The 66,507-nt window shown below is 39.9% G+C and overlaps 1 protein-coding gene across 1 annotated transcript; it reads right to left on the bottom strand.

Annotated features, from left to right (window-relative positions):
- Positions 1 to 20,912: 20,912 nt before the first annotated feature.
- On the bottom strand, positions 20,913 to 34,841 carry zgc:77486 (uncharacterized protein LOC405808 homolog). The gene is made up of 6 exons (XM_039766888.1): positions 34,377 to 34,841; positions 32,952 to 33,123; positions 29,138 to 29,243; positions 24,376 to 24,500; positions 23,200 to 23,310; positions 20,913 to 22,643 (listed from the first exon to the last, which is right to left on the bottom strand). The coding sequence occupies exons 2-6, from the start codon at positions 33,100 to 33,102 to the stop codon at positions 22,495 to 22,497; spliced, it is 642 nt and encodes a 213-aa protein (XP_039622822.1). The 5' UTR covers positions 33,103 to 33,123; positions 34,377 to 34,841; the 3' UTR covers positions 20,913 to 22,494.
- Between the last annotated feature and the right edge of the window lie 31,666 nt (positions 34,842 to 66,507).

Genomic DNA, 66,507 nt, shown 5'->3' with positions numbered 1-66,507 from the left:
TTGTGTACACTAAGGCAGACTAAGTGTCTTGCTGAGGGTGATGAAGTGGATTGGAGATGGAACAGAACCAGCATCCCTGTGGTTTACAATCAGAAAAGTAGGCAAGCGTGTGATCAAGGACATAGTAGGGCACAAAATACAATATCCGACACACGTTTTAAATGGTAAATGTCAACAATAGTCTTGGTTCTCGTATTAATCATTCTTATTTTCTGTGGATCATATAATGATTGATGATCATCTTCTGCATCTAAACTATTCCAGCGAAATTCAAATTTTCATCCAACCATCTTAATTTGGCCTCCTCCTTGGTCTATTTGTATCTCTAGAAATCCACTTTAAAACTTCTGTAGTCCACCTACCCTGTTCTTCTGACTACATGTCCTGCCCAATCCCACTTTCTTGTTTTAATGGCGGCAATGGCATCCTCTATCTTGGCTTTTCACCTGACCCATTCGTTTCTCCTTGTATCTCTGTGAGTAATGCCAAGCATACACCTGTTTGTGGATTGTTGAGCAATTCTCAGATTTTGTGTATTCTTCGTCTTCACATCCCACATATCATAACAGGTAAAACACATTGGTGCATCAGACACATGAGTCTATTGCTTCTGAAGACTGGGCTTGACTTTTTAAATGCACTCCATGCTAGTTTTGTTCTGCTGTTCATTCCTTCCGACAGCTTGATGTTCTCAGCTGACCAAGGTATATGTATTCCTCAACATGATGAACTGTTTCTTCATCAGCTGCTATTTCCTTTCTTTCACTGTATTGGTCTTCTTCAGATTTGTTTTAAGGCCTACTTTTCTGCTCATTTAGCTCCATCATTTTAAACTAAGGATCATCTGCATTTGATGGAAACAGCACTACAGTATGTCATCAACAAAGTGGAAATGCTTAAAATGTTCTCCATTGATCTTTATTCCAACCTCAGCCTAATGTATGGCTTTAAAGACTTTTTCTAACACTGCTCAACATAGTTTTGAAGATGCAGAGTCTCCTTGTCAAACTCCATTTGCGACTTTGATTCTGCTACTATCTCGGTTCAACCTTACTACTGAATTAACATTCAAATTAATATTTTGATACATACAAATGTATGCCTATTTGGCTCCTTGTTTATTTAATGCTCTTAGTATTGACTGTTGACACAGACTTAAATGCTTTTTATGGTCGACAAAGCTGAGACACTAATAACATTGTGCGCGCATTATTGTATTTCTGCTTTATTCACCTTTCAGCAATTGTCCCTTTAACCTTCCACATTTTAAACATTCCTTTTCAAACAGTAAATTTAGGTTGCCAGTAGAGGATAGTTTTTTAAATTAGATACACTTTATTAATATTGGGGGAAATTCAAATGAATAGAGCAGCAGAAACATAAAAAACAAGAATATGGACTCACAGGACACATAATACAGCCAATCAGTCAATTAAGAAATAAAGAAAAACTTAACAAGTACATTGGGTTGGAGCACTGAATTGTCTGATATCAGTGGGCAGAAAAGACCCCCAGAGGCTCTTAGCACACTGTGGTGGAATGAGCCTATGGCTAAAAGTTCTCCAAGGGAGCACCACCTGGAGGGGGTAGAGGGGATTTTTCATGATGACATCCAATGTTGTTATTATTCTCTTTTCTACAACACTCTCCTCTGTGACCAGGGACCACACTGGCTATTATGGACTGGTAGTACATTTCCAGCAGTTGCTGCACATATCAAAATACCTGAGTCTCCTTAGCAAGTCCAGTCTGCTCTGGCCCATCTTGTGCAGCACCACTTTGTTATCAGACCAGTCCAGTTTGTTGTTTATACAGACTCCTGAGTTCTAATAGCTCTGCACCACTTCCATGTCCATGAATGGTTGACTGATCTCAGAGGATTCTTGGCATGTTGGAAGTCCATCACCAGATCGTTTGTATTGCAGATGTTGAGTGGTAGGTTGATGTCCTTGCAGCACAAATCAAAGTCCTCCATGACTTTCCTGCACTCCAGCTCATCTCCATTATTAATGTAGCCTATGATGGACGAGTCATCTGAAAATTTCTGTAGGTGACAAGTGCTGGTATTGTGCTGGAAGTCTGTCGTGTAGAGGGTGAACAGGTAAGGAGATAGGATAATTCCCTGAGGTGCTCTAGTATTACATACTTTCATTTCTGATGCAGTGAGAGCATCCTCCAAACCTATATGTGCCTGATAGGCAAACTGTAGAGGATCCAGATGTTCTGAAACCAGGGGTCACAGCTGTTTAGGACCAGCCTGTCTTCATGATATATAAAGTAATAGCAACTGGTCTAAAGTTCTTGAAATCACTGGAATGCCCTTGCTTTGGCACTGGGACCACACAGGATGTTTTCCACAGCTGGGAAAACTTCTGTAAATTCAGAGAAAGGGAGAACAGGAGCTGAAGGACCCCTCAGAGCTGTCTGGCACATGTCTTCATCACCCTGGGGCTGATTCCATCCGGAATCTCAGTTTGCTTAAATTTAAAAGGTTGAACTCCTTCAATCTCTTCTTATAGCTCACAGCTGTCAGTCCTAATTAGCCTGGTTGCTCACCTCTGGACTTTCTATAGTGTTGCTGTGTCTTTCCTGTAATATGAAGAAGAGACCAAAACTGAGCACAGGGGCGGCCTCACTAGTGTGTTATATAACTGAACCATCACCTCCCTTGACTTGTACTCCAGCCATCGTGATGTTTAACTTAACATCTTATTAGCTTTCTTAATGATGTCGGTTCAGCTTTGACCCCCTGGTTCTTCCCATGATGTGTGCTTTAAAGTTTCAAAACTCCCACTGTGTGTTCAAATCTAATATTTCTACTTCCTGCATGAAACAATTGGTTTTACCCTAGGAGGTGGGTGATATAATCATCACAGAAGGACCTCTGTAATTTTAGTCCTTTCCATATTGCTCACTTCTGACTTTTTACGGACTCTGTGTTTACATCCCAGTAAAGATTACGGCACCTTTTACCTGCTATAAAAATAATCCCACATTAAACTAGTCCTCTGTGAATCAATATGTCTGTAAAATTCTATCATTTGAATGATTCGGATGGGATTAAAATTAAAGAGGTCCTCTAGTAACAGTTACTTTACCCCACCTCGGGGTGTAAAACTAATTCTGTCCAAGTAGAACTTTACATTAGTAATTGTAATGATTTGGCTGATTCTACATTGGCCACCCTTCCTCCTAAGTTGGTATCATCTGCAAATGTAACCAGCTAAATGTTTGTATTGTCATCAAGCTTATTTATATGTGTTCAAAAAAGCAGCAGCTTCAGCACTGATCTTTGAGGGCCACCACTTTTAATACCGCCTGATTCTGAAAATGTTCTTCTCACCATATCTGTGTTCCGTGTGTTTTAGCCAGTTTTGCACTAATGTATGCACTGTATCTTGAACTCCCACTTCTTTAAGTTTGATCCTAAGCCTCTTTGACCTTATCCAAAGCCTTCTGAAAAAACAAACGTGTCCTCTAGGGGGCATTGTAGTGCCCCAGACTCCAGGCACAATTTCACACACGACAATCCAAGTGCAATCAAAGCAGTTTATTGCCAGCAATGTCTTCTTACAACTGTTGCCCACATCCAACTCCAACGCCTTAACACCCCTGAGTTGAGTTGAGTGGAGGGCTTGCTTTTAAACCCAGATGTGGGAGTACTTCCAGTGCTCAACACATTACCCCTGAGAAGCACTTCTGGGTCTGGCAAGAACTTCAATGGTACTTGCACTGTTAGTAATCCACAGCTTCCAATGCAAAACCTGGCATGGCAGGACCATGGGGCCACAACACCCATGCTGCCCCGTGGGTGCCTATACTGGGGCTCTCACCTTGTAGGCAGTCACCCACTGTCACTGTCCCACCAACCCAGTTGGTGTTTTCTTCCAGGGTTGCTGGGATGCCAACCCTAGTGTAGTTGCTGCTGCAGCATTTTCTTGTGCCCACATCCTGACATAACAGGGAAATGTCTCCAGTCCCCAGTTGTCCTTCTTTGCTCATGGCCTCCTGGCCAGGTAAAGGAGCAGGACCCTTCCTGGCAGGAACTCCTGTTGGTCCCTTACACAATAAATCACAAGCACCTCTCTGATCCTCTGAGCCTTTCATCATTGAATTCTAACATTTCACATGAAGCACAATCTTTCTTGTCTGAATCTGAGCTGACCATTCACTAACACTCCTGTTCTTGGAATGTGATGCTTAATCTTTTCCTCAGTAATTGCTTCCATTAATTTACCCATTCTGTATGTTTATCTTGCTGGGCTATAGTTGCTTGGATCGGCTGAATCACCTTCATTGGCACGATACTTGCTACCTTCCAATCTGTAGGAGTTTCCCCAGTGCACAGTAGTTTCTTACAAAATACACATCAGTGGTTTATGCGTGCACTCATTAACTTACTTAAACACTCGAGGATAAGCGTTATCAGGGCCTGGTGATTTGTTTGATTTCAGCATTTTTAATCTGAACAGAACTTGTCCCTGTACAGTTTCCAAATCACAGTGTTGATCTCCATAACAGGAAAATAAAAAGAGGTACACAATCCAAGAGATGTGTAAATTCTTGTACCACTCTTTATCTCTCATTCCTGAATGGCCTATTGACCTTCAAAATTGTCTGAATGGAGTTCAAGCCAATGCTTGTCTTTCCAGCCCCTTTCACACATACAGGCCATCCCAGGAATTTTACAGTTAAGTGTTAGGTCAAGGACATGCACAAGCAAAACTGTAAAAGTAAAATTCTGATAATTCTTACTGTCAGTTTAAAAACTTGCTGTAATGTATCTATTACTCGCATACTTTTGTATTAAGACCTTGGAAGGTCTTTTTCCGTCTTTATAACATCAGTGTGGTGCATTAAGAGCTTGTGATACACCGGTAAATTACTTGTGAATCTGAGGGCTTCATTTGATCTTATTATGTACTAATTGTATAACTCGGCTTCACCCCCAAAGGTTACAGAGAATGTACTATGTCACAAACGGAGTACTTTTCTGTATACGATATTTATTTTTTTTTAACTAGGGGATATTATTATTAGAGCTCCTTACTCTGGATTATTCCATAGAACATTTTTACTGCTCAACGGTTGATCTTTGATGGCTCGTGTTACTTAAAAGAGATTCTCATGTAGGTTTCATTTAAGAATCAGCTTTGTCACAGATTGTCCTAAAATTCCTTAGAAGAAGTAGCTTTAGACAGAAAGAAGATGTGAGATGCAACTGAGGTAAAATGAGTCAAATTTAAGAATTTGGAATGATTAGCATGTGATATTTTATGAGATCTCTTTCTAGTCTTGTTTTAATCTCTTTCATGACTTCATAATGTTTATTTTACTTTATCCAAGGTAACTTACAATATTTGAGATAGGATGAGTTGTACGGAAGCCGAGAGAGGACGTGCAATATCATTATTTTTTAAAATGTTTCCTTGAGATAACAGACTAATTTTTTCGAGATCTAGAGAAATCAAACTTTGTTTTCTCAAGATAATGGAATAATTTTATCAAGATGTTGAGAAAATGAAAATTTGTTTTCTTGAGAAAACAGAATAATTTTATTGAGATCTTGAGAAAACGAAACTTAACCTTTGCTCCTGGCAATCAGGCTTGCTTAGATTGCGACGCCTATACAGCTGAAACCTTGCTAACCATCTTCTTAAATGATGGACACTAACGTTATTATTTTCGAAACTATGGGATAAACATATTTCAACCTGTGTCAGCCCTTGATTGAACAAAAATATGACGCACTGATAAATACAGTTCTGGTGTTCTGTCATTTCAAACAGGATGTAGCTTCAATAAGCTAAACATTAAAGGTTAGATACAATTATTTCATAATTTTGAGAAAACAAGATCTTTTGTTTTATGGAGATCTTAATAAAATTAGTCCGTTATCTCGAGGAAACAATTAAAAAAAAATAATGATTTTGCATGTCCTCTCTCGGCTTCTGTACTTTCATGACTTCATAATGTTTATTTTACTTTATCCAAGGTCACTTACAATATTTGAGATACGATGAGTTACATTTCTTTTGTTTTTCCAAGTGGGGCAAAGGCAGATAAAGTGACATTCTTGTGATCACACAGGTGTCAGTAGGGGGATTTCAACCTACAACCTCAGGGTTTGTAGTCCAAAGCTTTAACCACTATGCCACACTGCCTGCCTTTTCTTCCAGAATGAGTATGGTCTAATTAACAACAACAACATTTATTTATATAGCACATTTTCATACAAAAAGTAGCTCAAAGTGCTTTACATACTGAAAAAAATAAAAATAAAAGACAAAATAAGAAATTAAAATAAGACAACATTAGTTAACATAGAAAAGGAGTAAGGTCAGGAAAACAGAAATAAACTCCAGACGGCTGGAGAAAAAAAAAATCTGTAGGGATTCCAGACCATGAGACCACCCAGTCCCCTCTGGGCATTCTACCTAACATAAATGAAACAGTCCTCTTTGGATTTAGGGTTCTCATGGAGTCACTTGATGTTGATGGTCATACAGACTTCTGGCTTTTAATCCATCCATCATTGTTGGAGCATCATGATGCTTTGAGTAGGTGGTGGTGGCGCAAGCAGAAAGGAAACAGAAGAGGGAGTAGGGGTTAGTACAGATTTTAGAGCCACCATGAATAGTTATTATAATGAGTTGGAAATACAGATTATCGGGATTTTAATTACAGTGAAATTATGAGAAAGCCATGTTAAAGTAATGTGTTTTCAGCAGTTTTTTAAAGTGCTCTACTGTATCAGCCTGGTGAATTCCTATTGGCAGGCTATTCCAGATTTTAGGTGCATAACAGCAGAAGGCCGCCTCACCACCACTTTTAAGTTTTGTTCTTGGAATTCTAAGGAGACACTCATTTGAGGATCTGAGGTTACGATTTGGAATATAAGGTGTCAGACATTCCGATATATAAAATGGTTCAGATTATTTAATTATTTTAATTATAAACCATAAGCAGAATTTTAAAGTCAATCCTGAATGACACAGGTAACCAGTGTAGCGACATCAAAACTGGAGAAATGTGCTCTGCTTTTCTTTTCCTAGTTAGGATTCTAGCAGCTGCATTCTGCACTAGTTGCAAACGATTTATGTCTTTTTTGGGTAGTCCTGAGAGGAGTGCGTTACAGTAATCTAGTCGACTGAAAACAAACGCGTGAACTAATTTCTCAGCATCTTTCAGTGATATAAGAGGTCTAACTTTAGTTTCTTAAGTGAAAAATGCTGTCCTAGTGATCTGATTAATATGTGATTTAAAATTCAGATTACAGTCAACAATTACCCCTAAGCTTTTTACCTCCGTCTTGACTTTTAATCCTAATGAATCCAGTTTATTTCTAATAGCCTCATTGTATCCATTATTGCCAATCACGAAGATTTCAGTTTTCTCTTACTATTCATCCATTCTGAGATACAAGTCAGACATTGTGTTAGTGAATCAAGAGAATCGGGGTCATCAGGTGCTATTGATAAGTACAGCTGTGTGTCATCAGCATAGCTGTGGTAGCTCACGTTGTGCCCTGAGATAATCTGACCTAACGGAAGCATGTAGATTGAGAATAACAGCGGACCCAGGATAGAGCCTTGTGGAACACCATATTGGATATCATGTGTCTTTGAGTTGTAATTACCACAACTAACAAAAATTTTCTCCCTGTCAGGTAGGATTCAAACCAATTTAAGACACTGCCAGAGAGGCCCACCCATTGACTAAGGCGATTTCTAAGAATATTATGATCAATGGTGTCAAATGCAGCACTCAGATCTAAGAGGATGAGAACAGATAAATGGCCTCTGTCTGCATTCACCCGCAAATCATTTACTACTTTAACAAGTGCAGTTTCTGTGCTGTGATTTGTTCTAAAACCCGACTGAAATTTATCAAGAATAGCATGTTTATTGAGGTGGTCATTTAACTGCATAATGACTGCCTTCTCCAGAACTTTACTTAAGAAGGCAGGTTAGAGATGGGTCTAAAATTTTCAAGAGCCAAGGGGTCAAGATTATGTTTCTTAAGAAGGGGTTTAACTACAGCAGTCTTAAGACAGTCTGGGAAGACCCCCGTATCTAATGACGAATTTACTATGTCAAGAACATTATCAATTAGCACGCCATACTTCTTTGAAAAATTTGTTGGTATTGGGTCAAGGACACAGGTGGAGGGTTTTAATTGAGATATTATTTTTTGTAAATCAGGTAAATCTATCCTAGTGAAAGAGTTTAATTTGTTTATAACAGAATGCTGGGGTTTAGGAGGATCCTTAGTGTTGGGGAGATATACTATGTTATTTCTAATATCATTAATTTTTGATTGAAAAATACAGCAAGCCTCACAGGTTTTACTGGAAGTACTTAGGAGGCATTCCTTTGAGTTACCTGGGTTTAGTAGGCGATCAATTGTAGAAAATAAGACTCTGGGATTACTAGCATTGTTATTTATAATCTTAGAGAAATAGCAGCGCTCTCAAGACGGACAGTGTTATTGTATTCTGTTATTTTAACTTTTAATATTTCATAGTGGATAGTAAGTTTAGTCTTCCTCCATTGGCGCTCAGCTCTACGGCATGTTCTCTTTAAATCAGACACTCTTTGGGTCTTCCATGGTATATCAATGCTAGAATATTTTTACTGTCTTTTCAGGTGCAACTATGTCAACAGCAGCTCTCACTTTAGAATTAAATCTTTCCACCTTACTATTTACATTGTCCTCGCTATTATAGCTGGCACTATAAACGGACTGATTGCTTAGAATGTTTGTAAGTTTTAAAGCTGCTGCTGAGTCAAAGAAGCGTTTTTAACAATATGGTTCTCATGGTGTTTTCTATCATTATTTCTAAATTAAAAAGTAGAAGAAAATGGTCTGATAGACCAATATCAATGATCTGCTTTAAATCACCTTTTAGTCCTTTAGTAATTACTAAGTCTAACGTATGACCTGCTTTATGTGTAGGCTGATTAAAGCTGTCTCAAATCAAAAGAATCCAGGAGGTTCATAAATTCTTTTACTTTTAGATCACACTGATTATCTATATGAAAATTAAAGTCGCCAACTATTAGGAGTGTGTCATAGTTAGTAATTAAAATTGACATTAAGTCAGAGAATTCCTCAAAAAGACGCGTTGAATTTTGGAGGTCTATACACGGATAATACTAGAACTTGAGAATCTCCATGAATAACAATGGCGAGATACTCATAGGACTTGAACTTACCAAAACTGACATCTTTACATTTTAATCGGCTCGAGTAAATGTTAGCCAAGCCCCGCCTCTTTTTCCTTGGCAATCTGCACGAGTAAAACTGTAATCCAGAGGCACAGATTCGATTAAACAGCCGCCCCTTCTGAGCTAAGCCACGTTTCACTTAATGCAATAAAAAGATTTTTTTTTATCACTAATAAGATCGTTGATAAAAAACGTTTTGTTAGTTAGAGCTCTAACATTTAATAGTGCAATATTTAATGTTTCGGAGGGGCAGAGATGAATGTGTTATTGATATTTGGAACAGGAACTAAGTTATTTTTATTAGCGCCGCTCTGTGTGTATTTTTTGTTTAATTTGTAATCTGTTTTTATAATTTTAATACATTGTTCCTCTAAAATAGTAATTTTAATTAGATTATTGGTGTTTATGCCGTATTGCCTAGATTTTCTATGTGCATTGAGATTGGTTATTACAGTATTAATGTTGTGCACTTTAACGGAAGATTCTATTAAACACTTATCATGTCCTAGCACTAGAGTATCATTTCGGAACAGGTTAAGAGCAGAGATAGATAGTCAAGATAAACGAAATCAGAGCAAAGCAATATAAGACAAAGCACCTAATAGTGTTATTCAGAAGCAAAGTCTACAGCTTTGTAACCATAGTAAAATGTTTTATTACCGCAAACAACTGTCCATACATTTCATCACATATTACTAAACACAAAATGCAAATACTTGCACTTTCAAATTTCAAAACAAATGTCAAGACACTACTTAGGAAATCGGAGCCCATTGTGTGGTTTTGCTGAGATCTCCACTGAAACTCAAAAGGAGACACTAGAGCGACTACCAGGGTATTTTTTCTCAGGAGAAAAATCTGTGAAGCAGGAGACAAAAGAGCATGTTTCCAGTTTATTTCTTTTTCATCTCATTGTTATCTAGGACATCGGTTCCCAATCTTCTTTCTCTCCCATACCCCTTGATTAGGCTTTTCATTTATGAGTACGCCCTCTCTCCCACCCATCTCTCAAAAAAGTTTTTTTTTTTTTAACTTTGTTAGGTTAGCTAAATAATCAAACAACTCAGATCAACCTAGTGACATTTATAGGATTTTAATTTTGATTTTACATTTTACAATTTACTTCAATTTTTTATAATAGCAGCCTAACATAAGATCAAAACAAATAAAAACAGCATTAAAATAATTTTTACTCACATTAACTTATGATGAAATTACATAACAATTATTCATCTTGATATACAAGTCTTCCAACATGGCTCTTAATAATTTTAATGCGATCCTTGAGCTTGTTTCATGGATCCGAGTTTTTTAAAATCAGGTTCAAATGAAGACAGATATAACCTCAAATCAGGAGCTGCGTCAAGCTTATTGCAATATTTATTCTTAATATATGCATAAGACGAGAATGCTCTTTTTACAAGCTCTGTGTTTGTGAAAAGTAATAAATATTTTATTGCGTTATCACTGAGTTCTTGGTACTCTTCTTTCACTGTTGATTTTTAAAATCAGATTGTAAAAAAATTCAATCAATTTCTCTTTTTCAGAAACTGATAGTTTTTCGGCTTGCTGAAAAAACAGTTTGTTGAATGGATTTAAAATCCAGTTATCTGCACCATTTTGCTTTGGAAAATACTGTCTAAACGACACCTTGTCCTTTTAAGTGAGCTATTATACTACTTTTTACTACTGTTTTGTCTTGGTAGAGTAATATTTTACTCTACTTTCCCCTATTGTATTATTAATATGTAGCCTTTGTCAGAATGCCTCAAATCTCACAGGCGTACCACTGTTTATAAGGTATTCTAGTATTTAACTTATCTCCACCTTCCCTTCTATATCCATAACGTCAGGCAATTAGATGTAGTTATAGACAAGCAGGAGTTAAGTTACCACTTACATAATGTATTATTGATAATATTCATAAATAAGAACAATATGCAAAGTACATTTGAATATTGGCAATCATACAACCTGATAAATGGTGATGTGTAGTTTTTAGGCGGCACACAGATTTGTTAGTTACTTAAAAATGTCTCTATTTCATTTGAGGTCAGCTTTCTTCAGAACAGGCCACATGCCTGTTTCAATATGGCTGCCGAGCTGTGCTCTTCATTGTGTTGTCCTTTTCAGTTTATGCATCAGTTTGGTGAGAGAGAGAGAGAGTGAGGGAGAGAGCAAATTTATAGGTTTTCTGTCCAACCCCTAGAGCCATTAGGACATCATTGTACTTAAAGGCTTTTGATACAAGCCAGTTCCGAACACCTTCACACCTGCCCCCAAAACCATTTGTTGAGCTAAAGTTTGCCAGTTAGGCAGCCTGACTTTCCTATGGGGGTTGACTGAGAGACTTCAGAGACACACTTACCAAACTGTTTAAGGCACTTTCCCCCAACTCTGTCGTAAAATTCAAAGAGAGTTCGTCCTAAAGGGGGGAAGGGGTTCTTAAACCATCCAACAATTGCTGTTATTATCTATAATGTAACACTAATAGTACATCGCTTTGTCTAAGTTACAAATAAAGACATACAAAATATTTACAGTATCAACTTGTATGCAAAATTTCACATCACAACAACTACTTTTGACAATTTCAGCTCGTTCTCAGATAAGAAACTGTCAAATGTCTCAAAAACTTCACACTGGTCTTTTTTGATACATGATTCCCAAAAATCCAATTTCTTGATCATAGACTTGATTTTGTCATTTGTCCTTTTTTTGGTGTTAGCCACCATTACCAGTATTATTTTTGCGTACCCCCAACCAGTCAGTAGAAAGAGCAATTTTACATGAAATCATTCTTTTGAATTCAATCAAAAAATTAGTGAGAATAATGGGAATTTAGGGAATAAATACAATCCTAATACAATGGTTGTTTCACTCAGATTTGAAATTAACACTTTGATCTGTAGATCTCCAACAATATACTGTACACTTAATTGTGGTTTATTTTAACTTTTTATTACAAACAGCATTGATGTTTACAGGTTGCACATTTACATGGAGAATGCAATGAATTGAACATTTTGAGCATTGTAAAGTAAAGAACAGATGAAAAGAAATAATGTAGTTAACTAGGCACAATGTCTACTTCCTCTATGTTCTGTCCGTGGGGGACCCCTTTAATGAGTCCTTAAACTGACCAAGGCACACTGTCACTATGGGCTTGTGTTTTATAGCCAGGGTTTGAAGTGGGCTTCTTGCTGTTTCTGCTGTGCGAATCAGAATGTGACAGCTCCTTGTGCCTGATCTCAAAGGGTACACCTCAGTTCTCCACAATATTTCACCATCAAGGGCGGCCTGTTTCTCCACATGTTCTTTGAAATATACGTATATAAGCATGCTCAACAATTCAAGTGTGACGTAGACCTTCTTCTTATGTATTGTATACTGCATTGTGAAGAGCAGGAAGAAGCTGACATATTAGGGAGTCATGTGTGTCCCCAAGGATGCATGTCTTCTTTGAGCTTTGCTGAACTCTCATTCCTCCATTTGGCTTCTGGTATCGATCTTCATTTACCTAAAGCCACAGCCCCATTTCTGTGCATGATTACAGCCTCAGCACTCAGCCCAAACAAGGACATGGCACTTTACAATACCCCACTCGCTACAGCATTTTCCTCAATAAACACCAACTAATAATAAAAATATGGGTCAGCTCATTCTTCTTCTGTAATGTCAAATTTCAATCAAATCAGTCAAAGCATTTTTGAGATTATGAGATATTTAATATTTCTACTTAGGGGTTAACCCTAAATATTGATTTTTATAGAAATTTCTGTTCTTGGTTGATACCTATTACACTTGATGTACCATCATGCCAAATGTCAGCTTTTTAACTAAATGGGAAACAGTGTTGAAGAGTGAGCGAGTCACCTTTGCATTATTTGTATACTAATCAAAGTATCCAGTGTTGCCTGGGTACATTTGTAGAATGGGTTAAGGAAAGAAAGCAAAGCTTTCTGTGGTTTTGAAATGATGATCCTGTTGTTATTGCTAGCTGTCCCATCCGTCATCAGCACCGCCTCTCCATCAATGTTTCTGCTCTGTGAATCAACTGCAGCTCATTGATTGCACTAGGTAGTTGGTCAGTCCTTAAGCGTTTGTTGCTATTTTTGATTATTTCTGATTTTTTCACATCTTTTGCTCTGTTTTTCAACTATTCTCTTGGATTTAATTTTGGAAATGTGCTTGCTTTTGGATTTGCCACTTTTGAAAGCATTGTCTTCTGTGCCTTTTGTACTCCATGGAACTTCATGCAACAGAGCAGTTTTGTTTATAATAAATCTTTTATTTACAACAATTCTTCATTTTCCTTGTGTGACTAGAATATTTTGATTGTCTTTTCCTTCTCTAGTGGGCATTTGTAGCACTTATTGGGAACTTTTTTGGGACTCTGTGAGGCCTCATACCACTTTAGCCCTTTGTGTTTGGGAAGACACAGTAGTAGCTTATATATTGCAGCAGAGCTGGCATCATAATACACAGTGACAGGCTCTCTCTCTCTCTCTCAACAAATATTTCAGATGTTCACACTCTATCTTGGAATGTGCTTTAAAGGGAAAAATCTGGTATTTTTCAAGTCAAAGTTGTTTCTTCACAATCATCTTCTTATATAATACGCTACCGTGGCTGTCTGTTTATCTTTTCAGGATTTTAAATCACCTGTAGCTCGCAAACTGCTGAACTATTGACTTGAAATTTGGTACACATATACTTCGTGACATCTACTATCCGCTTTAATGCGAAAAGATGCAGATGAAAGAAGAGAAGAAGTGGGCCGCTAGGGTGGACAAAAGAAGAGCTGCTCTGGAAGCAGCAAGCACATCAACCTCTGAGCAAATGAATGCTAAACATACAGAGAAAGAGGATGAAAACTATGTATGCTCAAGTCAAGCGTATTCACTGCACATTATCTTGCAGTGCGCCATTACTGGTGTGTATCTAATGCTCCTGCTAATATTGTTACAGTTCTTGTCTTTCAATTCCACACTCAGCAGCCTCAAGTTACATTAATCCATGTCCACCATCTTAAGTCTTTCGACGTCAGCTTTTTGGGTGATGAATGCCTCTGATGATCAAGCGTTAAAACTGATTAAGTCAGTGTTTGTGTTGCAATTACTTAGTACTTTTCCTTAATTTTTCACTTAAGCTGGCACTTAAGTCTCCAATCAGCCTCAAACATGATTTAAGATATGAAGAGGTAGGGGAAGTGACAGAGAAGGTGGTAGAGATGAGAATGGCGCCCATATGCATGCACCACACGGCTGCCCTGCTGGCCACTGCCAAGAGTTGATTCTACAATGAAATAAAATAAAAATGAATAACCTTGGAGGTCAATCATCACCCCGAAAGTGGATATTAGAGGTCATGTAGTATATGCGTATCAAATTTCAGGTCAATATTTCAAAACAGTTTGCGAGCTACAGGTGATTTAAAATCCTGGACAGACAAACAGACAGCTATGGTACCATATTATATAAGAAGATAAGAAAGGATTTGAAAATATAAGAATGCTCCAAGGTGTCCATCAGATAGTGAAGATTGCACTGCACACATTCTTTGAAAGGTGCTTTGGTAAATCGCTTTGATTACTTATTGAGATCTGGATTTGCCAGTAAAACTGTCAATTATAGATAACAATGATATAATAATAATATATTTTATTTATATAGCACCTTTCCTATGCTCAAAGTGCTTCACAGAAATTCATTATGAACAAAAGGGCATATACATTGGAAACAAATAATAGCCATTTAAAACACTAAATAAAAATAAATATGGGAAACACAAAGCTTTGAATTAGAATAAGAGTGAATAAACCAGAGTAAAAACACCCAAAAATTCCAAAACTAAAAGAAAACCCTGAACAACTAACATCATGTGTGATGCGAACACTGATGAACTCCTTGTGTGATGAACTTTTATTGTGCAGCCAATAAAAGCAGTCAGATAAAACTTAAACCACTATAGAGCAGTGCCAGAAATACCCAGCATGTTCTTCATTCCGGACAGTAAATTGTCATGTCTGACAGTGTCAAATGTGGAAGAATTAATATGCTGGTTTGTCCAGAGTCTGCTGCCATAAACAAATCATTAGTTACCCAAAACAGAGCAATTTAACAAGACATTGGTACTCCAGTGCTCTTTATCTCCATTATAAAGCGCAACAGTGGGCTAAATATACTTTAAAATTAATTCAAACATGCTTCACTTTAGAATGCAATTTAATGTGGCGTACCATAATTGTGAAGAAATAACTTTAGCTTGAAAAATACCAAACTTATCCTTCCTGGAGCCAGCAGCTATCTTGTTATGGATTAGGATCTTGTCAGTTTTTAGACATCTTCGCTTTCAGAATCCAGCCTGTAACAACACTGATGTTGTTTGGGCCACAACATCTATATGTGTTCACCGCAATCCATTTCTTTTTTCTGTTTCCTACATTTTTGAACTGTCGGTTTCAGTTATTTTTTTTTTTTACTGCTCTTGTCCTCATGTTGAAAAATGGCAGCTACAAACTCCAAAGGGTAGAAGCAAGCCGATATATGTTATGATGCCATGAAACACACCTGAGGAATCACAAACACCTGGGACACCAACTGTCCCAAACATTATGGTGCCCTGAAATGGGGGACCAAGTAGAAAAAGTGTTGTGTGACTCAAATGTCTGCAATGTTCCCTTTAATCTTGATGTCTGACTTGTTTGATTTTTCATTTTAAACTGTGGAGCAGAGGGGGAAGTCAATGAAAAAGGAGTCTTTGCCCCAAATATTACGGAGGGCAACTTGTATGTATTCTGCCATTTATGCATTTATACCACTAGGCATTGCTGATTCCATAATCCTGGTAAAGGTACAGGTAAAACGGCACAGGTTGGTTTACTTCAAAGCACAAATCGAGTTTTTATTAATAAAGTGGCTGCAATAAAAATTTGTATATCAAACCCACCTAAGATGGATACATATGTTGTAATTCAGATGTAGTATTTTGAGCTCCCTGCATGTTTCCTAGTTTGTTTACAACCATCACTTTTTCCTTGACTATTTGTCATTATAATGGAGGGTAAAATGCAAAATATTCAGTCTCAATATAATAATGATATACTTTTAGGTAAAAACCTTGTGTACAAATGGTTATGGTGCTTCGCATAATCAAAACATTCACACAGATGGTATATTGATGACACAGAACAGGTTTTTCAAACTGTATAATCTTTGTATTTCTACCAAAACTAAGTCACGTGGTGCCAGCACTACTTAGGTGCTGGCACTGCCAACCACTTCAGCTCTGACTGCTCTAGGTAACTTGTAGAACTGGACCGCTCTTTCACACACAGCAAACATGCATATTGATAAATTAAGCGATTTGCAACATAAATAATGATGCACCAACATTGATGGACTGAAAGCCAGAAGTCTACGTGACCATCATCATCAGGTCCTTCCATGAAAACCCTAAATACAAAGAGGACTGTTTGATTTATGTTAGGTAGATTTCCCAGAGGGGACTGGGCGGTCTTGTGGTCTGGAACCCCTACAGATTTTATTTTTTTCTCCAGCCTTTGGAGTTTTTTTGTTTTTCTGTCCACCCTGGCCATCGGACCTTACTCTTATTCTATGTTAATTAATGTTGACTTATGTTTATTTTTTATTGTGTCTTCTATTTTTCTATTCATTTTGTAAAGCACTTTGAGCTGCATTTTTTTGTATGAATATGTGCTATATAAATAAATGTTGATTGATTGATTGATTGATAAACACATACTGTACTCATTCCCAGGAATTGGTGCACATAAAAATAAAAAAATAGCTTGTGATAAATTTCATGTTAAAATATGTAGATGAGAGGCACCAAAGAGACACAAATATTACTAATTATGCTATTCTCACATCTTTTCAAGTGCTAAATGAGAGTCACAGTGGTTGATACTGCTCCTTCATGAATCCCATGCCCAGTGTGGATATTCTTCACGTCTACTTTGTTATCCCCTTACAACAGGATGTCATGCGTTTGCTGAAGGCCCTAAATTGGTCCCGTGTGAGTGTGGTGTGGGCATGAGTAGGAGTTTATGGTCCCTTCACGTGGGTCCTGTTTTTATGAATGCTGCACAGCCGCCAGTCATTTCTCATATACAGTAATCATTATTCTAACAAGACGTGACATTTATCAATAGAAACACTGTACATTTAAGGAACACTTTTGTATATTCAAATAAGTGCTCAAATGATTCCCACCATAATCAACCACACATAATTTATAACAGACAAAACTGAGAAGTTTACCTCCGAGACATATATAGCATTGTTCAGGTGGAGGACTTCCTGAAAGTGGCATATTTTGTTGGTACAATGAGAAAGTAGAATATATATACAAACCCTATATAATTATCAGGTCACTTAAAGGAATACTCCACCCAAAGATGATTTTTTTTTATATTACTTACATCATGTAGTTAGTGGTCGAGAAAATTTTTTAATTTTAAGTTTGCATGCAAGATGGAGAGAAAAAAGTTTGATATAATAGAAGCCAATGGTGGCAAAAGTTATGAAAAATATCCCACATAACTCACGTAGTTTAAACCACACGTCTGATAATCACAATACAATTTATTTTTGTATAGCCCAAAATCACACAAGAAGTGCTGCAATGGGCTTTAACAGGCCCTGCCTCTTGTCAGCCCCCCAGCCTTGACTGTCTAAGAAGACAAGGAAAAAACCCCAAAAAAACCCTTGTTGGGGAAAAAAAATGGAAGAAGCCTTGGGAAAGGCAGTTCAAAAAGAGACTCCTTTCCAGGTAGGCTGGGTGTACAGTGGGTGTAAAAAAGAAGGGGGTCAATACAACACAATACACAGAACAAATCCTCAATACAGTATAAAATAAAAATATTACAAGCACAGAGCAGAGTTTAACAATCAATGATATTCCTTAATATGATTTGGATTTGTTTAGAGTCCTGGAGACATCAGCCATCAAGCTGCCTCCCCCATTTGGCCATTCCACACCTGAAACAGTGCTGGGCCAGCCAATCTGATGAAAGGACCCCTCTACCTGACAATTCCTGCGATCCTCCATCAGAGATGACTTGGCAGGTGGGCAGTGGCACCAAGTGCCACATTTGAGTACCGAGAAGAGAAATGAAATAGTTGAGGGTTAGTAACAAATTATAACTATCATATTACTTATGTTTTAGTGCTAATGACTAACAACAGAGATGCAGTCTGTACAGTTAATCAGCAGCTCTAGTCAGGGTGTACTAAACTGAAGTAGTGAGTCTTCAGCCGGGATTTGAAAGTTGAGACCGAAGGGGCATCTCTTATAGAAGCAGGAAGACCATTCCACAGTTTAGGGCCCCTAAACTAAAAGCTCGACCTCCCACTGTTATTTTATTAATCCTTGGAATCATAAGCAGACTGGCATCTCTTAATGTACATTCTGGTTTGTAAGTTCAGAGAAGTAAGCAGGACCTTGGCTGTTTAAGGCTTTATATGTTAAAAGGAGGACTTTGAAATCTGCCCTAAACTTAACCGAGAGCCAGTGTAAGGATTTAAGAACTGGAGTTATGTGTTTGTATTTTCTTGTTCCTTTCATACGGCCGAAATGTGGGCCTTGCGGAAATGACACTCATCCTGTTAATGAGGAGTTTTCAGGAATTAACTATTAATAATATTTTAGCAAAACATTTTGCATGTTCTGACCATACGAATGGATACCAAACGTGTGGTTTATGTAACATGGGTTACACAAGTTTTCTCTTTTCCATGGATGTTTTTCGCATTTGTCAAGCACTGGTCACCTATTAATCCTATTTATGACAATCTCTCCTTTATACTTCCATCCATTATCCAACCCGCTATATCCTAACTACAGGGTCATGGGGGTCTGCTGGAGCCAATCCCAGCCAACATAGGGCACAAGGCAGGAAACAAACCCCGGGAAGGGGTTACTGCAATGTTACTGCAGATAGTTAGGTGAGCAGAAGATGAACTGATCACTAAATGGCATAAAGTTAAAGATGGCACATTTCTTTTCAGGATTTTATGCAAGTTTAGTGTATCGCTTTTGCTTTGTACAATTGTAGTGTAAAAAGGAAAGGAGCACCATGCAGACATTAGGGCACTCCAAGCTATCGGAGGTCTCAGACCTTCATTAACTCATTAGGACTATGGCTTGTTCACAGTCACTGTTAGGAAACACCAGATGATGCCGATTACAAAGCTGAACAAATTCTCAGACTCCCCAAACCGTACCAAAAATCTGCATCCATGGGCTCCTTTAAGCAGCTGCCTAGAATTCTGAAAAATAAAACAACTGGTACTCACAAAGCAGGCGAAGGCTACAAGAAGACAGCAAAGTGTTTTCAAGTAGCCGTTTCCTCAGTTTGTAATGTTAAGAAATGGCAGTTAACAGTAACGGTTGAGGTCAAGTTGAAGTCTGGAAGACCAAGAAACCTTTCTGAAAGAACTGCTTGTTAGATTGCTGCCAAAGCAAATTACCCCGCCGAACCGCCCCCCCCCCAACCCCCGACAGCAAAAGACCTTCACAAAGATTTATCAGACTCTGGAGTGGTGGTGCTCTGTTCTAATGTTCAGTGACACCTGAACAAATATGACCTTCATAGTAGAAGCACCAGAAGAAAACTGTTCCTGCATCCTAGCCACATATTTCAGCACCTGAAGTTTACAAATGAACATCTAAACAAGTCTGATGCATATTGGAAACAAGTCCTTTGGACGGATGACGTCAAAAATTGAACTTTTGGCCACAATGTGCAAAGGTGTGTTTGGAGGAAAAAAAAAAAGGGGTCCGAATTCCAGGAAAAGAACATGTCTCCAACTATTAAACATGGAGGTGGATTGATCAGGCTTTGGGCTTGTGTTGTAGCCAGTGGCAGAGGGAAGAATGTATTCAAATAAATACCAGCAAATTCTGGAAGCAAACATCACACCATCTATAAAAATGATGAAGTTGAAAAGAGGATGGTCCCTATAAGTAGATGATTCAAAACACACCCCAAAATCTACAATGGAATACCTCAAGAGTTTTGCCAAGATCCTCACAGTCCTCCAGCCAAAATATCATTGAAAATCTAAGGTTAGATCTTAAAAGAGCAGTGCATTCAAGACAACCCAAGAATCTTACAGAATTAGAAGCCTTTTGCAAGGACGAATGGGTGAAAACCTCAAATTACAAATGAGACTCTGAGCTGGCTACAAAAAGCATTTACAAGCTGTGAAACTTTCCAAAGGAGGTCTTAGTAAGTACTGACCACGCTGGGTGCCCAAACTTTTGCTTCAAGCCCTTTTTATTTTTTTTTTTTGGTATTTTGTACCTATGAAGGATAGAAATACAAATGTAACCTTGTCTAAAATATTAAAGAAATGTGTCATCTTTTAACTTTACACCTTTTGGTGATCAGTTCATCCTCTGCTCACTTAACTATTCTCAGTGACAGACATTTTCAGCAATGGTGCCCAAACATTTCCCTGCCACTGTAGCATACTGCACTACACTGAAAACAGCAGCAGTATTTTAAACAAACAAAAAGGTTAACAGATGTGATCTAATGTGTGTCACAAGTATGCATGTAAATCCAGCTGCAATTCAGCACCTCAAAAATACATTACTATTCAATTTATTTAAAGATATGAATGGATCCACAGAAACACATTAAAATATATGTAAATTTAAAATAAACTTTTTGCAATTTTTATTGTTCATTCTTACACAGAATACAGTTCTAAAATTAAAATAAATTCAGCCTAAGAAGACAGAAGTCTCTTATTTCCTAGACAGAGCTAAATCAACTTGAACAAGAACTGACACCAGTGGTGCCAACTATTTGCAGAATGAGGAGAAAATATATATCAAAAAAAGAAAAACAGCAACTTTTAAGTGATCAGTAATGCAGTCAAGTCCATGTCTTAATAGAGCCCAGAATGGCCTGAAAAAGTTGCTGATTGATGATGACGACGTAGAAAACCAGCTCTAGTGTAGATAATTCAATACTCCAGGTCCACACAGAACCACTCTGAGTATCAAATTTAAAATGTCAGAACTATGTCCGATATAACCAGAATTTGTTTAAATTATTGAAAAAAGAAAAAAATGCCTACTTCCTGCTCACAAATCTCATCCCATTCCTTCACAAAACAAAAAATAAAAATACAGTCACACAATCCAAGCTAAGTACAATATATTAATAAATCCTCTGTTACAATATATGCTTGTTAAAACAATAGAGAAAGTTAACAAGCCATTCAGTTGTCTCAAAAAAAGAAAGGAAAAAAAAAAAAAAAAAGGTTACCTTTTCAGACAACTCTCCCAATTGCTCCCAAATCCCCTCCCCCCCAACCCAAAAATGTCATCACTCAGTTTTTCCCTCTTTAATGGCACTCCTGACAGTTCCATCTCTGGACTGAATTGGGTTTACTATTATTAATTCTTCTTGTCCCTGGGACTTGAAACAGGACCCAAATGGAGACAATAGATTGCCAACTCCAAAATATTTCCACCTGTTCCCACGTTTGGCCGAACAAGTAGATTTTTCCTGCACAATCTGAAAGCTACAGAATCAGAGTGTACGGACAAAGACTGAGTTAAGGTTAGAAATCATGGCCATCTAAGCAGTGGAAGCTGTTCATACAGGGCATGGTGGCAATATCATCGGGACGTCAGAATTTTCTGCAGCCCTAAACAGAAGTGTAAATGCAAAAGATGCAGAAGTCCAACAATCATTTACCTTCTGAATGAACTCAAGCCTCAAGCAGGCACGTAAGGGGCTGGGTTCAGCATGCACCCACATTGTTTCAACCACTCCTTTATGTCGATTATTTGCTTCCTTGAACACATGTGCAGTGTCAATCAACACACATGCAGTGTCAAACAGTTTTTCTTGTATTCCACAAAAGTCTTGGTTGTTTTATACTTTAGCTAGGTGCTTTGAATTGCACTTATTTCCCAGCCCCCATTCCCCCCATTATAGTCAAGCCCTCACACCGCAGAGAAAATCAAATCCTGAAGATCCAAGCTTTACAAATACAAGGACACACCCATCCCAACTCAAAATCGAAAGGTTAGATGGTTCAAACGGAACAAGGTGCAGTCAGATGATCTCCTACTGGCCCACATACTAAGTTAGTAGGGTGATCTTAGAAACTCCCAGGTGAGGCAACCTTCAGTTGCCCATTACTCAGCTGTCAATACTTGTGCATAATCCAATACACATTAAATTTTCCTCTACTCTTTTCTGAAAGCGCCACTTTCACAATTTCTGAATTTTTTCAGCAACCACAATTGGGTTCTCCTTCCGGATCTTCTCAGCTGCTTCTGTCTTGTAGTCATATGGACAACTGTGCTTGTCTGAATAGCGGTGGATCCCGCAGAAAAAATTTCCACAGCGACAGTCAAAACCTGAGCAGTTTGAAAGAAAGGGAACCCAAAAAGTTAATATTTACTTCATTGAACAAACCAGTCAAAATACATCTATTTATACGTATTTTATTAAAAGTAGGAAAAAAAAACCCACAAAAAGAGCAAAAGGAAAAACGGTGAAAATAAGCAAAGTTGAGAAAACGATTTGCTTAAAAATTACATCAAAAGGTTATCAGTTTCTTTCTGGTCAAATCGATCAAGTCCTGTTCCCATACCCACTATACAAAGTTACTCTCTCAGTAAATGTGATAACCAAAGAGTAACAGTGCACAGAAAGACAGGAATTGTGGGCCTCCCAATTGTACAGCTGTATAAGCATTTCTTAAACTTAAATAGAAGAGGCAGCCAATTCAAAGTTGTATTATAAAATCCAAATTTGTAAAAAATACATAAAATAAATAAATAAAAGGAGCAGGGCAAAGAATTTTTCTGTCTAATACGACTCCCATTTTCATTCAATCTTTGAGTCTATCCAGACAGCATTAGGCACAAAATTAGAGGTGGGGATCCTTATGTAAAAATAATGAATGCTCACCTGTCAATCCTAGTTTTTTCCTGCATGTGAAGCACCTATTCTTTTTCTTGGCCTTGCCAGGTGTCTTCATATCTCCATCACTGGTGCCAGCTGTGCCTTCTGAAGGTGAGCCTAACATAGAGTAGAAAATGGTCTAACTTGGCCACAATGTTGTAAGCATACATCTAAGTGGATGTGCAGTCTCAATTCTACACCTTTATACTGTACAAAGTATGAACCAGATCACCAGTAATCTAATCTATAATGATAAAACAAGTTTAAAACTTCAAACTGGGTCTAATACTGAATATAACGCTAATTAAACACAAATTATTTGTAATATTTTCTATTATTTTGTTAAAAATATAGAGAAGTTTCACACACAGCAAGGTATAAATGCAAAAGACAAACCTCTGTTGCCATCCTGGCACATCTGTAAAGAATGAAAAGTAACCAATCTTTGCAGCTTGCAGAAGCTCCTTACTAAGGAGGAGTCCTCTCCTACAAGTTTTAATCTTGAATGATATATACAATATAGAATTGTAAAACAAGTTACACCATACTTAATATGAATTGAAGAAGAGTACATGGTATGAAAAACTGAATTCTATTCCTTGAGGGACATAACACAAAGGTCATTTTCCTATCATTACTCAAGATCATCTAGGACTGTACATGGTGAATAATTAAGTTTTTAAATACCATTAACATGCTCTGCATGATTGTTTGCATTGTGTTTATTTTAATGCTTCTTTGTACAGACCTTTGGAGCAACCTGTTGTTTTAATTGTGCTTTTATAAATATAAAATCCAATATTTATTATTAATGGACCAAACATATTCAGCCACTGATGCAAATCTAATATCAGAGAAGCTTAAGAATTCCATCTTATTGTCCAGTTTATTTTAACAAAAATGTTGTGAAGGATTTATCAGCTGTCTTGCTTGTAATGCAGTGCCACATCTTTAAGGGTCATTATCTAAGGCATGCTGCTTATGTCACTTATGTTATAGGCAAAATAAATATGCTTCCATAAGAGGTTTTGTGTGTAAAGGACAGAGGAACTTGCATGTGTTAATGATGATTTTGTTGACCATGTAAGGCAAGTGAAATTAGGCAGAAGCTACAAACAGTCTGCCAGATAACTGCAAGCTGTTACTATATACACTTCCTCTTCATTCAGCAAGCATATTTACCAGAAGACTTGCCCTCTTCCTCTTCTTCCTCTTCTTCCTCATTGTCAGCCTTTTCAGGATCTGCATTGCCATCGTCGTGCGAGATGCTCATTGCGGTCATCTGCTGAGTGACCGGACTAGGAGTACTGAAATCAAACACAAAGAAAGTTCAACAGTTTGTTAAGCCAGTGTTTCCTCACACACCGAAAATATTGTGCCAACATCTTCTAGGAAAGCTTAGTTTTTACCACAACACAGGCAATGTGGAAATAAGACATGTATCTAACTAATCAATTTGGAAGCATGACAACTTATTCTTTTCATGCAAAGCCACCCAAGATATAATAGAATCAATTACTTGCAAGAGCGATCTATCACTTCACTCTGAAAATAGCCACATAATTCCACTGTGATCTTTGTGTTGGACAGGCTTAGACCCATAAATTAAAACTAATTACATATTTTGGACAAGTCATAGCAGTTTCCTGGGGCCTCATGTATAAACGGTGCATACACACAGAAATGTTGCGCAAGAACTTTTCCACGTTCAAATCGCGATGTATAAAACCTACACTTGGCGTAAAGCCACGCACTTTTCCACAGTACCTCATACCTTGTCGTACGCAAGTTCTCCGCTCGGTTTTGCAGACTGGTGGCACCCAGCGTCAAAGCAATGCTACTGTTTCTGTGTGGTTACACCTTATTTTCCTGACGCGGCTTTATAAATACACTAAAACTAACCGCATATTGTTTATTAGTGTAATGAATCTGATTGTAATTAACTTGTAACAATATAATGGTCCAGGGAATAGCCATAGTATTCCAAATACCATAACTGATTTAGCGTTGTTGCTCTCACTGCACCTTCTTCTTCTTTCAGCTCCTCCCGTTAGGAGTTGCCACAGCGTATCATCTTTTTCCATATTACTCTCACTGCACCACCCGGAGTATTTATATCACTGTATCTGAGTGTGAATCACAGCAGCAGCTGATCGGAAAGAGAATTATCTGTATACAGCTTCAAGGACACGCTACCTCAGCCACGGCAAAACGTTTCAAAGCCTTTCCTGTACGGACCTCGCGGTTCAGAAACAGTTTCATCCCAAGAACTTTAAATGCACTCAATCAATTGTTCCTTGTAGAACTGTTTGCACTTATAAATACAATCACCCCACTGTAAACTTGCACTACGGTTATAATATCGCACAACCTGAGCCACTTTATAAAGCGCGTATTTACATATGATGACGATATCATTTTTAAGGTGAAATGCAGCAAAATATGTTTATTATATTATACGGATAAAAATTTAACTTCATTTAAATAATCTATATTCTTTACTGGGAGTGTCGTGAAGGATAGAATAATTAAACATGTACTACGAAGATATTTCAATGTTCCTTAAACGTTTTGAAGAATCGGCGCTCTAAGCTTACAGATGGCTCAACTTCTATTACAGAGCTGATTGTGTGGTGATTGCGTATTTGGGGAAAGAAAAGCAAGGTCTGCAGTGGCGGCTACGCCAATATATATTGAATATAAAACAGAAAGAGAAAATAACAACACAGCTAAAAACGCAGCGACAAATTTTGGCAAAAGTTAAATGCTTGTGTCATGAGCACGAGGCGGCTATGCAGTGTCTGCAACGGACGTGGCCATCCACCGTGCATAAGCTACCTTACTGACATTGGCGGGCGAAGGAGCCACCGATTCTTCCTCTGCCCAGTGCCACCACAAGCCTAGAGCCGCCCCCGAGTACTGCTGCAATTAATTATTTCATCGAAGGTCGCACACAATCACTGCACCGTGAAACTCATGTTTAATAACGTGCTTTAACTCCTATCATCATAAAAATATCACGTATACATCTCAGTATTTTAGTTATTCAGAGAGCTGTAATATCACGAATGTAATGGATTCTGTGTCCAGTTGGAGGAAGAGAGCCGGTTTAAGAAGCAAGTAGTGATTCACACACATAGAGCACATAGAAGATCAAATACAAAACAATGCATTTAACTTTGATTTGAGAAACTAGTTAATTAAACGATTTTAAGATGAAGTTTATGATGTTCTACTTTAATGACAAAATAAACTACGTGATTAAAGTGGAAATGTTGAGTTTGAAGTTGACATTTCGTGCTTTTTCCCCACTGTGTGCCTTTTTTTTCCTCTGTACCCTAATAAGCTTTCATATGACACTCAAGACAGTGGGCTACAACTCGCCTTTTCACGGCGACTTTGATATGTGACTTCTTTTTTATTTCCAGGACTGTGCGATTTTGTGAACGTGAGCTTTCAAGTTTCTCCAACACGCTATGTCACTCGATCAACTTCCTTTTGTTGATTATACCACGGTTTATTTGAACATAGTATGCTTTTCCTTTGCCTCCACTTATTCGCTGAAATTCTTATATTTTCCCCCGTGCTTTTCCCATTGTCTTTTCACAGAAGGCTGAGCTTAAGGGCGATTTATATTCATTTGCATATTCAAGGAGGTGTAATTCTGGGAGGAGTTGGGGGCGTTACATAAAGCGCGTGCACGAGCGTTACTTTTCACGCTGATCGGGATTTATGCAGCGGAAGAACGCGGAAGTTGGAGTACGCACAGATTCCTGCATCTGGATTTTTCTGTGTGTAAGCACATTTTGGCTTTTGTGCTTACGCCATGTTATACTGCGAGTTCTACGCACGGCGTTATACATGAGGCCCTTGGACTGGTAAAATTTTACCAATAAAATGTTAAGATTACAAGTACCCTGATGCCAAAATATCTGAACCTAAGATGTACCTACGTGGGAGTTTATTTAGAACTAAACACATTTTTAAAGAGTCTATTAAACATAACTAAAGTTTAATGTGTGTATCTAGTAACAAGTGTTCCAACAAATTTCTGTTTTGTGTCTATACAAAAAGAGAAGCATTCAATAAAGGTGCGCACAAAAAGGCGAGCTTCAAAAGGGCGACCTCAAATGAGCGCGGCGAATAAAGGCGTTTGTAGAGAATTTAGTTCAAATGGCTAATCTAATAATCTAATAAATTTTCTGTAATAATTTTGCTGCGCCCAATTGAGGTCGCCCTTTTAAAGCTCGCCTTTATTTACGCGCTCTTATTGAAGGATATCTACAAAAACATTCTTCACCCTCTGCTGCGTACAAACCGGATTCCAAAAAAGTTGGGACACTATACAAATCATGAATAAAAACTGAATGTAATGATGTGGAGGTGCCAACTTCTAATATTTTATTCAGAATAGAACATAAATCACGGAACAAAAGTTTAAACTGAGAAAATGTATCATTTTAAGGGAAAAATATGTCGATTCAGAATTTCATGGTGTCAACAAATCCCAAAAAAGTTGGCACAAGGCCATTTTCACCACTGTGTGGCATCTCCCCTTCTTCTTACAACACTCAACAGACGTCTGGGGACCGAGGAGACCAGTTTCTCAAGTTTAGAAATAGGAATGCTCTCCCATTCTTCTCTAATACAGGCCTCTAACTGTTCAATCGTCTTGGGCCTTCTTTGTCGCACTTTCCTCTTTATGATGCGCCAAATGTTCTCTATAGGTGAAAGATCTGGACAGCAGACTGGCCATTTCAGTACCTAGATCCTTCTCCTACGCAGCCATGATGTTGTGATTGATGCAGAATGTGGTCTGGCATTATCTTGTTGAAAAATGCAGGGACTTCCCTGAAAGAGATGATGTCTGGATGGGAGCATATGTTGTTCTAGAACCTGAATATATTTTTCTGCACTGATGGTGCCTTTCCAGACATGCAAGCTGCCCATGCCACACGCACTCATGCAACCCCATACCATCAGAGATGCAGGCTTCTGAACTGAGCGTTGATAACAACTTGGGTTGTCCTTGTCCTCTTTGGTCCGGATGACATGGCGTCCCAGATTTCCAAAAAGAACTTTTGGAACAGAACAGTCTTCCATTTTGCCACACTCCATTTTAAATGATCCCTGGCCCAGTGACAACGACTGAGCTTGTGGATCTTGCTTAGAAATGGCTTCTTCTTTGCACTGTAGAGTTTCAGCTGGCAACGGCGGATGGCACGGTGGATTGTGTTTACTGACAATGGTTTCTGGAAGTATTCCTGAGCCCATTCTGCAATTTCCTTTACAGTAGCATTCCTGTTTGTGGTGCAGTGTCGTTTAAGGGCCCGGAGATCACGGGCATCCAGTATGTTTTTACGGCCTGGACCCTTACGCACAGAGATTGTTCTAGATTCTCTGAATCTTCGGATGATGTTATGCACAGTTGATGGTGATAGATGCAAAGTCTTTGCAATTTTTCGCTGGGTAACACCTTTCTGATATTGCTCCACTATCTTTCTGCGCAACATTGTGGGAATTGGTGGTCCTCTACCCATCTTGGCTTCTGAGAGACACTGCCACTCTGAGAAGCTCTTTTTTATATCCAATCATGTTGCCAATTGACCCAATTAGTGTTTATTGGTATTCCAGCTCTTCGTTATGCTCAAATTTACTTTTTCCAGCCTCTTATTGCTACTTGTCCCAACTTTTTTGGGATTTGTTGAAATTTTGAATCAACATATTTTTCCTTTAAAATGATACATTTACTCGGATTAAAAGTTTGATCTGTCATCTACGTTCTATTACAAATAAAATATTGACATTTACCATCTCCACATCATTGCATTCAGTTTTTATTTACAATTTGTTTAGTGTCCCAACTTTTTTGGAATCCGGTTTCAATTCTTTGTCCATATTCACATTTTTAGTTTCTGCATTCAAATGCATGTCTTTAACCTACCTTGTCTTATCCTCATTGTCCGGGCTTCCTTCTGTGCAGTGGACTTGGGAGCTTTCTGAAGAACTGTTAATGGTGACACTTGAGCCCTGTCCCACAGATGTAGTAGCTAGATAAATAAATAAATGCAACAACATATTTTGTTATTGTCTGTTAGTTTGACTTTTACCTCAGTTGTTTCTGACAACTGGTTGTGTGCAGTATAGCGACAGTGCTTTTCTCCTCCACTGTGGAATATTTATTTAGTCGAGCAAATCACAAATTACATCTTTACAACAACTGCTTACAGGAGTATTTAAATATCTTGTGTGAGGTTACATAGCAAGGCAGCGACAGGATGTTAAAGCATGACCTTGCAGTTGAAATTCCAGTGACTATGGCACATCACCTCTGCAAAAAAAATGCCACTTACTTCTTCATATTCAATTCAATTTATTGTTATGCTGCAACTTTTTTAGAAGACCGGCTTAGACTGCTTACATACAATAAATTCATTAGTCTACACTCAATTACCCATAAAATATTTTTTAGAAAGGTTTGCAAATTTATTAAAACTCAAAAACTGAAATGCATTGGGACTCTTAATTCCATACACAGTAGAAGCCTCTCTGGCAGAAATTACAGCTTTGATTCTTCTTGGGTAAGTCTCTACAAACCTTGCAAACCTGGATGTGGGAAGTTTATCCCATTTTTTCTGGCAGGTTCTGTCAAACTCTGATACAGTCAGGACAATCAGAGACTTTTCCCTAAGCCACTCCAGCAGTGTCCTGGCTGTATGCTTGAACCCGTCTGAGGACGTGCACTCTAGTGCAGATCTTCGTCAAGGACCTCTGGTGTTCGGCTGCATTCATCCTCCCCTCCATTCTGACCAATCTCCCTGTTCCTGCACCTTCAAAGAATGACACTGCCATCACCAGGCTTGACTACAGGGATAATAGTAGGCAGGTAATGAGCAGTGCCTGGTCCCTGTATGACACAGTACTTGGAATTCTGCCCAAAGAGCATTTTTTTTTGTCTCATAAGAATAAAGAATGTTTATCTTCATGTCCTCCAGAGTCCTTTAAATGCCACACTAGTGTCTAGCCACCTTACCATAAATTCCTGACTGATGGAGTTCTGCTGAGATAGTCATCTATCCAACAGGTTCTCCCATATCAGCAGAGGACTTCTGAAGCTCTTTTAAAGTGGCCATTTAGTTCTTGGTCACCTCCCTTACCAAGGCCCTCCCTGTCTGGTTACTCACTTGGGCCATGCAGCCAACTCTAGAAAGAATCCTGGTGGTTCCAGACTTCTCCCATTTCAAATTATTGGGACCATTTTGCTCCTAGGAACACTTGCAGCTTTATAGATGATTTAATCCCATTGTCTTCATCATATATTTTACAGAGGCTACAGAGAGCTTTTTGGACTTTATGGCTTTATTGTCTTGACATGCAGTGTGAATTGTGGGACCAAATATACATAACTGTGTGCTTTTCTAAATGACGTCCAATCAATTAAGTTTGCATCAGTTGGATTCCAATCAAGTTCTAGAAACTTTCTCAAACAAAATTAAAGCAATCAGAATGCATCTGAAGTACCACAACAAAAGATCTGAACACTTATAGAAATAAGAGATTTCAGTTTGCAAAACTTGCAGAGACCTAGCCAAGAAGACTCAGAGCTATACCTGCTGCCAAAAGGGCTTCTACAATGTAACAAATTAAAGATGTGAATACTTGTATGACAGACATTTCAGTTTTAAAATTTTTTAACAAATTTGCAAACCTTTCTGGAAACATGTATTCACTTTGCCATTATGGGTGGAGTGTAAAAAATGGCAAATTGATCCAAATAAAATTAAATCTACACCTCAATAAAGTGTGCAGAAAGCAAAGGAGTCTGTGTATTTTGTGAATCTGCTGTAGATTTTCATATAAAGTATAAATACTTAAGATTATTCTCATAGCAGAAAAAGAACAGAGATGCAATATGTAAGCTATATACCCTTCATCTCATTCAACCAATACAGTAACTCATAGGAAACAACATGGATCCATTTACATCCAAATCTACAGGGTTTTGGAGTAAAAACAAAACAAAAAAATCATGGAACACTAATAAACTGAAACAAAGGACTAATAAGCTAAGGAAGGTCTATATAGTTTCGTAAAAGCTATCCTCATTGTGAAAATTACATGGAAAAAAACACAAGTAAATCAGAACTAATACAACAAAAATGAATCTAAAATAACATGTTCAGTTATCAATGGAGGAGAAATCTAGAAGTTACTTTCTTCTGTCATTAAAGGAATAAATAAATGGTAAAATAAACCACTTCCAAAAAACAACAATAATTAACAGCAGTTTGGTACAATATGCCTGTTCTGTCAGAATCTTTATGTGTGTTCCTCAGAAAAAAAAAATATAGATTTTTTGGGTGGAGTATTCCTTTAAGAATATGTGGAAACTGACTGGTTTAAAAGAATACTCCACCCAATAATTACTTTTTTAAAAAAAAATATGTTACTAACCCTATGCAGTTTGAATTTTTTTTTTTTTTTTGGCCATCACTACAATCTCAAGTTTTCATGCAGAACGTGATTATATAATAAAACACTAAAGGGTATGTGTGTGTCAAGTCAGTTCAGCTTTAGTGATGTGATCAAAAGAAGAAGTGTGAGTGTGAGACACATGAAGAGGAGTAAAGGTGTAGGAGACACGCTGAGAGAGTCGCCTTCAAACTCTGAAGTTCAAAAACAGACAGGAGGTGAGCAAGGAGCCTTGAAATGACAAGGGTTCAAGAAGCAGACTTTATGAGAATACGTGCAACAGAGAAAGTGCTGGTCAAAAGTGCTTCAGACACATGTGCATACAGAGGAAAAGTGCTGAAGGTACACACAAAGCAAGAGATAGAAAATATTTTCTAATACCTGTGTTTGACAGGTGACATTGCAAGTGATAAAAAAAGAGACCAATGGTGATCTATGCTGTACAAAAGTAAACAATGTGAAAAATATCTTTCATGGGGTTGTCAAAATCAGGTTTTTGACCAGTGAATGAGGGGGATAGGCAGATCTTCAATTCAAAAGCACAGTAATATATTAATGTGTTTCCTGTCTATGATGTATGCTGATTTTACCAGTTTTATTTAACAATATTGTAGCCAAAACAAAAAAACAAACATAAGTAGATAACAGACATATGGATTATGCAACATGAGTAGCGCAAGATTCTATTTTTTTTCTCCTATAAACATTTTTCACATTGTTTGCCTTTATCAGGCATTGCTCAGCACAGACCACCACCACTGTTATCATACACTTCAAGTCAAGTCGCTTTATTGTCATACCCGCCACACACGGTGTTGCAGCGTACAGTGACCACGGTACGACATATGCACAAATAGCAGGTATAAAACATAACAGAGGGCACATGGAAAACAAAACAAAAGGCACAAGATTAAAAATTTTTTTACCCACCACTACAAACCACATGGAGTAAATAAAGATGTATATAAAAATATATATACATATTGTTGGGTGCTCCTGTCATCACGTTTGCAATCACCCGACACTGTCACTAATGACAACCGAGTATGTAAATTTTACACTTTGTTACACATGGAGTCATTTGCATTTCATAGCAAACCACCCATAAAAACTTTGATGTCTGGTCTACCACTGTTCAGTCCTTTACAAACTGGATGTCTGCTAATCACTAATAATAATAATAATAATAATTCATTACATTTATATAGCGCTTTTCTCAGTAATGTTCTGTTGGTTCCTTTAAAAACCATTAATTTCCATTTTTAAGGGATTCCACCATCGCTTACCTGGTGGGCTCATGCGACCTCCACTTTGCTGTCTCTGTAGGTGTTCTTTGTAGCACACTGAGCACATGCCATTGGTCCGGGGGTTCCCGTAAAAGCCACAACCCATAGTGCACAACATGGGCACCTGTGTCTGGTTGGTCTCCTGTGCCATCCTTTGAGGCTGAGGGCGATCCTAAAATATAGATAAAAAAGATGAGATTGGATGTGGGTGGCAGACTCAGATGCTTTTTGGAACAAATTTACTCTGTATACGAGTAAACATGATCAAACATATCATGGCATTTCCAATAAGCACTTAAGTTGGTTGTTGTACAATAATTCAGTTCATGTATTTCTATTTACACGCACAAAACTCTTTTCTCATTTAAAAATGGGCTGTGTTTTTGTTTCTAATTATATTACTACTATAGACAGAAATTCATACACGTTATAAGATCTATTCATATTTACACAGACACCCTTAATATTAGGAAAGGAGCCATAATAATCAAGTCATAATAAATCATAAGTAATCAAGTTGAATGATTTTCTTTCAGAATTGCCATATTAACAGACTATCTGAAAAAAGTGCAAGTAGATCAATTGCACACAAAAAAACCCACAAACAATCAGCTGTGCCCTACTGAAAATTTGTGCTAGGCCAATTAAATCCGTTAACGACTCAAAAGGCTGGAGAGTACAGTCTGTACCAAAAGGAGAGGAGCCTTTGGTGCATTTTATTACAAATAATCTGCCTCACTGCAAGTTTGAATGGGGCTTTTATCCGATTGAGAGAAGAAGCTGGCGAAAGAACAATAAAACATTAAGGGCAATCAGACTGTCGTGTTTTCTAGGCAAGAGGTGAAAGAGAGACGGACAAACCCAAGCAGCCAATCCAATCAAAGAAACCCATCAAACTGCCCAATCAGAAAGGCCACAATCAGGGAAAAGGCGGGCTTAAAGAGCTTCGGACACAAAAATAAATTTGTCAGCAGATGGGTTAATACGACTCCGCGGCTTTGCGGCCTAACCCTACCGTTTACACTAACTCGTCTTGACTCTACTGTAGGATTGCGCTCGTTTCAGCAAAACCATAGCAATCTGACGTGCATAACTAGGTCTTCTTTGAGCTGAAGGTACTATCCGATACGTTTTTCTGTAGTTGTTCACCGATCCCATAAAATATTAAAACCCATAAAATAAACGTTAGCCCTTCGGTACTTCAATAACACGCCCTCGATGGCATTTATTGTACGCGTTACCGTGTAAGCACGGGCACATTCACTTCTACATGTCATTTTAAAAAACTGAGCTTTAAGAGAAAACGACTGTGTCCCTGGGACAAACCGGTGAGCCTTCAAAACCCGACAACAATTTAACGAACACACACGGACAGGCCGACAAACAGACAGACAGATAAGTAAAGCCCACCGGGCACCGACTGACCAGTTTTAAAAATAGGTGAGATGACTCCGGTTGACAGCGGAAAGTCAGGCCTGGCCTGGCCTCGTCCTGTCTCGTCTCGTCACGTCTTGTTTCCCCCTTCAAGTCGCTCCGATGTGAACACAACCGCAGGCCTCTGGGGCGCCCCCGTCGCTCAACGGCTCCCTCGTTCGGCCTAACCTCGCCTCTTTTCAACTGCCTGCCTTCTTGACGTCCCAGTCGGTCCTCTGGGTCCTCGTCCCGAGCGCCCCTCTACTCTCTCTCTCCGCTCGCGCTCTCCTTCTGTGGTTAAGTATTGGTGAACATGGCGGCGGCGTCGTCGCCTCCTCCGTAGGGGGCGACACACTAAGCCGTGCAGCTGCCGCCCCTCCCGGGACCAGGCCGGCCTCTGGATGGAGTGTGCGAAGTCACGGAGTCCGGCCACGCTCTTCTCGGAGTTTTGCCTTCAGCATCACAAGGGGGTTTATAGACGGACGTGTACTTTGTTATATCATACACAATTGCATAATACAGAACTTCAGGAAATAAACACCCTGCTATGCCAACACGTAATGTTTCTAGGAATGCTGTCATTTTAAATGACCAGAGTGCAAAATCAGGTAAGAGATAAAATGCTGCTCAGTAAAAACTGAGCCCAATATGTCAAAATTGGTAAACTAAAGATATGTGCAACTGTCAGTCATTCAGTTCTGAATCTGTACATTCCAGTACCATGTCTTTGGGGAAGAACTGATCACAGTTTTATTTTGATGAATTAATGTAATTATATTAAAATGAGTTTGACTGGCAGTGCCACCCAATCCAGTATTTTTGCTGCCCTAGGTCAAGCTGTAAATGGTGCCCCACCACCCCGTTTACTTTGAGCAGAATCATCACTGGTAGACCTGCACATGGAAACCTGGAGACACGAAATGAGGAGCCAGGACTGGGATTGTGGTGTCGTGGTGGCCTTTGGGGGCTTAAGCCCCTGATCTTTGGCATCCAAAGCCCCCTATTCGGTCTGACTGTCACATGAAACCCCTCACCCCTGCCCATTTATATATGAAGATAAGACTGTGCAACATTCAGAGGATGGGTTAAGAACCTTATAACACATACCTTGCCAGGTGAGAGCACAATATGGGGGGGCGAAGGGTTAGATACAAAACAGTGGATTGACAATTTAACGATGTACAGGAAGACATTTGATTATGTAAAGCAACCTCTGTTTACAAGATTAAGAAAAGTATGTGCTTGAGTAGTGCCATTCAAGAAAATATGTAGGAATTGGACTGTATTCCATTCATCCATCTTCCAAGGCTGCTTTACCCTGAGTGGGGTCATTGAGAAATTGGAGCCTATCCCAGCAAGCGCAGGGCAAGAGCAGTCCCTGGATGAGGTGCCAGTTTATTACTGGGTGTACACACAAACATAAGCTAGGGCCAATATAACATCTCCAGTCCACCTAACCTAACCTAACACGGTGCCCCTATGCAATGGTGGTTGGATGCTCCCCTTTTAAAATAAAATGTATTCATATTTGTATACAGTATGACGTATCTATTCCCACTTAGAGATCGGATGATGAGGCTTCATTGAAATTTCTAAAAGAAATTGTGTGTGGGAATGGGTGTCCCTTGGAGATCGGAACACACTCATGTTTGCTCTTCGCTGGATCATGGTTCCCCTAACCAGGTGCCAGGCTACACACTCTTGCCAGAACGTAAACCATAGCCTACTTGATGTGAGGCAGCAACACTACCATATATGAGCAGTCACTTCAGAAAGGACAAGTATCTGAGGACTGGAAAGTTCCAAGTTCAAGAATGAGGACAAATGGATCCTAATAATCACAGACAAGCCTTACTTCTGTCCTATGCAAAATTATGGAAACTATAATAAGGAACTGATTAGGAAATTACCTAAATAAAAGTAATATACTAAATAACAGCCTGTGTGGGTTTATGATAGAAAGATCTTGCCGAACCAATCTTAATTTTTTTGAAGAAGAAACAGGAATAGTTGACAAAAAACAAAGCATGTGACATAATTGATGTAATCTTTCAAAAAGCCTTTGATACTGTTGGTTAACCAGTAGTAGACAACAAGTACAGATAAGAGGAGAATGGAGTGAGGTCATCAGTGGAGCCCCTCAGGGGTCTTGGACCTTTGCTTTTTCTGATTTATATTAATGCCATTGATTCTGGTAAACTTGTCAAATTTACAGATGACTCTAAAATTGGTGGAACGGAAACACTAAGGAGACAGCAAAAAGAATTCAAAAAGACTTGGACAAGCTTCATAACTGGGCAAATACTTGGACAATGCAGTTTAAGGTAGAAAAATGCAAAGTGCTACATGTGGACTAAAGGGACATCCATGATAAATACAAGATGGGAGACACTGTCATACAGGAAGCAACCTCTGAATGGATTTAGGGGTCTATGTTGACAAAACATTTTCATCAGCTAAGCAGTGTGCAGAAGCGATCAAAAAGGCAAATAAAATGTTATGTCTTAAAATCTGTTGAATATAAGTCAAGGAATGTTATGCTCCAACTATATAATGTACTAGTAAGACCACATCTGGAGTGTTGTGTGCCAAGTGTATCTTGGGACTTAAGGACATGTGCTTCTCTGACAGACTGAGAGAATTAAACCTGTTTAGTCTCAAGCAGAGGAGACTGCATGGGGACCTAATCCAGGTATTTAAAATACTAAATAGTATTGATAAAGTAGATATAGCAATATTCTTTCAGCATAAAGGTGAATTTCGTACTTGAGGACACATATTTGAAATTGCGGGGAAATGCATTTAAAACTGAAGTCAGGAAGCACTTCTTTACGCAAAGAGTTTTGGGACCCTCGAACAAACTACAGAGTGGTAGAGTTGAAGCAGAAACCTCGACAACCTTTAAGAAGAATTTGAATGAGATATCAAGACAGCTTAACTATTAGCTGAAGAAATGGGCCTGATGGACTGAATGGTCTCCTGTCACTTGTCAAATGTCTTGTGTACCACTGTGCCAATGTGCTGCCCCCTTGGCTATTTTAGTAGGCTTTTATTATTTTGTGCAGTTTACATTTCTTTAAAGAAAAAAAGCAGGTAAGTTATACAATTAAATGACCACATTAACAATACATGAGATTCATAGCTGTCTGTTTAAACTGCCAGTCTAAAAGGTAGCTTACAATGATGGTGACAGTCTAGTCAAGTCTAAAAAATCTTACCTGTACAGCTAAAAAATGTACATTTCCTTTTGGTCACTGAAATAAATTGATAAACTTGATGTATGCAGCGATTACAAAATACAATGCAATTGAAATGCAATGATTATCTTTAAATATTTACCCATGATTCTTCTTCTTTTGGCTGTTCCTGTTAGGGGTTGTCACAGCAGACAATCTTCTTCCATATCTTCCTGTCCTCTACATCTTGCTCTGTTACACCCATCACCTGCATGTCTTCTCTCACCACATCCATAAACCTTCTCTTAGGCTTTCCTCTTTTTCTCTTACCTGGCAGCTCTATCTTTAACATCCTTCTCCCAATATACCCAGCATCTCTGCTCTGCACATGTCCAAACCAACGCAATCTCGCCTCTCTGACTTTGTCTCCCAACCGTCCAACCTGCGCTGACCCTTTGATGTCCTCATTTCTAATCCTGTCCATCCTCGTCACACCCAATGCAAATCTTAGCATCTTTAACTCTGCTACCTCCAGCTCTGTCTCCTTCTTTCTCGTCAGTGCCACCATCTCCAACCCATATAACATAGCTAGTCTCACTACCGTCCTGTAGACCTTCCCTTTCAGTCTTGTTTGCTAATTCTTTCACTAACATTTTCAAAAAATGGAATATAATTATCTAACCAAAACACAGTCTTACAGGGTTTTTCCTGTAAGTGATTGACTATGGAGGTCTTTTTTAGCATTCAAGGAACAAATATCACAGATTGTGGTGAACAACAGGATGACATTTACCAAATCTTAACGCAAGTTTTAATGTAAACCCATTTGAGAGGTGATTATACTATAGTTAGAAATAAATAAGTCATTAAGCAGTACATCCAGGAACTGCAGTTATGTTGCCTTTTGATTGTAAAATTTTATTTTGCCACATATGTGTTTCCCATGTTACTCCATTTCAAGGATTACTATTATCATTATTTACAGTAGTTGTTAATTTTGTTATTTACAGATTATTATCTGTGTAGTAACCATTGACTTTTTCTGGAGGTTGGACAGTCGTATTGAGGCTGAGTATTCATCAGTCTGTAATTTTAGGAAAAATACTGCTCCTCAAATTTTCTTAAAACAGCTTCGGTTGTCTCTCAGTCCTATGCAAGTGTAGGTATTCATATATATGTGAGTGTGCTATACAGTGTGCTGTGCAGGGTTGGTTCCTGCTTTACTCTTGACTCTGTCTTTCTCTGACTTTAATTTTCATCTCATTTCCCAAAATTGTGCTTGTTAATTTGTTTGACCACACTAAATTGGTTTTATTGAGAGTGGTCATGTGTTCCCAGTGATAGACTGGTGTTCCATTCAAGGCTGGTTCAAATCCTGTATTCATTGCTGGCCTTGAGTTGGATTTAACTGGTACAGAAACTGAATTATATTGGAAAAGAGTGTGATTAGGAGAAGGTAGATTAATGGTTAATGTTGCTGAAACCATCCCCCCCCCACCCCCCCAGAGTCCTTGGTTTGCTTCTACAACCAGTCTCTAGAGTTTAGACGTTCTCCCCATGTCTGTGCAGGCTTTTCTTCAGGCACTCTAGTTTTCCTTCCACATCCCAGAGAGGTTCATCTTAGGATAAATGGTAACTCTAAATTGGCCTGTTATGGTCTTCTAGTGTGTGTGCCCCATTAGGGATTGCATCAACACCCCCCCCCATTTTGAACTGAATTAAATGGCTTCTACAATGGATGAGTGGATATCACAGTGGCTCAGAAAGTGCAACTCTTTGCATTCTTCACGTTCTCCTGCTTCATGCACATCTTCCACAAGAATCTTTAACTTAGATGTTGAAATTGTTGTGTGAGCAAACATCACTCAGAAGGTCCTTTACCTATTCTGCATAATCCAATCGTGAGTTGTTGGGTACAAACCACACACTAACCCTGAATTGAATATCATTCATGCTCCCATTCACAGAGACACTTTAGAGTCACCTGTTAATCTGACACAGATGCCATTGAGATGTAGGAGCGAAAGCCATATTGGCATCTGAAGAAAATACAGACTTTCCTCAGACAGTGACTTGGACAAAATTTGGAATTGTGAAACTGCAGTGGAAGCCACTCTACTCCTAAACAAGATTTCATTCTGTAATAATGATTAATTTCTTTGTTTTGCTCAAAACTGTATCCAGCACAATGTAGTGTGAAGGGTGAACCTGTCTTTGACTAAGTAAAATAAAGCATTGATAATGGGTTTGTGACTTCTCCATGCTTCCAGCTTAATCATCAGGCTGCTCAAGTTTGGAGAACTAGGACAAATAATGTAGAATCGTCTAAATTGTTACAGAGGTTTAGGGAAGATTTGTGTCAGATGAACTTGAATGTAAGTAACGGTGAATATTAACTGTAGCAAGTGAACATGTTAGATGTGAAAACACCATGGGAGGTCTGAAAATTGAAAGTTCGCCTACAAGAAGGACCTTGGAGTCAAAGTGGACTTGCTTCTATCTACATCCAGACTGTGGACAGAAGCTGTTGAGAAGGCTAATAGGATTCTAGGTTTTTATCATTATGTGTGGAATGAGAGTCATGGGAGGTTATGTTTAAGTTATACTGTACTTGGCACTGGTGAAGCCTCATCTGGGGTACTGTGTACATTTTGGACTCCATATTATAAAAAAGACATCACATCAAAATAAATTCATTAACAAAAACACAGGGGCAAGGTTGGAAGTTTGTTAAGGGAATTTATTCATTGAAAGAGCCACAGACACTTGGAATAAGTTTCCAAAGAGTGTGGTGGAGAGCAGGACTTTAGGGAGCTTCAAATTTCAACTTGATGTCATTTTGGACAATCAAGGTGAACAGGATGAATGAGCTTGTTGAGATGAGTGGCCTGCACTTGTCACAATTGTTTTAACATTCTAATGACATATCCCTGGATTGTTTTCCAGTCCAACTTGGTGAACTCTTACTTACACTGAGCTAATAAAACTCATAAATTAAGCTAACCTGCACTAGTCTGGGATATGGGAAGAGGCTGGAGAAAACCCACATCAACACAGGGAGAACATATAGACCAACAGACTGTGGAGGTAGAAGATAAAAGTGCTGACTGCTGTGACACTGTTCCACCCATAATATTGATCAAATTAAATTTTTTTGTTAAAACAGTTGTGGCTGGGTGCAGGAATGACAGGTCACCCCACACAAATGAAAAGTTGGGACACCAACTGGGCTGTACCATTTAATGAAAACAGTTTAAACAAAAATCGCGTCTGTTTAGCCTCTCAGGCAAAACAACAAATGCTTTTGGCTCTTTGCCACAGAATAAGCGGTCGATCACTGGAGCTCTGTCCTGTAGGTCACTCTAAGTGCAAAAGACACCTCCTTCTGGGCAGCCAGGCTTCTTATATTGCACAAAGTGGAAGGGTTGGGACTAAGTGCCCTCACTGGATGGGTTCTTGGTGCTGTGGAGATAGAAGAAGCAAATGTTAGTGGCAGCGCCCTCTTTCACACTGGTGGGTTATGACATACCTCAACTGAGCCCATGAGGAGATCCTCTGGTATGAATGCATGACACAGTATAATCTGTTTACATGCTTAGATTCAGGCAATATACTATACTGTTTCCAGCTTTAAGATGGCCTTTTTTCATATTTTTCCAAACTTAAAATATGGGTGCTTCTTAAATTCAATGCATTTCATTGTCACACCTCATAAGACCCTTTTACAGCTAAACAAATAAAGGAAGTAAGCTCAGGTGGGCTTATGAAGGGGAAAGTGCTTTGGTGTATGGGGTTGTCAAGTGAAATTGATTCTACGCAAGGATAAAAAAAAATCAGTGTATCTATGCGTGCATATTTACTTGTAATTGTAAATGTAATTAAATGTAAATTGTATACTGTATACCAGTCATTTCTTTTCCTCAAAATCTGTTTTTGAAAGAGTGTTCTAAATTTGAGGGTGTCTGAAATTTTAAGCAATACTGTATAATACAATAGATTAATAAAGCATGTCAGGCAGTGCAGCCCGGGGACTAGAGTATGGACTGTTAACCGCAAGTCTGCTTGTTCAAGCCCTTTTTAGTGATACACTGACATCTGGATTTTATAAAGCACACATAGTGTGAAAATAGAATGTTCACAGAAATAATTTGATCAAAACACAGAATGGCCAAAGAGGAACAGACACAAGGGTAACATCCTCTTTCTTCAAGGTAAGAACATTTAATTGGTCTATAAAAGATGTGTAAACATCACACATCTTGTATATAGCAGCTGATATCAGCGCCACACACTGTGTTAGACTTAACAAACCAAAACATGATGGAGAATATAAGAACACATCACCGGGGCCTATGGTGGCCAGCCATTTGTCCCGAGAGTGTTGGCGGCCATTGTATTGTTCACACTGTAGTTTTGAACCCATACATTACATCACGTCTCAACTCAGTATGATTATTTATTATTGTTTACTTATTTGGCTGACACTTTTATCCAAGGTCACTTAGAACATTTCAGAGATTATAGAATTTTAATCAAATAGTTTTAATCAATACATGATCATTTTTATAATTTAATACAAGCAGCTACTTAAATGAATTTGTAAGAATGGACTATTAAAAGCATAAGGAAAAGAATAGAAGGTAACTAAAGAGTTAACTAAATGCGGGTTAAACCTTGCACGCGTCAGGCTTTTGCCTCATCTAGAGGAGTCACAAAGGTAGTTATAAAAGTTAAAATGAAGTAGGTGTGTAATGAAGATCCCCTTAAAAAGTAAGAACAAACTAGTGAGAAAGCCCAAACACCCCTATTAGAAGCAGTGATAAGATCAACGGGAAACCCCATAGGACACCCCTGTTAATGAAGTGATGATTTGAATAATAGAATGCAGTTACCAATGACTGTTGTTGATTGGCTACGATGACAGAATTCTGCATGTTAAGAGTGAAGCGACTTGATGTATCAGATAAGGTAATGGCAATAGGATAGAATAAAAGGTAATGAATTGCATTAATGATTGCTCACTCCATGGACTGAGACATTTGTGCATATCTAGGTACAAATAAAGAAATCATTCGGCATTTTCATCTGCTCTCCGAGAATGACCTCTTTGAAAACCGAGGAAAGTTTTTTCCATAACAAGACACAATTCATTCCATTTCTTGTGTTGTTGTTCCAGTGAAGTGACTTGCTCAGGGTCACACAGTGTCTGTAGTGGGATTTGAACCCACAACCTCAGAGTCTGAAGTCCAAAGCCTTAAGCACTATGGCACACTGCCTGCCTGATTTAGCATCTGCTTAGCACAGCTCAGAATCTAAATGCCTAAACTGGCAAGACCTTCGTTTGAAACCTGTTGCCTGTTTCCTCATGGCTACTGCAATTTGGCTACAATGTATAACATAACAAAATGTTCTTAAACCTGCTTCTTCTAATTCACGGCCACAAGGCTGCTGGAGCAGGTTCAGTTATCAGTTTGTTAATGGAACGGCTTTGTAACCTGCTTCACGTTAGTGCATGACATAGTTCCCATCTTATAAGGCAGGGTGGACCCAGATGCCTTCTGCAGTTGGAGTTTAAACTACAAAGCTGATGGTTCAAATATCACTGACTGTGCAGTTCTGTTTGACTCACTTTACTGGCCTGTGTGCAAAATTAGATAAACATGGAGACAGCAGTACTGTGTAAGCAAAGTGCTGCCTGACCACAAATGGGGGAATAGGAGGATCACTGATGTCATTGTAGTCATGTGTTTAAGCACAGTGACTCATGCTGCTAGCTCACAGCTTCCCCGGGTTCAAATTGGGCTCCGTCTGTGTGGAGTCTGCATACTCTGCTTTTGTTCAGGTACTTGGATATCTACTTTCGTTCCACAGGATTACGCTGCTTGGCCAGGTATCAGTGGATGTGCTTTGAGATGTTCTGGCACTCCACATACCCCATCTATTGTAGAATGTCCAAGATGCTGTTGACTGATATCTTATGTTTTACATTCCACAAAACAATGGAAAAAAAGAACACAAATAAAGGCAGACTGTGGCTGAGCTTGCTGTACCTGTTAACATTTGAGATATTATTGCCTTATTTCGGATTCAATTAATTCATTTGTTAATTCCCTGCTCAAATTCCCTTTTGTCCTGTCTGTCTCTGAAATCTCAGTTCTCATTACAAAATCTAAATCTTCCACTTCTCATTTAGATCCAATTGCCACTCATTAGTTAAAAGATGTTCTGCCTTCTATTATCTCATTAATAACTGACATTGTACATTCATTGCTTTCTTGGTATTATTCCCTTCACTCTTAAAATGGTTGCTATAACTCCCATTGTAAAGAAACCAAGTGCTGACTCTGATAATCTGAACAATTTCTATCCAATTTCAAATCCGCCATTTGTATCTAAAATACCTGAAAAAACAGTTGCAACCCAGATACACACATATCTTACTGAGAATGATCGAGCTCAGCAGTTTCAGTCTGGTTTTCACCCTCTCCATAGAGTACAGAGAAAGCGTTGGTTAAAATCACTAATGATTTGCTAATGGCCGCTGACCATTTTGGTGTGGTTTGATCTAAAGTGCAGCGTTTGAATCAGTCTCCTGTAGTATTTTGTTAGACAGATTAGATTTAATTGGAATCTGTGATATTTCTTACACTTGGTTTGCATCATATCTCTACTGTCGTGCACAGTTTGCTCATCTCAAGAATTTTAGATTTTTGCCTACCCCAGTCACTAGTGGTGCTCCCCCAGGCTCTGTTTTAGGCCCTCTTTTATTTATTATCTACCTTGTACCACTTGGTAATATCTTTAGGAGATCTGGTATTCAGTTTCACTGTTACATTGATGACACCCAGCTGTATTTATTAACCAAGCCCAATTCTGCCCTTCCTCCTCTCATTCTTTCTGACTGCCTTTATGAAATAAAAACCTGGTCCTCTTCTAATTTTCCCAAACTTAATAATGATAAAACTGAGGTTCTCCTCATTGGCCCAAAATCTACTCTTGCCAGCACTGACAGTTTTTCCTTGACAATTGATGGTTCTATAGTTTCTCCTTCTTCTCATGTTAAGAACTTGGGTGTCATCCTCAACAGCACTCTGTCTTACGAAGCTCACGTTAACAATATTACCCAGTCCGCATATTTTCACCTTCATAATATAAATCATCTCTGTCCTATCCTTACACCTAATAGTACTGCTGTTCTTCTCCATGCTCTGGTAACATCACATATAAATTACTATAATTCTATATTGACTGGCCTCCCTCACAAGCTTCTCCATAGGCTTCAGCTGCTCCGGAATTCTGCTGCTCAAGTTATTACCGAAGCCACCTCCATAGCACACATTACTTCGGTTTTTTGTGAACTTCACTGACTCCCTGTTAAATTCTGTACTAATTTCAAGATTCTGCTATTAACATTCAAAATTGTTCATAACCTGGCATCATCATATCTTTCAGATCTTCTACATATTTATACACCTGCCCGTCCTCTTAGATTTTCTTACTGAAATCTCTTGACTACACCCTCAGCTCATTTATCTACCAAGGGGGTCTAGAACCTTTAGCTTTGTTGCCCCTCATCTTTGTAAGTCCCTTCCTCAAGATATCCGCAACATTGATTCCCTTCCCATCTTCAATTCCAGACTTAAAGCTTATCTTTTTAAACTTGCCTACTCCCCTTGATTTTGTCCCTTGATTTACAGTGTTGCACTTTTATGCTCATTTTAGAGGGATCCCCCCTGCTCGAGCCACTGTGAGTCTCTGCCGCTCGCGTTGTGAAGAGGGGGGCTGAACGCACCCCAAGGAGACGCGGTCACTCCTCTGAAACCCCCTCTTAAATGGTGATACAATGGGAAACAAATAGTTTCTTTTACCTCCTCTTTTCTTGATCAGCTGCTGGCTTGCTGCTGCTGTCGTGCCGTGTGATCTGCATCTCATGCAGCACTTCGAACATTAAAAAGCCTCTACAGCAGCTGTCCTACTCTTTGTCTTTTATTTCCAGCCCCGGGTATGGTTAAATCTTTTGGCACAAAGTCCTGTCTCGTGAGACGTGAGTTCTTGATATTTTTTAGTTTATGATTTAAAAACAGAATAAGAATCTGAAAATCTAACAACATCACATTAAAGTTCGATGCATTCTGAAAAGAATGATACCAAACATATATATTTAGGTTTTATAATAAGCCCGATTTAAAGCGTGACAAAAAACAGTGTCACTGTTGCACTTTTATGCTTAGGATTTTATCTATATAGAGTAGATATATGTAATGTTATTTTAATTGTACAGCGTGAGTCAAAATTATGTTAACACTAATGGTACTGCTATGCATAAACTTATATACAATTTTTGTAGAAACTTTATGTGCCACATATGGTACACGTGTTGAACATGATGGCAAACAGGTTGAGACATTCCTGTAAATCATCTTGCACATATGAAGTATGTTTTGTGAATACATTTTTTCCTCCATTCAAATGTTAACATAATTTTGACTCACCTGTATATTGTTATTTTTCATGGTTTTGTTTTCTTTTTATTTATTGTTTATTTCTTTTAGTATTTATATCATTTTATCCATCCATCCATTTTCTAACCCGCTGAATCCGAATAGGGTCACGTGGGTCCGCTGGAGCCAATCCCAGCCAACACAGGGCACAAGGCAGGAACCAATCCTGGGCAGGGTGCCAACCCACCGCAGGACACACACAAACACACCCACACCCCAAGCGCACACTAGGGCCAATTTAGAATCGCCAATCCACCTAACCTGCATGTCTTTGGATTGTGGGAGGAAACCGGAGTGCCCGGAGAAAAACCCACGCAGACACGGGGAGAACATGCAAACTCCACGCTTGGAGGACCCGGGAAGCGAACCCGGGTCTCCTAACTGCGAGGCAGCAGCGCTACCACTGCGCCACCATGCCGCCCTATATCATTTTATTAATTCTTTAATTTGGAAAAATTTCTTTTTACTTTTTGTAAGTTGTCCTTGAGTGCCTTAAAAGGTGCCCCTGCATAAAATGAATTATTATTATGTTTTTGAGCACAGGTGAAGGGACTTACTCAGGGTCACACATTGTCTAAAGCTTTATTGTCATGATTGTGTTGTCTATTAAGATTGATTTATTTTTTTCTTGATATCTGTGTTCATATATGTAACTGCCATATAGTTTAGTAATTTGCCATTTGTTGTATTCTAGTTGTAAATATACAGTATGCAAGCACTCTGAGCCTGTTCTCAGTCAAGATCGTTCTACAAGAATAAACTGACTGAAGGATGTCTGATTATGCTGACATGACCCTTAATTCTGTTGAGAGAGGTGAAGAACTCTTAATTTTTTTTTTTTTACATTACACTAAGGGACATATTCATTCATTCATTTTGGAACACGCATCTAACAGAAGATCACCTGATACCAGAGCCCACAGTATGGGGCATAAGGCTGATGCCAACACTGCCCGGGACACCCATCTGTCACAGGCCATACTCACTGACACACATTCACTTACTAATACAGTGTCAATTCAGAGCTGACAACCACAACACCAGGCAGTGTGGTTAAGGCTCTGAACATCAGACCTTGAAGTTTTGGGTTCAGATCCTGCTACTGAAACTATGTGACCATGAGCAAGTCACTTCACCTGTCGGTGCTCCAATGGGAAAAACAAAACAAATGTAAGCAATTTTATTCTCAAATGTTGTAAGCTGCCTTGGACAATTTGGTTATGTCTCTGGGTATGTCAGACTAGCCTCTAGATATCACGGGGGTGTGCAACTGATTACTCACTTAGATTATGTACATGAAGGCTATGAATGAAAATCATAAGCATAATGTGACTGGGCCTTAAGCTGTATCATCAGGTGGCCCTTCCCCCTGGGGCTCTACATAAAGGGGACTCAACAGAAAACATGAAAAGCACATTAATAACATAACACAAAACTACACAAATTACAACCAATACAAATAAAATGGATGATTAAACACTGAAAGGAAAAATCTAGAGCAGAATTAATAACACAATACACAAAATATATTTGACAAACAATCTCTGTGTATATAAAATCCAACATCTGTCTGTCTGTCTGTCTCTTTGTCTGTCCGCTTTTCACAAGAGAACTACTTAACTTACATGCAAAGTCTACACAGACAACAGTTGGCAAGATTTAAATCCAGTACACTGAAATCATAAGGCATTGTGCCACCATGGCATGTTTATTTTATTTTACTTTATACAATGAATGCTCGTAGTGAGGATTAAACCCCACCTCAAGCACTACTCGAATGGCCTTTTGTGTGTGCTTTCTAAACTGCACCATTTGCAATACAATACAATACAATTTATTTTTGTGTAGCCTAAAATCACACAAGAAGTGCCGCAATGGGCTTTAACAGGCCGTGTCTCTTGACAGCCCCCCAGCCTTGACTCTCTAAGAAGACAAGGAAAAACTCCCAAAAAAACCCTTGTAGGGAAAAAATGGAAGAAATCTTGGGAAAGGTCAATACAATACAATACACAGAACAGAAAAAATCCTCAATACAGTATAAAAATAAAAATTTTACAAGTACGGAGCAGAATTTAACAGTAGATGATATCACATAATATGATTTGGATTTACAACGAATAAGCAGGCCTGCTGATGTACTTTAGTCAGTGCAGTTTCAGTTTTGGGCAGCAGGAGGCAGTGCTCACCCATCTTTGGAGGTGGATATTCCTGTCGTGAAGTCTCACTGTTTCTTGTCAGGACTCGCACTTGTAATCATGGAGACACTTGAGCACCGTAACTTATAGGCTGCTAGCAGTCCCAGGCACTCCTGGAGGCCTGTGGTCAGGCCTGGTTTTCATTAATTTGTTTGTGTGCCTCAGATACTTCTGCTTTCAGGTGAGTTCATTATGTACTTAGACACTCAGTTTCTATTTTCAATTTGTAATCGACCATACTGCCAGATTTACTTTTTATAAGAAATTTTCGCAAGAACATTACAATCTCCAGAAGGAAAACTGGGAAAAAAGTGGACTTCACTGTAGATTTTTGTCCTGGTTTTCCTATTATTGTTGAATGACTTCAAAATCATTAAAAAATTGAACACAAACATTGCGAGTATTAAATTATTCGTCATGAGTGTCCTCTAGTTTCCTGTCATATCCCAAGGATGAGCATATGGTGTGAAAGGCCTGGTGCACCTGTTTCTTGCCTTTTTACCATCCAGGTTTTCATTCCCATAACACGATTGATGAATGTTATTAGGTGTTTTTATAACAGCCTGGTATGGGAGTGTGTAGATGACCCTCCAAGTGTGGTGTCCCATGACATGGCTGTGATGGACTGGCTGTTCCTCATTTCACTTATCCGTTTCCCGCCTTGCAATGTGATTGGTTAAGTGCAGGTCTGTAAGGCAGGTCAGGTCAGGTCAGGTCAGGTTGGAGAGCATGCACTTGTTGTACCCACCACACAACACAACAGCTCGGGGTCCTGGGTGGCAACCACCCCAGGCAGGGTGTGTTAATATTTCTCTATCAAAATTGCGCTTTTCAGAGTCAGCACAATGCTGCAGTGGTATTGCTCCTACCTTGCAGTAAAGAGACCAGGTTTTGCATCCCAGGTGTTCCCTGCATGGAGTTTCCATGTTTTCCTCTGGGTGCTCCAATTTCCTCCCACTGTCCCAAGACATGCAGGTTAGGTGGATTGCAGTCGCTAACTTGGCGCTGGTGTTTGCTGTATGTGTGTACATGTAGCTTCACCCTGCGAAGGACTAGCGCCCTAGCCAGGGTTGCTTCCTGCCTTGTACCCTATGTTAACTCAGAAATGGCTCCAGTTCCCCACTGCAGCCCTGGTCAGGATTAAGATGGTTAGAAAATGGCGTGACAGATTCAGCAGTGCCCATGTGTTCCTCACTAGACATGATAAACAGTACATGCAGTGCTTATACCATGAGCCAGTTTCCTAGATACAGTCATGTGAAAAGTAAGGACACCCCATGAAATGTTTTTTCATTATTTAACATATGTGGACATATCAGGATTTGATCTTCACTTATATTTTTTTACATTTTTTTTCATTTTATTGAATTTATTAAAATTACATAACATTCCATGCAGGCAAGTCACATTTTACAAAACTAGGTTCAAACTAGGTTTGAACCTTAAACAGTAACTTTAGATAAAGGTGATATATATAGTGGACATCACACCACCTTTACATTTTGTAGTCCTGTGTGCAATTTAAATTAACATAAAGGCAAATTTCGGATGTATAAAAAGTGTGTCCACCCTAGGGTTGCATGTCACTCCGGTACTGGAAAAGTACAGAAAACTCAAAATTTAAAAAGTGCGGTCCAGCATTTTGGGATTTTCGGTACCGGAAGTAAACATCAGCTTTCCTCTGAAACCTCCCCCCCCTGTCTCTCTATGCTTAGACGAGACTTCATGAGATCTCCCTGATTGCTTCAATGCAATCAAGACTTAATTGTCCACTCTCCCAATGCCCCCTCACCCCAGACTTCATAGGGGGTGCCCACCCCTAAAACTGCAATGCAACTGAGACTTCACAGGGGAATAAACCACCCCACTCAAAGCTCCAATGCAATTGAAACTTCATGGTGGACAACCCACCAGCACCCTAATGCTTAGAAAGTCATGTTATAATATAAAAGGGAGATGTGGTGCATAGTGTGGTGCGATGGTGTGGCTCACCAGGTAGGTGCACAATTTTGCAGCACACCAAGAAAAGGCTGTAGTGTTGAGGTGGGGTGTGTTTTAGGGGAGAGGAGTGTTTGTAGTTATTCATTATTTGCTTCAGAATTGTTTTAGTACTGGTACTGAAGTCCAAAAGCTTATCTTACATTTGCTTACCTAGAGAATGAGAGAACTAGTTAATGGATTTAGATCAGGTTTTTTCTAGAATTTACATGAACATTCTAGTTGAGTTTGGGACTTCTCTCATTGCGCTAAGAAGTGAGGGGAGGGGGTAGCGTCACGTCAGGAGTGGAGAGTCGGTCTACCTCTGCGTTATGGAGTGTACGTTGCCTCCACTTAGCTAGAAATACCTTTTTGTTTATTGATTTTTAAAGATTGTCCTGTTTCACTACTATGTGGGCAAATCTGCGGAGGACGGCTAGTATTGAATTAAAAGAATAAATACCTGATCCAGGGATGAAACCTTGGCTGATAAATAACACACATGATTCACTCATGTGCTGACAACCACACACTGACCAATTTCGAGCCACCAAATGACTTAAGTACTGGAGAAACTTTCACACAGACACAGGGAAGAACATGCAAAGTCTACACACAGACAACAGTTGGCAAGATTTAAATCCAGGACACTGAAATCATAAGGCATTGTGCCACCATGGCATTTTTATTTTATTATACTTTATATGATGAATGCTCGTAGAGAGGATTAAACCCCACCTCAAGCACTACTCGAATGGCCTTTTGTGGGTGCTTTCTAAACTGCACCATTTGCTGGTGTTGATACCAAAGTCAAAATTTAGAACACTGTAAACTTGGTACATCTCTAAGGTTTGGTTCATTCTCCCAATGTCCTAAAAACTTATGTTGTAAAGGGTGGCTCTTGTTAAGGTTTCCCACCCTTAATTTCTTATTTCAATCCTAAACAGCTGCATTCACTTATTAGCAATAAGATGTAAATGACAAAGCAGCCAGCAGTTCACCATCTGGCTTGTTTTCATTTACAGTACATCTGTGTGTGTTTATCACACACTATTTGATTTAATAAAACACTTAATAGAAAATGAGGCAGACTGAAAATTGTCTGTTTTAGGCTTCATATCATTTGGATGATATCCTTGGAAAGGAAAAAATCTACGATATAAGAACTTTACATTGCAGACTAACAAGCCATAAAATAAAATAAGGTCTGAGATTGGCAAGGATTAGTTTCTAATTAAGCATTTGGGTTGGAATGAAAACCTGAAGCCACTGCAGCTCACCAGGATCGACATTGCCCACCCCTGAGCTAAACAAATGGTATTCATTCCTTAAGGGTAGGTGTGAAAAGGCAGTGTGTGCACCCTTTGGTCTGAAGTATGGCTGTTTGAGATCGGTGTTGAATCAGAGGCCATTGTGACGCCCTATTGGTCTAAGGATTTGGACAGGAATTTATAAAGTTGGTCACTTTACCCCCCTCTCTCACACCATGGCCATGAAGAGAAGACAATGAGGAGCACAGCTAGGCAGCCATATTGAGACATACTGAAGAAAGAGGACTTGAAATGATTTGACGTAACCACAGCATTTATCAGGTTGTGCGGTTGCCAATATTCACCTGTACTTTGCTTCATTATTATTATTTTATGAATGTTTTCAATAATACATTATTAGAATGTGTAACTTGACTCCTGCCTGTCCTTTTACTCTGTAATTGCCTGAGGTTATGGATGCAGAAGGGAAGCTGAGGAGAAGTTTTAAAGCACAATGCCTTATAAACATTGATAAGTCTATGGTATTTGAGGCCTTCTGATAAAGTCTACACAATAAAGAGTACAAAAGGGGAAAGCAGAGTCACATAGGACTCTGCCAAGACCATCATTTTGGTCATCAATAGGTGACACACAAAACTGGACGATTCAGACTGTTATGCCTATTTTGACCATTCATTCACACATCCATCTCTCTATCCTTTTTGTATATCTGTGGGTGGGGGTACGTGTGACAGGAGCAAACCCTGGGTACAACGGCAGACTATCAAAGGACACAATTGCACATTCTCCCACCTCAACTGATTTCACCTGCCGGTCCTTGAGCTGTGGTAGGAAACCCGAACATCCCAAAAAAAATCCCACTGGGGTCAATGTGGAGAAAAATATATAAACTTCACATAAACAATGACCTTACCTGAATTTGAGTCCAGCACTCTGGAGCCCCTCCTCGAACCGTCACCTTATCGTGGTGGAGGGGTTTGCATGTCCCAATGATCCTAGGAGCTCTGTTGTCTGGGGCTTTATGCCTCTGCTAGGGCCACTCAAGGCAAACTGGTCCTAGGTGAGGGATGAGACAAAGAGCGGTTCAATTGACCTCCTATGACGAATAAAAAATTTGGATGGCATTTTCCCTCGCCCGGACACGGGTCACCGGGGCCCCCCTCTGGAACCAGGCCTGGAGGTGGGGCTCGATGGCGAGCGTCTGGTGGCTGGGCCTGCACCCATGGGGCTCGGCCGGGCACAGCCCAAAGAGGCAACGTGAGTCCTCCTTCTCATGGGCTCACCACCTATGGGAGGGGCCAAGGAGGTTGGGTGCAGTGTGAGTTGGGTGGTGGCTGAAGGCGGGGACCTTGGCGGTCCGATCCTCAGCTATAGAAGGTGGCTCTTGGGATGTGGAATGTCACCTCTCTGAAGGGGAAGGAGCCTGAGCTAGTGCGCGAGGTTGAGAGGTTCCGGCTATATATAGTCGGGTTCACCTCAACGCACAGCTTGGACTCTGGAACCAATCTCTTTGAGAGGGGCTAGACTCTCAACCACTCTGGAGTTGCCACCGGTGAGAGGTGCCGAGCGGGTGTGGGTATACTTATTGCCCCCAACTTGGAGCCTGTACATTGGGGTTTACCCCGGTGAACGAGAGGGTAGCCTACCTCACCTTCAGGTGGGGGGACGGGTCCTGACTGTTGTTTGTGCGTATGCGCCGGACGGCAGTTTGGAGTACCCACCCTTTTTGGAGTCCCTGGAGGGAGTGTTAGAGGGCATACCTTCTGGGGACTCCCTCGTTCTGCTGGGTGACTTCAATGCTCACGTGGGCAATGACAGTGAGACCTGGAAGGGCATGATTGGGAGGAATGGCCCCACCGATCTGAACCCGAGCGGTGTTTTGTTATTGGACTTCTGTGCTCATCACGGATTGTCCATAACGAACACCATGTTTAAGCATAGGGGTGTTCATATGTGCATTTGGCACCAGGACACCCGAGGCCTCGGTTCGATGATCGACTTTGTGGTCGTGTCGTCAGACCCGCGGCCACATGTCTTGGACACTCGGGTGAAGAGAGGGGCAGAGCTGTCAACTGATCACCACCTGGTGGTGAGTAGGCTTTGATGGTAGGGGAGGATGCCGGTTAGGCCTAGTAGGCCCAAGCGTGTTGTGCGGGTCTGTTGGGAACGTCAGGCAGAGTCCCCTGTCAGATGTAGCTTCAATTCCCACCTCCGGCAGAACTTTGACCACGTCCTGAGGGAGGTGGGGGACATTGAGTCTGAATGGGCCATGTTCCGTGCCTCTATTGTTGAACCGGCTGGCTGGAGCTGTGGCTGTAAGGTGGTCGGTGCCTGTCGTGGCGGCAATTCCCGAACCCGTTGGTGGACATCGGTGATGAGGGATGCCGTCAAGCTGAGGAAGGAGTCCTACCGGACCCTTTTGTCCTGTGGGTCTCTGGAGGCAGCTGATAGGTACCGGCAGGCCAAGCGGAATGCGGCTTTGGTGGTTGCTGAGGCAAAAACTCGGGCATGGGAGGAGTTTGGGGAGGCCATGGAGAACGACTTTGGACGGCCGAGGAGATTCTGGTCCACCGTCCGGCGTCTCAGGAGGGGGAAGCAGTGCAGTGTCAACACTGTATATGGTGGGGATGGTGCGCTGCTGACCTCGACTTCGGGACGTTTTGGGTCGGTGGAGGGAGTACTTTGAAGACCTCCTCAATCCCACTAATATGCCTTCCAATGAGGAAGCAGAGTCTGGGGACTCAGAGGTGGGCTACCCCATCTCTGGGGCTGAGGTCACCGAGGTGGTCAAAAAACTCCTTGGTGGCAGGGCACAGGGGCTGGATGAGATACGCCTGGAGTTCCTCAAGGCTCTGGATGTTGTGGGACTGTCTTGGTTGACACGTCTCTGCAACATTGCATGGACATCGGGAACAGTGCCTCTGGATTGGCAAACCGGGGTGGCGGTCCCCCTCTTTAAAAAGGGGGACTGGAGGGTGTGTTCCAACTACAGAGAGATCACACTCCTCAGCCTCCCTGGAAAAGTCTATTCGGGGTTGCTGGAGAGGACGGTCCGTCGGATAGTCAAACCTCGGATTCAGGAGGATCAGTGTGGTTTTCATCCTAGTCGCGGAACAGTGGACCAGCTCTACACCCTTAGTTGGGTCCTGGAGGGTGCATGGGAGTTTGCCCAACCAGTCTACATGTGCTTTGTGGACTTGGAAAAGGCGTTTGACCGTGTCCCTCGGGGAATCCTGTGGGGGATGCTCCGGGAGTATTGGGGTACCGGACCCCCTGATAAGGGCTGTTCGGTCCCTGTACAACCAGTGTCAGAGCTTGGTCCGCATTGCCGGCAGTAAGTTGAGCCCGTTTCCAGTGAGAGTTGGACTCCGCCAGGGCTGCCCTTTGTCACCGATTCTGTTCATAACTTTTAGGGACAGAATTTCTAGGTGCAGCCAGGGTGTTGAGGGGGTCCACTTTGGTGGACTCAGGATTGGGTCACTGCTTTTTGCAGATGATGTTGTCCTGTTTGCTTCATCAGGCCGTGATCTTCAGCTCTCTCTGGATCGGTTCGCAGCTGAGTGTGAAGCGGCTGGGATGAGAATCAGCACCTCCAAATTAGAGAACATGGTTGGGGAGAGATGCTGCCCCAAGTAGAGGAGTTCAAGTATCTCAGGGTCTTGTTCACGAGTGAGGGAAGAATGGAGCGTGAGAACGACAGGCGGATCGGTGTGGCGTCCGCAGTGATGCAGGCTCTACATCGGTCTGTCGTGGTGAAAAAGGAGCTACGCCGTAAAGCAAGGCTCTCAATTTACCAGTCAATCTACGCTCTTACCCTCATTTATGGTCATGAGCTGCGGGTAGTGACCGAAAGAACAAGATCACAAATACAAGCGGCTGAAATGAGTTTCCTCCGCAGGGTGTCTCGGCTTTCCTTTAAAGATAAGGTGAGAAGCTCAGTCTTCTGGGAGGGACTAAGAGTAGAGCCACTGCTCCTCCGAATCAAGAGGAGTCAGATGAGGTGGCTTGGGCATATGATCAGGATGCCTCCTGGACGCCTCCCTGGCTGGCCTAGGAACACCTTGGGATTCTCCTGGAAGAGCTAGAAGAAGTGGCTGGGGAGAGGGAAGTCTGGGCTTCTCTTCTCAAGCTGCTGCCCCTGTGACCCGAACTCGGATAAGCGGAAGAGGATAGATGGATGGACTCTGGAGCCGTGAGGCCAGCATGCAGTCATCAGTAAAAACATTTGATTTACTTTGTATGCAAAGGCAGAAATCATTTTGATAAACGTTGATGGTGAGGGACAGGAAGTGTATGGCCAGCCCCTAAAAAACCTCCCACCGGCCCCCCCAGTCTACATGCTGCTTTTCAGTCCACCTTCATTTTCATGAAACAGGTCTACTTATTTAATTCCGATGACAAATGTAACAATGGAGTGATGAAAGTTTTATTGTGTTAGTCCTCTTTAAAAGTCAGCAGGAAAAAATAAAAATAACTATTAGCTCGGTCTAACTGAAGAGATGATTAGATTGGTTTGAATTAATTGAGATCTTAAACTGGAGTGAAAACCAGAAGATCCCCCCAGGGCCTGGAGCTCAAATGGGCCAACTCTTGACAGGCCATCCTCGGTTAGTGATTTAATCCTGTTAGGAGAGATGGGGATGACAGCGGAAGGAGCCATTTAGGAAGGACATGGCTTAGGGTGTGGAGACGCAGGCGTCATTGACACAAAAGGAAAGAAAATGCTGGAAAGGGTGGTGGTGGTGGTGATGGTGGTAGAGATGGTGATGATGGAGGCTGAAAAAGACAAGCTTCCTGCACAAAGCTGGCAGAGTGAAGCTGAATTCTTTCTTTCAAGGCAGTTTATTAATAATCATGTCCAGAATCCATAAGAATTGGCAGTAAATGGTAATATCTTCAGACATTTCTGTTTTATTATACATTGATTGCGTTACAATATGTTTGTTTTACAGTGTTACAGTGAGGTCTGTATGAATGGCACCGAATAACAACATTTCTTTCTGTAGCACATTTTTATACACAGGCTGTAGCTCAGAGTGCTTTACAACGTGTTGTAGGAGGACAATGGGCATCTCGGGTGAGATGGGGAAATATACATTACCCAGGCGGGAGGCCAGTGTGACAACAAAAGAGTATTGGCTAGTGGACCGGAGAAATACACTGTGTGTCCAGCTGGCAGGAAATAATGGAAGGACCAGCAAAGGCTGGGGATTCGGAATTATTTGATCTCCTGTATACTAGGTGGCAGTCATCCTTATATGGGAAACCTGTCGGGACAACTACAGGGATGCTTGGGAATTGGAGTTAAAAGTGCAGCCCTGTTGGGGTCCCTACATAGTGTTTCCTGGAGGATAAGACGTGGCACCGTAAATGCCCCCGAGTCCGTTACCACACATGGACGAGTCAGAGTTGGGAGGCAGCGGGCAACACTCAGTGGAAAAGGGAAGGAGGAAGAATTGTTCATTTATTAATCATTTATTGTATTATTGTGGCTTACAACTGGAGAGGATTGTGGAAAGTGCCTTGGGAGCGAATTAAAAGTATTTTAACCTAATAACGTGGGGTATATGGCTGTGTCTGAGATTTGGGGCTTTCTGGCGCCTCCTTGTGGTCACAGTGTCAAATAAGTAATTACATGCAAAAAAAAACATTAAAATTAGATAAGAATAATGATGAATAAATAGTACACAAAAGATAAATAATGCACTCTTACATAAGAAAAATATATACTTAAAAGAAATAAAATATAGAATTGTTTTGTTGATGATGAGGCCAAATGGCCTGGGTGGACAGCAAAAAAAAAACCCAAAAGACCGCCTAACATACAAATTGTTCTTTACTGTTTTTTTTTTAGAGGATTTGACGCAGTGGGTCTTGTGAAAAGTTAGGGTATCCGCTTTCTTTCACACATCACCTCACAGTATAAAGTAAGGATTTGCTGTTTCAGCTTAACTTGATGTCTTGTGTTGTCTTGCACTGTGTTTGTGTAAAGAGCCCTTTGAGAATGTTTGCTTTGAAATGTGCTACATAACAATTAGATTGTCATCGGTCATCGGGTTGACTTTGCTTTTGCTGTTCGTGCTTTCTTCTGTTACTTCTTTTACTGTTGTTCAGACTGAATGGGAGAGAAGCCCTGACACACTTGATTATCCTTGGATAGGAATGTAAGTAAGAATCTGAACCTAACCCAATATGAATTTATGACACCATCAACAAACTTCCATTTATATGGAAGTAAGAGTAACCAAAAGATTTTTTAATTATATGTCCTCTTTTTATAGAGAACTGGCACTTTCCAAGGGCTGACATATTCTTTGGTTACATGTATTTTATTACAGTCATAGCGCAGGCTGGTTAAGGGGCTTACGCAGAGTCACACAGTGAGGCAGTGGCTGCAATTGAACCAGCAGTCTTAGGCTTTAAGTCCATTTCCTGACCCACAATTCCACACTGAGTACACAGGTAGGCCTGCAAGCACGCAGCATACAAGGGGCACATCAGTCATTAAGGTATAGCCGATTACCCCCATGATTCACTTTTCAGTCATTCAGAAGAAATACTCACCCATCATTCTCATGCAGTCGTGCAGCCAGCCATTACTTGTAGAGTCTTATGATTTCTGAAACTTTTTTCATGTTGATGTTTGATTTTAACAAAGCATAATATTACATAACAGAACATTACACTCAAACTCGCTTAGCCGGTTCAGCACACTTTTCTCATTTAATTTTCATGTGCCAAATCATTAAATGCAGCCAAGTGAAAGTGGCTGATGATGCTATAAAGACATTGAACTCTCTTCTGCGTTTATGTGGTGAATGCAAGGCTAATGTGAAGATGATTGGTACCATCCAAAGTAATGATCATAAATCCATTGATGTAATAAGAAGAAGGACAGGGACATCAAGGTGGTGCATCACAGCTCTAGTGTCCCGGTTCAAGTGCTGACTTCAGCCACTGTCTATATGGAGTTTGAACATTCTCCCCTGTCGGGGTGGGTTTCCTGCAGTATTCCAGTGTAGTTTCACAAACCAGGGCTAGGCAGATTAAGCTTCTTCACACACTAGCCAGGTAGGAGTGAGTGTGACTGTGTACCTTACAATTGACTGCTGCTACATCCATCCATCTATCCAACAATCCAGGCTTGATTCCTGTCTTGTGGCCTGTATTTCACATCTGAAGATGAAAGGATAAGAACAATAACTGCATCCCCTTTGTCAAAACATCACACAAATCAGAATCTGGAGATATAAGAATACAGTAGATAATAATAAAGCTAATAATAGCTGACAAAATGCTTCAGTGGTAAATTCTAAATCCCAGGGTCGAAATCCTAACCCAGTCACTTTCTGTGTCAAAGTATGCATTCTCCCTGTTTTTATCTCCATGTATTCCAGCTTTCCACTCATCTTCCAAAGATTTGTGTGTGTGTGTGTGTTAATTGGCCACTCTCAATTGAAGTGGTGTGGCTGGGTGTGGGGTTTGTATAATGGGATGGAGTGGACTAGCACTCTTTACTAAGTTTGTGTGACTGACAGTCCCTGTAGAGGCCCTGTCCCCCTTGACAAATGCATAGTGTATGCAGCTTCTGAAAAATAAGGAATAATAATAATAATAATAATAATCTGCGGTGGGTTGGCACCCTGCCCAGGATTGGTTCCTGCCTTGTGCCCTGTGTTGGCTGGGATTGGCTCCAGCAGACCCCCGTGACCCTGTTCGGATTCAGCGGGTTAGACAATGGATGGATAATAATAATAATAATAATACTATAGGAGGCTCCATGGTGGTGTAGTGATCAGTACTGCTGGCCTGGTCATTATTTAGATAGGGCCACAGTGGCTGCAGGTTTTCATTCCTGCTGCTGTCCAAATTAATAGCCAACTTTTTTCCATCATTTTACTTGGCTTGCTTTTAACTGTTCCTTTTTTTCCTAAACCAGAAGTGAAACAATAATGAGATGCCAACAGATGACCAGCTAACTCGGGGGGCCTCAAACTCAGTTCCTGGTGGGTCCCCATTTTCGCTCCACTCCCATTTACTAATTAGAAGTCATTTCTTACTGTTAGTGAACCTTGTTATTTAATTCTATGTGCTCTCAGTCCACCACACCAGACATTTCCAAAACTGTTCACTTATTTTTTTTTTTCAGAGCACACCATCCCATTATTTCTGGACCAGAACCAATCAAAAATTTTCAGAACTTCACTTTTTTATTTCAAATATTTTATTATTATGGGTATGATGGACACCTAGTTGCAAATGGAATCAAGTGAGCTGGTGATCTGTGGCTTCGCTGTGCATCTTTTTTATTGATGGTCTCCTGGAATCTATTTCAGGCTTCTGTATCTTAAAAAGCAATGGCACAAATGTACTTTGTGTCCCTGGCTACTATTTGAGAAGGTGGTCAGGATGAAAACCCCCAGCCAATGCAGCCCCCAGGGTCTCAGTTTGACGCCTAGACTTTGCACATTCTCCCAGTGTCCTTGTTGGTTTCCTCCTTTACACCAGTTTTCTCACACGTCCCAAAGACGTTCATGAATTTTAATGGCGACTCTAGTGTTAGCGGGTATGGGTTAGTGTGCCCACTGATGGACTGACACCCTGTATGGTGTCGGTTGCTTCCTGGCACCTGTTACTACTGAGACAGGCTTCATCACCTTGTGCCACTTTACTAATAACCGTAATCAGAAAACAACGTGAAGAATATGATGCTGAATAATGTAAATTAATAGTTTTAAAACTTCTAGTCAAGAAAATGTATACTTTAGTGTATAGTGTTCATCAGGGACCTCCTTTGGAATGACACCCGTATCACCAAGGATCATGGGATTGTCGGTGCAGCTTTTTCACATTTTAAATCCTCCTCATCACTTTACTTCCAGTGGCGTTGTATCCCAGCCTCAGGACTGATAGATTTTGTGAATGGTAATAATGGTCTTGTCTGCAGACCCCCACTTGAGCCAGATCCCCTAGGCTCTCTTGTGACACCCTCAGGGATGTGTCAATGGAAAATTCGTGCTTTAACTAGCTGCTTCTTTGTCCATGGAAATAGCTGGCCTGCCAAGCAAAATGAGTTATTATTGTCGTGATGGACTGGGCCATTGTTACCTTTGTGCTCATTTTGTGTTGCTGTGGAAACAAAACCTCAGACACCAGGGAGCGCTGATTTGCAGGCGCAGAAATAAAATGACCCAACCCTGACAGTTGTGACATCTTCTTTTCATTTTGCAAAACCATTATATATTTCGGGAACTTTGTGTTAAAAAGAGAACAGTGGCACAACATTTTGTTCCAGTGAAAGTTATCAGAAGGACGCCGTGGAATGTCTGCCTTCCCACTCCGTGAACACGGCCAGATTGACACCACAGAGGGGGAGTACACCAGAGGTCCTGCCTGCTGGATTTAGTGACCTGAGAAGGCTGCTTGCTGGGCAGAAGGCCCGGAGTTAGGGAGGTTTAGGACGAAGCCTGTTGAATCAGTGGGTGAGAAACAGGCCATTGACACTAAAATGGTAGCCACTTCAGAGGACACAAGGGGGCTAAGGGGCCATCAGTCTGACCTGTGACAATTGCTGAATGGAAATACAGTCAAAGGTCTGGTGGTCCATCCTTGAAGGCATCATTGAAGAGACTATCAGAGTTCAAAGGTTAATAGTCACCAGTGGGGAGACTAGGGTACAAGGTGTCATGATCAGGCTTATGATTTGTATTTGTTTGGTTTTTCTAATTGTTTATTGATCTTTAAAAATGATTTACGTTTAGTTCCTGGGATTTGGGAGGTCAAGGAGTCTATTGGTAATGCTTATTTTTTGTTCTCACATATTTGTACCTGTGTTAAATATGATTCATATTCTCCTGCAGTGCCAGTTTGTTTTTCTTCATAGTTTCGTTAACAGTTGCTATGCCATTGCGAGGCTTGATGTCCCGGTGTGTGTGACGCGTGACATCATTACCATGTCGTCCAAGATGTGGATTCACCTTTAGCGTCCTTCCAATTGTTAGGCTTTGAGTTCCGGATTATGAAAGCCTTTTCTGCATTTTCTTAGCATTTAAATCAGTGGCAGTATCTCGTCAAATATACTAGAGATTTGCTCATCTTGATTCTTGTATTCATGGTCTAATACAGTGGTGCTTCGTATTTTGAATTTAATTCGTTTCAAGTCCAAATCAGTATTCCTCATTAGAAATAATGGAAAGTGAATGAATCTGTTCCCAGACCCTAAACAATACCCATTTTGATAAACTTAAACAACAAATACACATAATTTAAGGTAAAAATAACACAATTAAATAACCTAAATAATAAATGAAAACATGAAAACAATAAATAAAATGCATAAATACTGTATAATAAAATGAAAATTTACTGTACCTTAGTGAGGAGTGCTGATGTCCCATGTGGCTGGTGGAGAGGAAGAGAAAGATTACATTTGGAAGGGGAGTCGCCGTCCATAAACACACCAAATAACTGCTGTTCTCTCTCCCGTCTGCCTCTTAGCACTACTGGTTGAGGGTTTTCATTCATATTTCCTCTTTTGTACAGAGAAGAACTCTTCCAGTGTAGTCTGGCATTGGCGACGTTTCTAGGTGTTCCTAAAGTAGGCCATCACATTGTCATTGAACAAGTTAATACTTCTATTCATCACTGCCATGTTAGGTGGCCACTTTTCAACAATGGCCGGTGTTCTAGCCCAAACAGAGCACCGTTCCTTAATTTCAACCCTGGAAATACAATACAATACAATACAGTTTATTTTTGTATAGCCCAAAATCACACAGGAAGTGCCGCAATGGGCTTTAACAGGCCCTGCCTTTTGACAGCCCCCCAGCCTTGACTCTCTGAGAAGACAAGGAAAAACTCCCAATAAAAACCTTGTAGGGAAAAAGGCAGTTCAAAGAGAGACCCCTTTCCAGGTAGGTTGGGCGTGCAGTGGGTGTCAAAAGTAGGGGGTCAATACAATACAATATACAGAACAGAACAATTCCTTAAGACAGCATAATAATAAAAATTTTAGAAGTACGGTTTAACAGTAGATGATATGACATAATTAGGTTTGGATATTTTTAGAGTCCTGGAGACCTCATCCATCTAGCTGCCTCCCCATTTGGCCATGCCACGGCTGAAACGTTGCTCCGATGAAAGGACCCTCTTTCCCATGATTCCTGTGATCCTCCATCAGGGATGACTTTACCATAGGCAGGCAAACAACTTGGCAGGTGGGCCGTGGCACCAATTGCCACATTTGGGTACCGAGAAAAGAAACAGAATAGGTGAGGGTTAGTATTCAAATATATATATTATCATGTTACTTATGTTTCAGTGCTAATGACTAACAACAGAGATGCAGTCTGTACAGTTAATCAGCAGCTCTAGTCAGGATATGCTAAACTGAAGTAGTGAGTCTTCAGCCGGGATTTAAAGGCTGAGACTGAAGGGGCATCTCTTATGGAAGCAGGAAGACCATTCCACAGTTTAGGGGCCCTGTAACTAAAAGCTCGACCTCCCACTGTTATTTTATTAATCCTTGGAATCCTAAGCAGACCAGCATCTTGAGATCTTAATGTGCGCTCAGGTTTGTAAGTCATGATAAGTTCAGACAAGTAAGCGGACCTTGGCCATTTAATGCTTTATATGTTAAAAGGAGGATTTTGAAATCTGCCCTGAACTTAACTGGGAGCCAGTGGAAAGATTTAAGAACTGGGTTATGTGTTCATATTTTCTTGTTCTTGTAATAATTCTTGCAGCGGCATTTTGGATTAACTGGAGGCTGTATAGAGAACAGTTTGAACAGCCAGTGAACACCGCATTGCAGTAGTCAATCCTACTAGAGATAAATGCATGAATTAATTTCTCACAATCCTGTTTATTTAGAAAGCGCCTTAATTTCCTAACATTTTTAAGATGGAAAAAACATGTTTTGGACGACTTTGTAATATGCGCTTTAAATGACATGCTAGAGTCAAAGATAACTCCTAGATTGTGGGCTGATTCAGTAAAATTAATTGGGATTCCAACTGAGTTAAATGACGACAAAATATTGCTGTGATCAGCGTCATTCCCTCAACAATTAACATCTCTGTTTTATCTGTATTTAAAGACAAGTAGTTCTCATTCATCCATTCCTTTAATTCACTAACACAACTAATTAAAGACAACATCGGAGAAACTTCATTTGATTTAAATGAAAGGTATAACTGGGTGTCATCTGCATACAGTGAAAATTAACATTATGTTTCCTAATGAGAGATCCCAGTGGAAGCATGTAAAGTGAAAACAGTAAAGGTCCCAGTACTGAGCCCTGCGGGACACCATATTGAACTTCTGTGTATAATGATGGAGTACTGTCAGCACATTTCTGTACATACTGGAATCGATTTGATAAATAAGAACTGAACCAAGCGAGCACGGGGCCTGTAAGCCCAACATCGTTTTCTAGCCTGTGCAGTAAAATAGAATGGTCAATGGTGTCAAATGCTGCACTTAAGTCCAACAACATAATTACAGTGGAATTTCCTTCATCAGAGGATATCAGAATGTCATTTACAACCCGTGTTAGTGCGTTTCTGTACTATGACCAGTCGAAAGCCAGACTGGAATTTCTCAAATAAATTGTAATGCATAAGGTGTGACTGAAGCTGACTGGCGACTACTTTTTCTAGTATTTTAGAGAGAAATGGTAAATTTGAAATAGGCCTATAGTTATTTAGTATGTGTGGGTCTAGGTCTGACTTTTTAAGTAAAGGTTTAATGACTGACACTTTTAGTGCATCAGGTACGTGCCATGCAGTAATGAACTATTGATAATGGTTAGAATAGGCTGCTGCAAGAACATCCATTGCACTTTTTACTAGTTTTGTTGGCACTGGATCTAGGGAACAAGTAGTGGGCTTCATTTTAGTAATTAAAGTTAAGACTTCCTGGTGAGTTACAGGATTAAAATTACTAAAGTGCTGAATGCAATGTGAGACAGGGTCTGCTAAGCTAGTATTTGGTTTGTACTGTGATGCTGAGATCTGGGATCTTATATTTTTAATTTTCTCATTGAAGAAGTTCATAAAGTCTGTACTGCTAATATCTGATGGTATTTTGCACTGTTGATCTGAATTGCCATTTGTTAATTTAGCCACTGCTCTAAAAGTACCCTAGGATTTTTATTATTGCTATCTATTAATGTAGAATAGTATTCTGAGCGAGCTTTAAAGAGGGCTTTTTTATATTTATTTATTTATTTACACTCTCTGTCCATGCAATTTGAAAGACATGTAGCTTTGTTGTTCTCCATCTGCTCCAGTTTTCGACACTCTAATTTAAGAGCTCGAGTATTTTCATTAAACCAGGGAGAGTTTCTATGTGCTTTGATCACTTTTGTTTTTAGGGAAATGCTCCTCTTGGCTCCCTCTTCCTCCCCTGAAGAAAGTTATATATATATATATATATATATATATATATATATATGGTACATTTATTGTTTTATATATATAACCAAACACACCAAAAATAAGGTGAAAAAAGCACTGTAAACACAGGAGCGTAACACAAGAGTTGCTTTCACAGCGAGAACAAGAGACGACTTGGGCGCACCACAGATTTATGCTCGCTACATAAATGGCATCTGTTGCTGCATTTTTTAATGCACGTGCATCTATATATATATAAAAGTCAATGTATGTTTGTATGTATGTATGTTCCAGCATCTCTTCCGAACAGCTGGAGCGATTTTTATGAAACTTGGTACACATTTCTCATTGGTCGACTAAAAATACTGTAGTTTGAAATCAAACCTAACACCTGTTTCTGGGTAGGGTGTGGGATGATCTTGCGGTCTTGTATGCATGCTATCATCCAGTTGACACTCGGAAAGACCACCAGAGGGCGACGGCCAGCATTCTTTATGTTTGAGCTCCAACTGGATGATAACATGCATACAAGACCACAAGACAAGCACATTAGTGAGTCTTTATTGTTTGTTAATTTATTTTTATTTTTAAAGTTGTGTTTTTTTATTTTATTTTTCTCAAACAAAAAAAAACACTTTATTTTCCTCCTTGGCAATACTGGGTATTTCAGCTAGTTTTGAATGTAGAAGAATCATTCGAACTTCAGATCGAGTTTCTCTCAAAATCAGCATTCAGACTCTGGAAAGTTCAATGTTTGAAGCACAAGCCACTACTGCAAATCAAATTGAACGTGGAACTGTTCCATCTCAGGATTCCACATTTTGCTGCCCAAGACTTTCTACTGCATGCACAAGGCGACAGCAGTTTTTAGAGAAAGAGTGGAGTCAGGAGATGGCACAGGCAGGTCAGAATTCAAGCAGCGGTCTTAAGTGGGAAGATTAAATTTAATTAATGTTTAGCCGGATTCGTGGTCAAAGAACTGAGTGATAACCCAACCAAAACAGGAACAAAAAACCAAAGCCAAATAGAGTAAGATGTAATTCATAGTCAGACGGCAGAAAAATGTTGTAACTCAAAAATGTGCAATAAAGAAGATGCTAAAGGTTATTTGTTCATGAATCTGAATCTTGGATGACCAGGAAGTGTAAGACAGTGACCTTCATGCCATTGAGGTAATAACATCATGGGTCACATACTCCTGCTTGTCAAGCCTAAGAATTGCATTGCACCCTTCAACAAAACTAGCCCAGAATGGTGGCACCCATAAAAAAGCAATATAGTGCTGCGGAAGAATGTGAATCATATTTAATACTGGTAAAAACACATGGGAACAGAAAATAAATAGAGATTCTTTGACCTTCAAAACCCTGGGAACTATAATGAATAATTTTTAAAGGCCAACAGTTAGAACAAATCAATAAACATAAAACATAAGTTTTATCGTGACGCAAAGGCCAAGTGGTTCAGCCATGTCTGAGGAGACCTGGGAGAGTAGAGACTGTAAATGTACAATTTGAAACCTGCTCAACCAAATCCAGGGTCACAAGGGCCCGAGCCTATCCTGGCAACACCAAACTCATGGCAGGAGCCAGCCTTGGATGGGGTACCGGCCCACTTCAGGGCCCA

This window comes from Polypterus senegalus, chromosome 10, assembly GCF_016835505.1.
Source record: "Polypterus senegalus isolate Bchr_013 chromosome 10, ASM1683550v1, whole genome shotgun sequence".
Classification (NCBI taxonomy): Eukaryota; Metazoa; Chordata; class Cladistia; order Polypteriformes; family Polypteridae; genus Polypterus; species Polypterus senegalus.
The sequence above is the reverse complement of the archived record's forward strand: the minus strand, read 5'-3'. Positions and strand labels throughout refer to the sequence as shown.

What these genes read in the sequence shown, in the direction of transcription:
- zgc:77486 (XM_039766888.1), bottom strand. Translation starts at nt 33,102, where the DNA reads ATGGCACAGGAGACCAACCAGACACAGGTGCCCATGTTGTGCACTATG. An exon ending in AGGTCGCATGAGCCCACCAG is followed by an intron (nt 29,244 to 32,951) that starts GTAAGCGATGGT and finishes TTATTTATCTAG; the next exon opens with CTACTACATCTGTGGGACAG. An exon ending in GAAAAAACTAGGATTGACAG is followed by an intron (nt 22,644 to 23,199) that starts GTGAGCATTCAT and finishes CAAACTGCTCAG; the next exon opens with GTTTTGACTGTCGCTGTGGA.